General features: G+C 38.2%; 1 long non-coding RNA gene across 1 annotated transcript; it reads left to right on the top strand.

Moving 5' to 3' along the window:
- Window positions 1–16,762: 16,762 nt before the first annotated feature.
- On the top strand, window positions 16,763–48,417 carry LOC309840780. The gene is made up of 4 exons (XR_014298783.1): window positions 16,763–16,899; window positions 40,567–40,632; window positions 46,866–47,096; window positions 48,129–48,417. It is a non-coding gene; the product is annotated as an uncharacterized lncRNA (long non-coding RNA).
- Window positions 48,418–72,089: the final 23,672 nt, after the last annotated feature.

The raw sequence follows: 72,089 nt of genomic DNA, 5'->3' as shown, positions 1-72,089 counted from the left end.
ACTCTGAAAAGAAAACAAGCCCAACAGACACACATCAGAGATACTGCATGCTATATTAGAAAAAAAAAAATAGTGGCACAGAAAATAGTGAAGTTTTTCTTTCCTATAAGTGAGAAAGCTCCATTGATTTTCTTAAGTCAAAACCATCAAGTTAATTAAAGGTTTAATGATGTAATCTAGCTCTCTTTAGATGAACTCACTTCTTTCTTTAAGCCTTTTGTTTTTTACATTATATACGTAAAATCTGCTTCAACAAGTCTGGGAACAACTTTGTTATTGATCTTCCAAAACCTATTACTTGGGAGTTGGCCTTTTCAATCCATGGTAGAATAGGTAATGTCTACCTGAGAGTTGCTGAGAGCCTCATCCACCATTTGAAATTAAAATCAAGCTATACAGGAGTCCTGGGTGGCTCAGTGGGTTAAAACCTCCCTCTGCCTTCGGCTCAGGTCGTGATCCCAGCATCCTGGGATAGAGCCCCGCATCCGGCTCCCTGCTCAGAGGCCAGCCTGCTTCCCCCTCTCTCTCTGTCTGCCTCTCTGCCTACTTGTGATCTCTGTATGTCAAATAAACAAAATCTTAAAAAAAAAAATCAAGGTATACAATATAAATGTACAGGGAAAGGAGTTGTGAATGAGAAATGGGAAAAGAATAAATGGCCTTTGAATATTCTTTCATATGCTGCCCATGCAAAGTGGAAATTAGCTGCCTTTTCTCCCATTCAGGACAAGGCTCATTCTTTATTATCTTGAAAAAAGGAAGGAAAAGAGCAAAAGAGTTAGATGTTGCTTCTCCCACATTAGTCCCATAGATTGTGAGCTCCTCAGTCAGAGGAAAGATATAGACCTTGACCTAGACATTAGCATAGAGGAGAAGTATGAAAGAGTACTCTTGAGAGCACCTGAAGAAAACATGGAGAGAAAGCAGAACTGGGCAAAGAAAGAGGACTACAATGCAGTCTCAACCAAGACCTCAGCCAACCCTATGAGGAACTCGGTCACTGGGATGGCCCTTCATGGTTAGACCCTCAATTCTGTCATTACACATGGGCTATCACAGGTAGGGGATATGAGCTTGGGTGAGACAGCTCTCTAGCTGAGTCAGTTCTTTGAAAGTGTGGGCTGTTGAAGACTGTCAGCCAGGAGCATTCGCACCACCTGGGAGTTAAGTTCTTCAGTCTTGAAGAGGGAAATCACAGCATCCATTGTGATGTTTTGTTTACTGCTTATCCCCCAAATTACCTAGTAATGGGTGTACAATATTAAGTTCCAGTGAAATTTGTTCAAATGAACTCTTCTGAATATGGAGATCATGGCCAGAGACAGTCCGTGGTATACTACAGCTTCAGTCACAGCTACTCCTTGCAACTTGCATTTTCTCACATACTTCAGTGCAAGGGTTGTGAATGATCTGGGCTTATGCAATTTCAAAAATTGAGAGACAGCAGAGTGTGCCAAGAATTTCAGTTACCACAGAGACACAGATCTTATGTTGATGGCACTCCCCTAACAATTAAATCTTATAGAATAAAGCATGTTCACAAGAGAAGAGATTTGGCCGGCTATAAGGAGACATTCCCTTCTGTGGGTCTAGCCAGGAAAAGTATGATAACTTTCCCTTTTGCAACCCATTTGCTGGGGAGGGCGTGGGGGGGACTCTTCATGCAAAGGGTTTTGCCTGGTTGTGTCTCACTTACCTATGCAAATCCCAGGACGCATTTGGCTCTGAGCAGGCCCCCTGTGAGGAAACGGAGACACTATCAAGAGACCTACTGCATAATAAATCTGCCTCCACATAAAAGAGAAGCATGGTGACAGCTCTGGTGATTTTTTTATGGGCATTTTAAAATTAAAAGCCTTATGCATCCACATGGAATAAAGTCATTAATTGTCCGCACATGTTGTACTCATAATACATGTTTTTCCCCCTAAATTTAATATAGAGAGGTTTGCAGAGTTGTGGTGTAATGTTGGGTAATGATATTCCCTGTATGACCTAAAGTCTCCCAGAGTATACAGAGCCCAAAAAGCACAGAGAACATATTAAATATGAAATCATTAAAAATGTGCCTCCCGCCAAGAAATGCAGCTCCTCTGTATTAGGATAATTAAGATTCTAATGCGACCTTGTAAGAGGATATCTTGAATTAAATGGTCCATTTTATAGAGAAGTTCTAGGTACAAAAGTGATCTGGGGGTCCCCAACAAATCTTTGTCTGTGGGATGTCTTCACAAGGAGATAAAACCCTGACTAGGAAGAAAGCAGGGTGACCTAGACAAGTGATCTCCAATGGGCAAAGCAGAGATGGGATTTGAGGAGGAAATATGCTCTGCAGACTCAGGGACATACACACATGATTTGACTGCTGCCTGTCTCTTACCTATAGCCAAGTTGTTCACCAGACTCATATTCACTTTCCATAGTGTAGCTATTGCTGGGAAATAAATGCCCAGCCTGGGATTACACTTCTCAGCACCCGTTGTATCCAGGAATAAGCAAGGAATGCCAACTGGCATCTGGGTGGAAGTGATATATGTTACTCCAAGCCTGGCCCATAAAAATCTCCTACACAATCCTTTCCACATTATTATAACAATGGATACTGTAATGAGCAAAAAATAAAATTTTATTGTGTTAAGCCCCTGAGATTTTGTGATTATTTTTTATAGCAGTAATTCAATCCTGACTAATAACCACACCAAGAGAGTAGTGAATCAATGAGGAAGGGGTGGTCAGTGCCCAGTCCTTCTGAGGTCAAATAACATGAGAACAGACTACTTGATCTGCAAAAATGGACACTCTCAGTTTCTTTGTCAAAGAAAGTTTGAGAAGAGCAAACAAACTGGAGTGGATGGATGGAAAAAAAAAAAAAAAGAGGAGGTAAGAAATGGGAAATAACATTTGTGGACAATTCTTTTACTAAGTTTTCCTGTGAAAGAGAACAGAAAGAAACATGGCAGAAGTTGAGGAAAGGCAAGAGGGTAAGTGTAAAGAAAGAAATAAAGATGTCAAATGGCGGAAAATGCAAAGATAAGAGATTGAGCTAGAGATACCAGGCTAAAGACACAGAGAAAGAGATTCAAACTGAGATAAAGAAATAGATCTATAAACATAGAGACAGAGATAGAGAAAGAGGTAAGGATTGAGAGAAATAGAGATTGAAAGAGAAAGAGAGAGAGATTGGAGATGGGACATCCCAGACACACTAGCATGCTGATGACTCTACTCCACAATGGTCAGGGAACTGAAATGACTACCTGCAACCTAAGAGGGCAGTCAACACACTTCAGGAATGCTAACTTGTCAAATACACAACCACTTCATCACCCAAACATGTAGCATCTCAGATGCTTATTACCCACCTCTATGAACGGAACCTCCTCTCTTCCACCAAAACCATCAAGGTTAACTATTAAAATGACTATTTCTAGATGGTCAGACATCTCTGAATGGAAACATTAGAATATTAGGCCACCATGACTGACTGAAGACAGAAAGGCTGGTTTTTGTTGCTGTTATTGCTGTTGTTGTCGTCATCTTCCTGGCTATGCTAGTTTTGTACAACTCATGATCTTGGACAAATCACTCATCATGTTGGACTTCACAAAAAAATGGCGAAGTATTGCCTACCTAAAGGCCTCTAACAAGGTCAGATAAAAGTTAATTAAAAGCAGGTATGGTTTGGTGAGTGCTGTGAAGTGTGTAAACCTGGTGATTCACAGACCTATACCCCTGGGGATAAAAATATATGTTTATAAAAAATAAAAAATTTAAAAAAAAGCAGGTATGGGACAAGAATTTGAAAACCCTTAGAATGTCCTCACTTATTCATCATTCATTCAGAAAATAAATACTGTGTATTTACAGTGTAACAAGCAATTCACAGTGAAGGCATGACACTGTGAGACACAGCCTCGTGGAGTTTTCAGACTGGTCAGGAGACACACAAAAACCAAACCAATAAATGTGTAATTACAATGAGAGGTCTTTAAACAAACAGAAGGGTAACAGAGAGAAGGGAGAGTTATCGAGATCAGATAGTTAAAACCTCTTCGCAAAGACAATATTTAAACAGAGAATGAAAACTTAAGAAGGAATCCAGCATGGGAAGAGTAAAGGTGGCGGAGAGAATTCTCTGATGCCATCACATAGCTGCTCAGCTTCCAGGTTTTCCTGCTTGGCTCACAGTTTCCTTTTTCACAGTTCACTGGATCAGAAAAGCATCCACACAGGTCCAATCACTGGGATCATGCATTTCTTAAGTCTTAAAATCCATACATTCCTCCTCCTACTTTTCTTTTCCTAAAGGCAATAACCGAGTTGTCTTGAAGAGTCTGCTGTTTGCACTCCTGTTGCAACACTATTTAACTAGTTTCTCTATCTGTATCTCCTGTAAACTGATAGTTAGAACCAGATTGACTATTAAGGATGAGTATTTTGACATTTCTTATTGGGTTTTTTTTGTACTTCCATCAAGATGCACATAGTGTCCATATAACTCTCTTTTGTGTGTGTGACATTAAAATCACTGATAATCACTTCCTACATATGTTATTTCATTAAGGTTTGCAAAATAGGGATGCTCTAATCAAGTGGTTCTCCAACTGTGGTCCTGGACCAGTAGCCACAGCATCACCTGGCAATTTGTTAAAAATACAGATTCTCCAGGAGTACCCAGGTGTCTCAGTGGGTTAAGTGTTAACTTTTGGTTTTTAGCTCAGGTCATGATCTCAGGGTCCTGGGATCAAGCCTTAAGTCGGGCTCCATGCTCAATGGGGAATCTACTTGAGGATTTCTCTCCCTCTGTCCCATCTACCCCACTCACACTCTCTCTAAGTAAGTAAGTAAATAAATAAATATATATAAATATATATATATATATATATATATATATATATATATATATTTTTTTTTTTTTTTTTTAATGCAGACATCTGAATAAGGAACTCTGGGGTGGGGGCCAGCATCTCGTTTTAATTAACCCTCCAAGTCATTCTGATGCATGCTAGTTTTTGAGAACCACTGCTCTAATTCTCCCTTTTCTTTTTCATTGATTAGCTATATGACTTATATAAAAACTTTCCTCTCACAGACTCTGTGGTTACCATGACACAATTGTACAGCTCTCAAAATAGTGAGATGGTTCCCTAGCTATCTTCTCTCTCTCTCTCTCTTTCCCTTCCTCTCCATTTATTTAGGTGCTATCTGCAGAAAGGTGAATTAAGATGAGAACTACTCAGTTTGCTTTGTATCTGTGGACTTCTGTGGCTCCAGCAAAAGCAAAAATGCTCAGACTATGGAGAATCTGAGCATAAGCCCCTGCAAAGAAAGCACTCAAGAATGTTAGCAGGTTGGACACCCCAGGAAATGAGGTGCTCAACATTTCTCAGCACTTCTGATCTGCCTTTTCCTGCAAGCATGTGCTACACGATACATGCCAGGCCTTATTAATCCAATTTCCTTGTCCCTATCCAAAGGAAAGGAAGGCTCTAGTAATGATCAATACCCTTACTGTGATGATAAACAAAGACAGATGAGGCTGTGAGGCCTGGCTGGTATTTGTAATTACTGCCTCTGTAGGCATTCAATTACTGCTAATGAAAGGGTGACAGGGCTCCCCCATTGCCGACAGAGGAACATTTATGCAGGCTCCCTGGCATGGCCTGTAGCTGACAATTGTCTCCTCTTTCCTCTCCTGATTGCAGTTCACTCTACCAGGGCAGTTTCCCCAGTATATGGAACTCTAAATGCCATGATACTTCCCCTAATGGAATTTTTAAGGAAGAGTCCATTTTGTTCATCATAATTCTACCTCATCAAGCTACTCCCTGGCCTTCACATGGACTGCCAGCATGACTCACTGGCATTTTGTGACTGGACTCAGGCGATTTGTGTGAAGACAAGGAGATGAGCACAGGTGAGCACCACTGCTTGTTGACTCTCTGCTCAAAGCTTTTACTTAAAAGACAGGCAGAAAGAAGGCAGCTGGAGCATCTGCTTCTGCTTTTCAATATTCTAGATCGGATCTTTGAAAGTGTATGTTACAACTTTTCCTCATTGAAAGAGATGTTATTAACCAACCATCAATTCCATTTCCTTTGCTAAAGAGTTAATTACAAAGGACATCTGCTAAATGCCAGAGTGGCATCCATTTCCCTGTCTGATAATTTTATTTTTCAAGACCACCCCTTTTACTAAAGACTGATGGGGACCTGGCCAGACCTGTACACTGCTACATGTGGCCATCTCTAGCTGCTCTATGTGTTGGCTGACAACAATGTACAGCTGCCTCATTCTCTAAAGAACTGTCCTCAATCCAATAGAGCAGCCTCCCTCCACCACTGCTAGGCTTCAGCCAATGAACGACCAGTGCAGGGCTATAAAATGTGGTCTCCTGATCTCAATGAGTGGGATCATGCTGAACCTGTTCTTCACCTGAAACCACATTCTTCTTTATCAACTTCCCACTTCCTCACCCCCTTCTCCTGATGTAACCCCCAATGAAACCAATTGACTAAGAACCCTCATTTCAGATTCCACTTCTGGGAAGCCTTCTCTCACACTCTCAGAAGTTGGAAGGGGACTGATCCCACCCACCTTCAGAGGCCAGTAAAAGCACTGCCTTCCTCTTATACATCAATGATTGGTTCAGAGATGGCATAGAACCCATGCCAGGCCAATGGCAACCCTTTCTTGTGGAACTATTGTTAAACCAACTATTTGGGACCTGGTGGGAGTCTTTCATTAGGGCTAGAAATAAGGTGAAGTGAGAGAGCCATTTACCTGAGGTGCAAAATCTAAGGCTTACCAAAAAATCCAATAAACTTGGAATGTAAATTAGTGCAGTTACTATGAAACACCAAAACATTAACAATAGAACTACCCAATCCCACTTCCGAACATACATCCAAAGGAAATGAAAACAATATTGAAGAGATATTTGCACCTCCATGTTCATTGCAGCATTGTTCAAGTTGCCAAAATAGGGAAAAATCTCGGTGTCCATCAAATGATAAATAGATAAAGATGATGTGGCATATATATATATATATATATATATATATATATATAACAGAATAGTATTCAGCCATGAGAAAGAAGCAATTCTGCCAACTGTAACAACCTGGATGGACCCTGAGGGCAGTATGCTAAGTGAGAAAAGTGAGACAGAAAAAGACAAATACTGTATAGTATCACTTACATGTGGAACACTCCCCTCCCCCCAAAAAAGAGTGAATTTCATAAGGAACAGAGTATAAAAGTAGTTGCCAAGTGCTGGGGAATGGGGGAAACAGGGAGAAACAAAAGGTAAAATAAAAGGCAAAATCTTTCAGGTATAACAAGAACAAGGTCTGAAGATGTAATATAGAACATGGTGACTATATTTGGTAACTGTATTACATAAGTGAAATTTGCAAAGAATAAAACTTAAGGTCTCCCCTCCCCAAAAGATAAATATATGAGATGACAGATGTGTTAATTAACTAAATAGGGAGAATTTTTTGGATGGTTTTAGAAGGAAGAGGGTGGGGTGAGCCTGCTGATAGGTATCAAGGAGGACACAGATTGCATGAAGTACTGGGTGTTACATACAAACAATGAATCATGGAATGCTACATCAAAAAACTAATGATGTACTGTATGGTGACTAACAAAACACAATAAAAAAAATTTAATTTAATTTAAAAAACAATTAAAAAACAGAAATCACAATAATATTATAATTATTCTTAAAGATAAAAAATATATTCAGCCGGGTTCAAGATGGTGGTATAGGATGAAGCAGCACTCACTACCCGCATCCCATGAATACAATAAATAAACAGCTATATATGGAAAAATTACCTCTGGAAAAACAAACAAACAAAACAAAACAAAAAACAAAACTGCATGAACAGAGCCTTTACAACAAAGACCAAAAAGAAAAACAAGATTGGTAGGTGAAACATAGACATGATCTCACCCAAAAACCCCACCCCATGTGTAGAAATCCATAGTCAGGAGTGATGTCAAAAATAAAGAACTCTTCTCTGAGAAGTGAGGAGTTTGTGCTCCATATTAAGCACCTCAATCCTTAGATTTTGAACAAGACAGATGAGTCTCCTAAACAGTGGGCTTTGAAAAGTAACAGGGATTATATCTAGGAAAACTAATTGTATCAAGTGGAGGACCTACTCTTAAGGGGCTAGCCTTGGACACTTGGCCCTGGACACAGTACAAAAAACACCAGTTTGAAAACAACCAGACTGTATATTAAGGAGGCCCACCTATTAATCTTAAAGCATTTACCAGGAAGGTACAAAACCACTGGGACTTTCTCCAGGGACAGAGTTACTGATAGGTGCCATATCTGCAACCTCACCCCACATTGCTAAGGTTGGTGTTCATGGATGCCATTTTGGAACAATTCCTCCAACCTGCTAGAGTCAGGGGGTAAACCCAGCTAATAACACTACCCAACCATGCAGCAAAGCCACACACTGCAGCCAGGCCAGGCATCAGCTCAGGTTAACCACCACCCCAATACTGTTGCATAACACAGCTAGGCTAGGTGAGAGTTGAAACCCACCGCCACATCACAAATACATCCCTGCACAGCAGACAAGCAAGTGCACCCCATATACGGGACAAATCTTGAGCTCTGATAGTCAGAGGGGATTGTGTTTTGGGACTCCATGTGAAATTTCTTACAAAAGTGGATCCTTTAAATCTCTAAGATGTGAAAAACAACAATAACCAAAAAACCAAAAACAAACAAACAAACAAACAAAAACTAAGATGCAGCTGATTTGCCTAGTACATACGAACACAGGGGTAGGCAAAATGAAGAGACAGAGGAATATATTCCAAATGAAAGAACAAGACAAAATACTAGAAAAAGACATTAATGAAATGAAGGTAAGTAATCTATCTGATAGAGAATAAATAGTAATGGTCATAAATATGCTCACCAGGCCCAGAAGAAGAATCAGTGAGCATCATGAGATCCTCCACAGGGAGACAGAAAATATAAGAAAGTTCTAAACACAAGTTATAGAGTTGAAAAATACAATATCATAACTGAACCAAAAAACACACTGCAGGGATTTAACATCATATTGGATGAGCCTGAAAGCAAGATCAGCAAGCTGGAAGATGAATCAACAGAATTCACCCAGACAAAGCAGCAAAACAAGAATGAATTTTAAAAAGTAAAGATAATTAAAGGACATTTGGGACAAAATCAACTCATGAAACATTTATATTATAGAAGCCCAAGAAAGAAAAGAAAGAGAGAAAGAAGCATGAAACTTATTTGAAGAAATAATAGCTGAATAGTTCATTAACCTAGGGAAGGAAACATAAACCTACATATCTATGAAGCCCAGAGTTCCAAAAAAGATAAACCCAAAGAGAACCATAGTGAGACGCATTATATTTAAAATGGTAGAAATTAGGGGCACCTGGGTGGCTCAGTGGGTTGAGGCCTCTGCCTTTGGCTTGGGTCATGATCTCAGGATCCTGGGATTGAATCCCACATCAGGCTTTCTGCTCAGTGAGGAGCCTGCTTCCCCCTCTCTGCCTGCCTCTCTGCCTACTTGTTATCTCTCTCTCTCGTCAAATAAATAAATAAAATCTTTTAAAAAAATAATAAAAATAATAAAATGGTAGAAATTAAAGATAAAGAAAGACTCTTAAAAGTAGCAAGAGAAAAACAGCTTATTACATACAAGGGAAACCCCATAAGGCTATCAGGAGATTTTTCTATAGAAATTTTCCAAGCCAGAAGAGAGGTCACACTACACTAAAAGTCCTGACAGGAAAAAACCTCCAACAAAGAATTCTTTACCCACTAAAGTTATTAACAGAATTGAAGGAAAGGTTAAGGGTTTTCCATAAAAGCAAAAACTAAACAAACTTATCAGCACTAAACAGGCATTACAAGAAATGTTAAAGGAACATCCCTAAAGGAAAAAAAAGGGGGGTGGGCTCTAATTAATAAAAAAAAAAACATATAGAAGTAAAACTCTCATCGAAAAAAAGGTAAATATATAGTAAAAGTAGATCAATCACTTATAAAGCAAGTACAAAGTTAAAAGATAAAAATAGTAAAATTAATTGAAACTGAAATAATTAGTTAAGAGATACATAGAATAAAAATGTGTAAAATGTCATCAAGAACATAAAATGTGGGGGCACCTATGTGGCTCAGTTGGTTAAGTGGCTGCCTTTGGCTCAGGTCATAATCCTGGGATCCTGGGATTGAGCACCACAGAGGGCTCCCTGCTCAGTGGGGAATCTGTTTCTCCTTCTGCCCCTCTCCCACTGCTCATGCTCTCTCTCTCTCTCTCTCTCATAAATAAATAAAAATTTTTAAAAATTTTTAAAAACACAACATAAATGTGGCAGGGGGAGAAAAAATGTAAAGTTTCAGAAAGTGTTCCAATTAAGTTGTGGGATGCCTGGGTGGTTCAGTTGGTTAAGTGTCTGCCTTCAGCTCAGATCATGATCTTAGGGTCCCAGGACTGAGTCCCACACCAGGCTCCTTGCTCAATGGGAGACTGCTTCTCTCTCTGCCTGCAGTTCTCCCTGTTTGTCCTATCTCTCTCTGACAAATAAACAATAACATTTTCAAAAATTAAGTTGCCATCAACTGAGAAGAGACCCCTATATAAATAGGAAGTCACAGAATAACCTCACAGTAACCCCAAAGCAAAAACCTATAGTAAATTTGCAAAAGAAAATGAGAAAGAAATCTAACACTAAAGGAAGCCATTGAACTACACAGAAAGTAAGAAATAGAATGAAAAAAAAGAAGGAACTACAAAACAATCAAAAAACAATGAACAAAATGCCATTAAGTCCAGAGATATCAGCATTTACTTTAAGTGCATATGGACTAAGCTTTCCAGTCAGAAAACACAGAGTGCCAGAATGGACTTAAAAAAAAAAAAAAAAAAGACCCATTTATATGCTGCTTAAAAGAGACTCACTTCAGAAGTGAAAATGAAAGTGAGGAGGTGGAGAAAGATGTTCTATGCAAATGGAAACAAAAAGAAAACTGGTATAGCTATACTAGTAGCAGACAAAATAGACTTTAAGACAGACAGAGACAATAATAATAGACAAAAAGGAACATTACATAATGATAAATGGGTCAAACCAAAAAGAAGACATATATTTATAAACATATGTTCACCCAACATAGGAGTACCAAGATATATAAAAGCAAATTGTAACAAACCCAAAAGGAGAAATTAACAGCAATACAATAACAGTTGGAAAAATTTAACACTCTAATTAAATCAATGACAGATCATCCTAAAAGAAAATTAGTAAATAAATATCCTACAACATATTAGACCAGATAGACTTAATAGATATTCCATCTAAAGCAATGGAATACACATTATTCTCAAGCATAGTTGGGACATTCTTCAGGATAGATCAGATATTAGGCCACAAAACAATTCTCAACAATTCAAGAACACTGAAATCATATCAAGATTTTTCTCCAACCACAATGGTATGAAACTAAAAATCAGCTACAAGGGGAAAACTAGAAAAACCACAAAAATCTAGAGATTAAACCTACTATTCAACAACCAGGGATCATCAAAGAAAGTAAAGGAGAAATTTTTTTTAAAAAAATCCTTGAGACAAATGAAAACAGAAATGTGACATATCAAAATCTTTGATACAGAAAAAGTGGTTCTAAGAGGTAAGAACATCGTGATACAGGTCTACCCATAGAAACAAGAAAAATCTCAAATAATCTAACTTTACATGTAAAGGAGCTAGAAAAATAAATAAATAAATGAAAGCAGCCCAAAATCAGTAGAGGGCAGGAAATAATAAAAATCAAAGTGGAAATAAATAAAGACTAGAAAAAAAATCAATGCAATTAAGAACTGGTTTTTTGAAAAGATAAACAAAATTGACAAACCTTTAGTTAGACTAAGCAAAAAAAGAGAGGGTTCTAATAAAACCAGAAATGAAAGAACAGGAGTTACAACTGATACAACAGAAATAAAAAGGATCATAAGAGACTACTATTAATAATTATAAGCCAACACATTGGACAACCTAGAAGAAATAAATGCTCCAAGAAACATATAATCTGTTAAGAATGGATGATGAAGAAATAGGAAATCTGAATAGATCAAATATTAGCAAAGAGATTGAATCAGTATTCAAAAACCTCCCAACAAAGGTTCAGTCTTCACTGGTGAACTCTATTAAATATTGAAAGATGTAATATCTATCATTCTCAACCTCTTCCAAATACTGAAAAAAAGAGAACACTTCCAAACTCATTTTATGAGGTCAGCATTACCTGAATACCAAAGACAAACAAGAATACAATACAGGTATACAAGAAGGGAAGGGAAGGAAAGGGCAAGGCAGGGAAAGGAAGGGAAGGGAATTACAGGCCAGTATAAATGATGAATATTTACATAAATATTTGTAAAATTCACAAAAACTATTAAGTACATTAAAATGATTATACACCAAGATCCAGTGAGGTTTATCCCAGGCATGCAAGGATAGTTCAACATCCACAAACATATTAATATGATGCACCAAATTAACAAAATGAAGAATAAAAATCATATAATCATTTCAATACATACAGAAAAAATTGGGAAAATTCAATATCTATTTATAATAAAATCTCTCAAAAAATTGTATGGACAGACTACATATAAACCTAATAAAGCCATACATGACAAACCCACAGCTAACATCATATTCAATGGTATCATCAAGAACAAGACAAGGATTTCTACTCTCACTTTTATTCAATATCATACTGTAACTCCTAGTCACAGTAATATGCAATTAAAAAAAAAGCAGTCAAATTGCAAAGGAAGGAAGTAAAACTATCACTACTTGCAGATGACAAGATACTATAAATAAAAAACCTTAAAGACCAAAAAAAAAAAAAAAAAAAAAAAACCACGACAATTTTTTGGAATTAATTAATGAATTCCAGAAAGTAACAAGATATAAAATCAATGTACAGAAATCTGTGGCACTTATGTACATTAATAATCATCAGAAAGAGAAATTAAGGAAATAATTCTATTTGCAATTGCATCAAAAATGAAGAAATACCTAGGAATAAACTTATCCAAGGAGGTCAGAGACCTACACACTGAAAACTATAAGATATTGGTGAAAGAAATTGAAGGCCCGAATATATGGAAAGATATTCCATGCTCATACATAAAAATTCCTATACTACCCAAAGCAATCTACATATTGAGTGTAATTCCTATCAAAATTCCAATAGCATTTTTCATAGAAATAGAACAAAAATTTCTAGAATTTGTATAGATACTAAACAGCTTAATATATTGAAAAACAACAAAGCTGGAGATACCAGACTCCTTGACTTCTAACAATGTTCCAAAGCTATAGTTATTAAAACAGTATGATATTGACATAAAAATATGACACATAAAAACACAGCAGAACTGATTAACAAAATTTTAGTTAAATTAGTTGTTACTAGCTTAGTGGTTATTAATTTAACAAAATTAAACCACCACATATACGGACAACTAGTTTATGACAAAGTATCTAAGAACATACAATGGAGAAAGGACAATCTCTTCAATAAATGGTGTAGGGAAAATGGACAGCCACATGCAAAATTAAGAAACTAGACCACTGTCTTACACTATATGCAAAATTAACTCAACATGGGTTAAACACTTAAATGTAAGATCTACAAACATAAGATTCCTAAAAGAAAAGACAAGCAGTAAGCTCCTCAAATATCAATCTGAGCAATATTTCCTTAGATCTGACTCTAAAGGCAAAGGAAACAAAAGCAAAAATAAACCAATGGGACTACATCAAATTAAAGAGCTTCTGCACAACAAAAGAAACCATCATCACAATGAAAAAGCAATCTATTGAATGGAAGATATGTTAAAAATATTCATATTACTATCTCTCCTGCCAGAATCAATCTTTTTCAAATCATGTATCTGACAAGGAATTAATATCCAAAATATATGAAGGACTCAACCAACTCAACAACAAATGCATGGCCCAATTAAAAAATAGGCAGAGGATCTGAATATTTTTTTTTCTTTCCTAATAACATTTTTATTAGTTTCAGAATTTAGTAATTAATCAGTTGCATAAAATTAGTGTTCTCTGAATATTTTTCTTAAGAAGACTTAGAGATGGCCAACAAACACATGAAAGTATATTCAGCATTACTAACTATTTAGAAAATTAAAATCAAAAGCACAATGAGCTATCACCTCACACCAGTAAGGATGGCTATTATCAAAAAGGCAAAACATAACAAATGTTGGAGAGGATGTGAAGAAAAAAGGAACCTTGATATATTGCTCAGAATATAATTTGGTGCAGCCAACTATGGAAAACAGTATGGAGGTTGCTCCAAAAACTAAAATTAGAAATACCATATGATGCAACTATTCCACTTCTGGGTATTTGTCCAAAGAATACAAAAACACTAATTCAAAAACATATATGCACTCCTATGTTCACTGCAGCACTGTTTACAATAGCCAAGAAACGGAAGCACACTAAAAGTCCTTCAATGAATAGATGAAGATGTGGCATACACACGCAATGAAACACTACCCAGTATTAAAAAAGAGTGAAATCTTGCCATTTGTGACAACATAGATGGAATTTCAAGATTTTATGGTAAGTGAAAGTAGTCAGATGGAAAAAAAACAGATAAGTATGATTTCACTCATACAGAATTTTTTAAAAAGCTAACAACAACAACAAAAAAATAAACTCAAATACAAAAACTAAATTGGTGGTTTCCAATGGGGCAGGGAAGTAGGAGCTGAGTAAAATGGGTTAAGGGGATCAGCTGTATGGTAGTGGATTGTAACTGGTTACACCTTAGTGATGTTCACTTGGTAATGTGTACAAATGTCAAATTATAATGTGGTACACCTGAAACTGACATAATTTTTAGTACCAAGTTTACCTCAGTAAAAAATTAAGAAAAATTTTAAATAATGCAGAAAATGATAAAATTTATCAAAATTTTTTAATAAAAAGAGGATCGGTATTATATTGATTTTTTCTTTTCCTTCAGGCTCCAATTAGGATGTGTACCAAACTGCAAATCTTCTCCCATATTGGAGATTACACTGATAATCAAGCCAAGACACAGAAAAATAGATCCAAGAGATATGGAGAGATTCCCGTCAACAGAAATTACCACATGGGACAGTACTGAGGATTAAATAAATTAATGGATATAAAGCTCTTAAACATGGCCTAGCTCATGGAAAGCCCAATTTAAATGCTGGTTGTGGTAGCTATTATTGTCCCTTCTGCCAGAATTAATCTCTGCCCTCCTTGAAAACCTATGGCATTCTTTCTTCATCTCTCATGTTCTCATCTTCTACTCATTTTATGTTAATGGGTAGATAATCTATTGATAGTTTCTTATCTGCTTCATGTAGGGAATAACTTATTTTTATTTGATGTCCTTTTCCAAGAACATAAGATTTAGTCTAATGCCTTACATACAAAAGGTATGTGTTTTCAGAAAGAAAGGAGAGAGAATTGGAGTAGGAGATAGAGAAATTGTCTTATTAATCCTTATGCACTTTGCAGAATAATAATAACAACAACAACAACAACAACAATAAAACTGCCAAGAATAAAATCTTTCCTCAAAGATCACCTGCTAATCAGGGTGAACCCAAGAGAAGAGGCAAAGCAAAAGATTTCTGATGTTCTCTGTTTCAGTGACCCAAGATGCTGCCAATCTAAAAAAATCTGGCATGATTGAAACATGCTCCCTAGTCAATCTGTAGAAAGCTTTTCTAAGAGCAATACCAAACATCAAGTCATGAAAACTTTAGATTCAATTTATCTTTGAAATACAATATGTAAGATGACATAATGGGATAAGAATTCAATTCTATAATCAGTGTGAGGACTCAAGATTCTAAATTTAACCACTTAGCAGCTAAAGAAGTTGAAAGTTACTTTCTCCTTTGTGCAAAAAAAAAAAAAAAGAAAGAAAGAAAGAAGAAATACTTAAATTTATCTCACTTGAGGATTTAAGGAAGAAAATGGATGAAACAGTCCACCATTTAGTACATAATAAAGACTGAGTATGTGTATGCTACTATTATATTTAACAGTATTATTATTCCCCTGTATCAATTTCTTTGTCATACCTCTTTTGTAGAGATTAATTAGAGATTTTAGAGAATGCAGATGAAGAGACCTGAAGGTGATAGCTTGTGCAGTTAAAAGGATCCTTGTGGGGAACACAAGATTGAATGTGCACCTGTAGATAACCTTCATTCATCAAATATTCATTGTGCCTTAGCCTACACTAAGGACTGGGGTGCAAAAATGAACAGGACAGCTCTGCTGCCAAAGAACTCACAGTTTTGGCATAGTCTGTTACTCATACACTGTTTTTGATGAACAATGTGTCTACTAAGGAGAGAATGGGAAAAACGAATAAAGTTTTATTTTGTTGATATTCTTTAAAGTATTAGTCACCTTCTGCCAAATCACAAACCTCCTGATGTCTCAGTGGTTTACAACAATACATATTTATTTCTTGCTCATGTTACATAACGGCTGCAAGTGGTTGTGGTTCTGCTAGGCTCAGTTCCACAAATCTTTTCATACCAGACTCGAGACTGAAGGCAAAGCTATATTCTGGAACATGCTGATCTCATAATAGACAGTAAGAACAAGAGTGGCAAAGCCAGGTAGGGGAGAATCAAGATGGCAGAGAAGTAGGAGACCTAAATATCATCAGGTCCCTGGAGTTCAGCTACATAGTTATCAAAACCATTCTGAACATCTACAAACTCAACAGGAGATCAAAAAGAGAAGGGTAGCAACTCTGCAAACAGAAAAGCAACAACCTTCTGGAAGGTAGGACATGGAGAAAAGTGAATCTGAGGTGACATACAGGAAGATAGACCTCAGGGGGAGGGGATGGCTCCCTGTAAGCAGTAGAGCAGCCAAGTGGAAAATCAGAACTTTTAGAAGTCTGCTCCACTGAGGGATATCACTCCAGAGGTTAAGCAGGGGGTGGAGCTCTCACAGGGACAGTGTGGTCTCAGGACCCACAGGATCAAAAAGACCAGAAGTGTCAGGAGTGTCTGAGTGTGGCAGAGCTCCTAGGTATTGAAGCAGGGAAACCAGATAAAAAGACAGAGGCGAGGAATAAGCACTCAGCTTGGGGATACCTAAAATCATGATCTGAGGCACAATCGGGCCATTGCTCTTCAAGCTGGGACCCCACAAGTGGCAGATCTGGAGAGACTCCCTCCTTCCTCCTCCAGGAGGTATGTGGCATGGGAGCACGCTGCAGGAATCTTCTGGGTTTGAGACTCTGAACAGGGCCATGTACCAGGGATAGAAATGCTTGGTCACAAGCTAGGTGAGCACAGAGCACACCTGGAGACCAGGGAGATAGGATTAGTTGACTGCTTTTCTCTGAGGATGCATTAAGGAGTGGGACCCCAAGCTCTCAGCTCCTGTGGGGCTGAGATTGGGAGGCTGCCATTTTCATTCTCATCTTCCAAAGCTGAAAGGAAAGATTTCAAGGAACAAAAGCTACTGAGAGCAAACCTGAGCAGATCGCATAGCCTGGCCCTTGGCAAGGGTAGTGCAATTCCACCTAGGTCAAAGACATTTGAGAATCAATGAAACAGGCCCTCCCCCCAGAAGATCAGCAAGAACATCCAGCCAAGACCAAGTACGCAGAGCAAGTAGAACTGCAGAACTAGGGGAATGTAACACATTGAATTCATGTTCTTTTCCCATGTTCTTTAGTCTTTCAAAGTTAAATTTTTTTAATTTTATTTTTTTCTGATTCTATTTTCTAAATTTTTAAATTTAAATATTCTTAAATTTTTCTTCTTTCCTATTTTAACCTTTTAAAACTATTTTATCTTATCAATAACTTTTTTAAAAATATTTTTTAATTTTCATTGTTACAGTCATATTCTATCCCCTCATTGTATTTAATCTCAGTTTTTATATGCATATAGGTTTTTCTTTCTTTAAAATTTTGGGATAGTTTCTTTTAACAGACCAAAATATATCCTAAATCTAGTGCATGGTTTTATTCTAGTTTCCAGCCTGATCACATTCTTTCCTTTTTTTTTTCTTTGTTCAACCAACTTCTTATCTTATCAATTCCCTTTTTAGAATCTCTTTTCCCATCTTTGCAGTCATATTCCATCCCTTCATCATGTTTACCCTTATTTTTGTATAAGTTTTTCTCTCTTTAAAATTTTGGAAGGCAGATTCTTCTAACAGTAAAAAATGCACCTAAAATCAAGTCTGTGGCTCTGTTCTATTCACCATTCTAATATAGATAGAGACAGAGATAGAGAGAGAGATATATGTAGTATATAGATATATATAGATATAGATTTTTTTTTCTCCTTTCTTCTTCCCCCAGTTTTGTATCTCTTCTGATTTGGTTAGTGTCATTTTGGGGTCATTGCTTCTCTTTTAGTATTTTGTTCTCTCATTCACCTACTCTTACCTGGATAAAATGAAAAGGCAGAGAACTCACCAAAAAAACAAAACAAACAAACAAACAAAAACAAAAAACAAACAAACAAACAAAAAAAAAAAACAAGAGGCAGTACCAATGGCTAGGGACCTAATCAATATGGACTTTAGTAAGATGTCAGAAGTAGAGTTCAGAATGAGGATTATCAAGGTGATAGCTGGGCTTGAAAAAAAGCATGGAAGATACTAGAGAATCCTTTTCTGGAGAAATAAAAGAACTAAGATTTAACCAGGTTGAAATTTTAAAAAGTTATTAACAAAGTACAATAAAAAATGGAAGCTCTTACTGCTAGGATAAATGAGCAAGAGACAATTAGTGATATAGAAAAATCAAATGATGGAGAATAAAGTAGCTGAGAAAAAGAGATAAACAACTAGTGGACCATGAGGGGAGAATCTGAGAGATAAGTTATACCATAAGACAAAACAATATTAGAATAATTGGGATCCCAGACAAAGAAGAAAGAGAGAGAGGGACAGAAGGTATATTAGACCAAATTATAGCTTAGAATTTCCCTAATTTGGCAAAAGGAACAAGCATCAAAATCCAGGAGGCACAAAGAATGCCCCTCAAAATCAATAAAAATTGGTCCAAACCCCATCATCTAATAGTAAAACTTACAAGTCTCAGTGACAAAGAGAAAATCTTGGAAGCAGCTTGGGACAAGAGGTCTGTAACATATGATGGTAGAATAGATTGGCAGCAGACCTTTCCACAGAGACCTAGCAGGCCAGAAAGGACTGGCATGGTATATTCAGAGCACTAAATGAGAAAAATATGTATTAAGAACATTATATCCAGCTAGACTGTCATTGAAAATAGAAGGAGAGATAAAAAGCTTTCAGGACAAACAAAAACTAAAAGAATTTGCAAACACCAAACCAGCCTTACAGGAAATATTGAAGGGGGTCTTCTAAACAAGGAGAAAGTCTAGAAGTAACAGACCAGAAAGAAAAAGAGATAATACACAGTAACAATCACGTTACAGGCAATATAATGGCATTAAATTCACATCTTTCAATAGTTAACCCTGAATTTAAATGGGCTAAATCCCCCAATCTAAAGACACAGGGTGGATAAAAAAAAACAAGACCCATTGATATGTTGTCTACAAGACAGTGAGGGGGGTGGAAAACAGTTTACCATGCTAATGGACATCAAAAGAAAGCTGGGGTGGCAATCCTTATATCAGATAAATTAGATTTTAACCCAAAGACTATAATAAGAGATGAGGAAGGGCACTATCTCATACTTAAAATATCTGTCCCACCAGAAGATCTAACAATTTTAAATATCTATGCCCCTGACATGGGAGCAGCCAATTATATAAAACAATTAATATCAAAATCAAAGAAATACATTGGCAATAATATAATAATAGTATGGGACTTTAACAGCCCTGCTTAATGAAATGGACAGATCATCTAAGCAAAAGGTCAACAAGGAAATAAAGGCTTTAAATGACATACTGTGGGGCACCTGGGTGGCTCAGTGGGTTAAGCCTCTGCCTTCAGCTCCGGTCATGATCTCAAGGTCCTGGGATCAAGCCCCGCTTTGGGCTCTCTGCTCGGAGGGGAGCCTGCTTCCCCCTCTCTCTCTGCCTGCCTCTCTGCCTACTTGTGATCCATCTCTGTCAAATAAATAAATAAAATCTTTTTAAAAAATGACATACTGGACATCACATGATGGACATCACAGATATATTCAGAACATTCCATCCCAAAGCAACAGAAAACACATTCTTCTTTAGTGCACATGGAACATTCTCCAGAATAGATCATATTCTAGCTCACAAATCAGGTCTGAACCAGTACCAAAAGACTGGGGTCACTCTCTGCATATATTCAAACCATAGTGCTTTGAAACTAGAACTCAACAACAAGAGAAAGTTGGAAAGAACTCAAATACATGGTGGTGAAAGAACATCTACTAAAGAATCAGGAAATTAAAGAAAAATTGAAAAAATTCATGGAAACAAATAAAAATGAGAAAACAACTGTTGAAAATCTTTGGGACACAGCAAAGTTGGTCCTGGGAGGAAAGTATATAGCAATCCAAGCCTTTCTCAAAAACCAAGAAAGGTCTCAAGTACTCACCTAACCCTACACCTAAAGGAGCTGGAAAAAGAGCAGCAAAGAAAGCCTAAACACAGCAGGAGAAGAGAAATTATAAAGACCAGAGCAGAAATCAATGAAGTAGAAACCAAAAGAACAATAGAACAAATCAATGAAACCAGGAGCTTGTTCTTTGCAAGAATTAATAAGATTGATATATTCTTGGCCATATTTATCAAAAAGAAAGGAGAAAGTACCCAAATAAGTAAAAATAAATGAAAGAGGAGAGGTCACAACCAACACCAAAGAAATACAAACAATTATAAGAACATATTATGAGCAACTATACACCAGCAAATTTGACAATCTAGAAGAAATGAGTGCATTCTTAGAGATGTATAAACTACCAAAACTAAATCAGAAAGAAATAGAAAATCTGAACAGACCCATAATCAGTGAGGAGATTGAGGAATTTATCAAAAATCTCCCAAAAACAAGAGCTCAAGGCCAGATGGCTTCCCTGGGGAATTCTACCCAACATTTAAAAAAGAATTAAACCCCTTTTCCCTCAAACTGTTCCAAAAAAATAGAAATGGGGAAAATAAAACTTCCAAATTCATTTTATGAGGCCAGCACTACCTTGATCCCATAACCAAAGACCCCATCAAAAAGGAGAATTACAGACCAATAATCTTGATGAACATGCATACAAAAATTCTCACCAAAATACTTGCCAATAGGATCCAACATTACATTAAAAGGATTATTCACCATGACCAAGTGGGTTTTATTTCTGGGTTGCAAGGGTGGTTCAACATCCACAAATCAATCAATGTGATACAGTACATTAATAAAAGAAAGAACAAGAGCCATATGATACTCTCAATAGATGCTGAAAAAGCATTTGACAAAGTACAGCATCCTTGATCAATAACTCTTCACAGTGTATGGATAGAGAGACATACCTCAATGTCATAGAAGTCATCTATAAAAAACTCACAGTGAATATCATTCCCAATGGGGAAAAAATGAAAACTTTTCCCTTAAGGGTCAGGAACATGGCAGGGCTGTCCGCTATCACCACCACTATTCAACATAGTACTAGAACTCCTAGCCTCAGCAATCAGACAACAAAAAGAAATAAAAGACATCCGAACTGGCAAAGAAGTCAAACTCTCACTCTCTCTGCAGGTGATAGGATACTTTATGTGGAAAATCCAAAATCCAAAATTTCTGGAACTCATACAGGAATTCAGTAAAGTGTCAGGATACAAAATCAATGCACAGAAATCTGTTACATTTCTATACACCAATAGCAACACAGAGAAATTAAGGAGTCAATCTCATTCACAATTGCACCCAAAATCATAAGATACCGAGGAATAAACCTAGCCAAAGAGGCAAAGAATCTATACTCAGAAAACTATAAATTACTCATGAAAGAAATTGAGGAAGACACAAAGAAATGGAGAAACATTTCATGCTCATGGATTAGAAGAACAAATACTGTGAAAATGTCTATCCTACCAAAAGCAATTTACACATTTCATGCAATCTCTATAAATCTCATCATTTTTTTCAAAGAAATGGAACAAATAATACTAAAATTTATATGGAACCAAAAGAGACCCCAAATAGCCAGTGGAATGCTGATAAAGAAAACCCATCACATTTCCAGACTTTAAGCTCTATTACAAAGTTATAACAATCAAGAGACTCTGGTATTGGCACAAAAACAGACACATAGATCAATGGAACAGAATAGAGAACCCAGAAATGGGCCCTCATGGTCAACTAATCTTTGACAAAACAGGAAAGAATTTCCAGTGGAAAAAAGAGTCTCTTCAACAAATGGTGTTTTGAAAATTGGACAACCACAAGAAGAATGAAACTGGACCATTTCTTTATGCCACACACAAAAATAGACTCCAAATGGATGAAAGATCTCAATGTGAAACAGTAATGAATCAAAATCCTTGAAGAAAACACAGGTAGTAATCTCTTTAACTTCAGCCACAGCAACTTCTTTCTAGAAACATCATCTAAGGCAAGGGAAGCAAGAGCAAAAATGAACTATTGGGACTTCATCAAGATCAAAAGCTTTTGCACAGCAAAAGAAACAGTCAGGAAACTAAAAGACAACTGACAGAATGGGAGAAAATATTTGCAAACGACATATCAGTTAAAGGGCTAGTATCCAAAATCTATAAAGAACTTCTCAAACTCAACATGCAAACAACAAATAATCAAGAAATGGGCAGAAGACATGAACAGACATTTCTTCAAAGACATCCAAATAAGCAACAGACACATGAAAAAGTGCTCAACAGCACTTAGCATCATGGAAATACAAATCAAAACCACAGTGAGATATTCCTCATGCCGCTCAGAATGGCTAAAATTAATAAGTTAGGAAATGACAGATGTTGGTGAGAATGCAGAGAAAGGGGAACCCTCCTACACTGTTGGTGGGAATGTAAGCTGGGGCAGCCATTCTGGAAAACATGGTTTTCCTCAGAAAGTTGAAAATAGAGCTATCCTATGACCTAGCAATCACACTACTGGATATTTACCCTAAAGATACAAATGTAGTGATTCCAAGGCGCATGTACACCCAAATGTTTATAGCAGCAATGTCCACAATAGTTATTGAAAGAACATAGATGACTATCAATAGATGAATGGATAAAGAAGATGTGATACACACACACACACACACACACACACACACACACACAGAGGAATACTATGCAGCCATCAAAAAACAATGATTTTTGCCATTTGCAATGACATGGATGGAACTAGAGGATATTATGCTAAGCAAAATAAGTCAATCAGATAAAGACAATTATCATATGATCTCTCTGATATGAGGAATTTGAGAGGCACAGTGGGGCTTTATGAGGGGAAGGTGGGAAAAATGAAATAAAATGGGACCAGGGAGAGAGACAAAGCATAAGAGACTCTTAATCTCAGGAAACAAACTGAGGGTTGCTAGGGGATGGGAGAGAGGGATAGGATGACTGGGTGATGGACACTGGGGAGGGTATGTGCTGTGGTGAGTGCTATGAATTGTGTAAGACTGATGATTCACAGGTCTATACCTCTGAAGAAATAATACATTATATGTTAATTTTTTTAAAAAAGGTTGCAAAGACAAACCAATTAAAGCTTCTGTTCAGATAGATTCCTTTGACTAAAGAAGGTCATATGCCCAAGCTTATTATCAATGAGATGATATTAGGGTATAGGGAAATGTATTAATCTATAGGGAAGTGAGTTAAAAATGGAACACAATAAATGAGAATAATACAGTTTGCCATACCAGTAATGAGAGACAGTAATAATCAATTAATATTAAGAAAAGGAAATAAAAGAAAATAAAAACATTAATGGTGTTATTAAGTCACTAGGGGCTCTCATACAGAATTACATTCTGCTATAAACAATTATCAGAAAACTATGTGACTCTTGACATCAAGTTTAGGTAGCAAGTCAGAAAACTGGGTTTTTAGCATATTAATGTGTCTATTGCTTTTCCCGCTTCAAATACAGATTGTAAGAAACATACTCTTAAAATAAATTCCTTGGTATCACTAGATATTTTTTAAATTTAAAAGGAATAACCATACATCACTTACTGAGCACAACAAATTTTCCTTAGTGGTAACTATGAATTAATATAGATCACCAACTACAACCTAATCCTCCAGGAAATATACCTAGCTACGTAGTCATTGTCTTAAGTCTGATAGTCATTTGTCAAATAATAAGATCAGCAACCATATTTAATTACTTTTTAACTTTAGACATCATCATGTTTGAAGTGAATAATAGTTTTTAAAGGGTGGAGTTTCAATTAACACATCTTTCAGCTTTTTGAACAAAAGAAACCAAATGAACAAATTACTAATTTATGGAATACAATATATGAAAGAATCAGATTTTCCTTTTTTTTTTTTTTTTTTTTTTTTGCCTGAAGAGAAAGTTAACCACCTTTTTGTTCATTTAGAGATTTCATGCCTGGGAGTAATTTCAATCTATTATAGAATTCAATAGTGCTTATTTTTAAAGTATTATTCTTGCTTTGATAACTGCAGCTCTACATTTTATTGCTCAATATTTTTTGTCTCCAACCAGAAATTAACATATAGCTTCTGGTCAGAAAATAAAAGAACAAAATTAGCATTTGTGCAACCTTTTGAGGAGTAATGCAGACTAAATGTTCAACCTCATAATCACAAATACAGATTGTGCCAATGAAAAACTTTTATGACCAAACACCTGGTAAAAATATTTGTAGTTACCTGAGCAGTGAGGGAATCAGAAACACTAAGATATTCTTCAGCCTCAAATTCCATTTTTCCTTTAAGCAAAACATAATAGTATCAAGAACACCTAAAGGCAAGATTTATGACATACACAGTAATCTCAGTAAACCACACTAATTTTTGTCAACCCTGAAAGCCCATATAGGAAAACTGAATATGCTCTCTGAAAATATCTCACTTTAATTTTCAACCTCAAGCAGCCTAAATTAAAAGATGTGAAAGGGTGAAAGAGTCACAAGATTGTTGATTGCAGCAGAGAAGAGAGCTATCATTTCTATACCTCTCCACATACAGTTCTGTAACATTCTTATGATACCTCTTATTTCGACTCATATGAGAGATTATTTCATTTTCCATCATCTTAACTTCATTATCAAGTTCTCTTGATGTATAGTTTTCTGACTGGCCATCTGGCTTTAACACTACCTTTTTATTATTAACATATTTTTTATTAAGATATTGGGCATGGTTATTAAAAAAATATCGCTTTAAAATCCTTTTCTGGGGGCACCTGGGTGGCTCAGTGGGTTAAAGCCTCTGCCTTCAGCTCCGGTCATGATCCTAGGGTCCTGGGATCAAGTCCCACATCAGTCCCTCTCTGCTCAGCAGGGAGCCTGCTTCCTCCTTTCTCTCTGCCTGCCTCTCTGCAGGTTATAAAAGTCGCTTTAAAATCCTTTACTGGGGGCACCTGGGTGGCTCAGTGGGTTAAAGCCTCTGCCTTCAGCTCCAGTCATGATCCTAGGGTCCTGAGATCAAGTCCCACATCAGGCTCTCTGCTCAGCAGGGAGCCTGCTTCCTCCTTTCTTTCTGCCTGCCTCTCTTGTGATCTGTCTGTCAAATAAATAAATAAAATCTTAAAAAAAAATAAAATAAAATCCTTTTCTGTATTTCCAATATCTTGGAGTTAGTCTCCATTTGTTTTATGCTTTTTTTCCTTTTTATTGTGGCAAAATACACATAAAACTTTATCAGTATAATTATTTCATGGTGTGCAATTCAATGACATTAGTATATTCATAATGCACAACCATCATCACTATGTGCTTCCAGAATGTCTCATCACCCCAAATGGAAATCCTGCACCACATAAGGAGCCATTCCCCATTATTCCTTACCCACAGCCCATTACACTCACAAGTCACTTTTCCATCTATGGATTTGACTACTCTAGATTTCATGCAAAAGAAATCATACATACATAGCCTTCTGTGTCTGGCTTCTTTTACTTAGGATAATGTGTTCAAGAGTCACCCACTGTATGCCAGTGCCTCATTCCTATACATAGCTGAATAATATTTAACCATATAGACTCTTTGCATAGAATATATTTTTCCATCCTTTTATTTTTTTTCCCTTTCCTTTGGATTTAAAGTGATTCTGTTGTAGACAACATATAGGTGAATCATGTTTCTTAATCTGTTCTGCCAATCTCTACCTTTTAGTTGAAGAGTTTAATCCATTTACATTTAAAGCAATTATGGAACAACTTTTACAATTTTGCTTTTTGTTTGCTATGTCATTAATATACTTGTTTCTTAATCACTCCATTACCCCCTTTTTTGTGTGTGTTTGGTTTTTGTGTACCATTTTGAAACTCTCATTTTCTTTTTTGCATTTTTTAAGATGTTTTCTTAGTAGCTACCCTAGGACTTGCAATTGACATCTTAAATTTTTACAACTTTTCTGACTTAACACCAAGTTAGGTTCAATAACATACAAAAATTCTGCTCCAGTTTAACTTTGTCCCTCCCCCTTTATATTGTTGTCACATATTATTTATACATTAGAAGCACACAAATATAAATTTGTAATTTTTGTTTTAAGCATTTCTTTTCAAGAATATGGGGTGGAGATAAGAAATGCAAGCTAAAAATATTTTTTTATTGATCTATGTAGTTACTTTTACCAATATTTTTTATTTCTTCATATGGCTTAAATTTACTCCTAGTGTTCATTTACTTTAGCCTAAAGGCTTTCCTTTAGCATTTATTGTAGGGCAGATCTACTATCAATAAACTCCATCTTTCACTATCTGCAAATACCTTAATTTTTCCCTCATTCTTTTTTTTTAAGGATTTTATTTATTTATTTGACAGAGAGAGAGAGAGATCATAAGTAGGCAGAGCAGAGGCAGAGAGAGAGGGGGAAGCAGGCTCCCTTCTGAGCAGAGAGCCTGATGCAGGGCTCGATCCCAGGACCCTGAGATCATGAACTGACCCAAAGGCAGAGGCTTAACCCACTGAGCACCCGGGTGCCCCATTTTTCCCTCATTCTTAAAAGATGTTTTTGCCATATATGTAATTCTTGGTTGGCAGTTCTTACCTTCCAGCAATTTAAATATGTCACCCCAACTGCTTTCTGTCTTCCATGATTTCTGCTAAGGAACTGCTACTATAATGTGTCTCAGTGGGGATTTCTTAACTTATCCTACCAGAATTCATTGAGCTTCTCATATGTGTAAGTTCGCATTTTAAAATCAGATTTATTAAGTTTCAGACCGTTATTTCTCTAATACTCTTTTTTTTTTCTTTCTTCTCCTTCTGGGATTCTACCATGTGTTTGCTGTTAAGTTTTACAGTGTCTTACAGTTTCTTTCTTTCTTTTCTTTTTTAAGATTTTATTTGTTTATTTGACAGAGAGAAAGAGGGAAAGAATATGCAAGCAGGGGGAGGGGCAGAAGGAGAGGGAGAGGGAGAAGCTGCCTCCCCTTACCAGGGAGCCTGATGAGTGGCTTATCCCAGGACCCTGGGCACATGACCTGAGCCAAAGGCAAATGCTCAACTGACTGAGCCACTCAGGTGCCCCAGTCCTACAGTCCCTTAAGTTCCATTTTTGTCATTATTTTTCTTCTTGCTCCTGACACAGGATAATTTAATTTGACGTACTTTCAAGTTCATGGATTCATTTTTGTCTGTTCAAATTCTAAATTGAACCCCTCTAGCTAATTCTACACTTCAGTTATTGTACTTTATAGCTTCAAAATTTCTACTTAAAAAAATATTTCTAGCCCTTCATAGATACTCTCTATTTATTGAGAAATTGTTATCCTTGTTTTATTTCTTTGTCCACTGTGTCCTTTACCTCTGTGAGAATATCTGTGACGGTTAATCTATAATCTTGCTATAGGAAGCCTGGGCTTCCCCAAAGACAGTTCCTGTTAATTTCTTTTCCTTTTTCTTTCTTTTTTTTTTTTTTTTAAATATCAAACTTTCTTGTTTCTTTGCATGCTTCATAATTTTCCATTGAAAAGTGAATATTCTGAATATTTTGATGTACACAAAGAAAAAAAAACAGGAAAATAAATAAGGAAAAACTAGTAAAGAAAAAAAAAGTAAAAGCATATACTCAGGTCTTTGTATTTTGGCTTTGTGTTGAGGCACTCTTTCAATGTTTTAAACAGACTACTCACATTCCACCTTAGTCTTCATGTACTCCGAGCCCAAAAACCAGCAAAGGATGAAAATTTAAGGCCTTCTCGGGTCTTTTCTGAGCATATGCCCTGCCCTGAGAATGTATCTTTCCAGATTCTCCATATACATGGCAGCAAAACTTTGAAAAAGTTTGAAAACAAAGTTTCTATTCTCCCCCCGCAAAATCATTCCCTGGTAAATGAAGTATGAAGGTTTATGAGGTAACCCAGAGAGAATATGGGGAGTGGAAGAGGGCTAAAGTAGTGGCCCTAAGACAGAACCCTAAAGAAACCTAAGGAAGAGATGAGACTCCAGGGGATTCCTTGGAGCATGACTACCTAAAGAAGTGAGAAGATATGGTGCGACCTCAGAGTTTACTGGTGTAGTCAGAGAGAAGTTTCAGTAGCATGAAAGCCAAAAGGCCACATAGATTTAGGGAAAGGACTGAATGGAAGGCAAAAAATCAGGCTCTGATTGTCCAGGACTCTGAAAAATTTTGTTAAGGGAATGGAAAGAGAAAAATGGGTCTGTAACCAGAAGTGACTTAAATCAACATATCGTCCCTTATACTTATTTTTATTTTTTAAGATTGAAGAGAAACTAAACCTCAAAAAAAATTTTTAAAAATTCACATGGGAAACTGATGTGTTTAAAAGTGGAAGCCAATAAAGTTATGAATAAAAGAAGTTGAAGATAGAGGAAACGGGGTGGGAGGGACAACTTTTAATTTCCCCTAAATAAATAAAAATAACACATACTCATATAAGCAATATGGAAGTAAATAAAATAGAAAATGAAAGCCCAGGACCTACCACACTAAAGTCTCAAAAGGTATTTCTATCCAGTCTTTATTTTTCCTTAGGGCTTATTATCTTTCACCATACAAGGTAGTTCTATTTATTATGTTTATTATTCATTTCCCTGGATGACAATGTAAGTTCTACAAGGCAAATTTATTTTCCGTTCACTATTTGGCACATATTATACACTTGATAAGTATTTTTTGAGTAAATGAGCGTTGCATATGCTTCTTGATTTTTCCCTACATATAAAGAGATCTTACAATACACATTTTTCTATAATTTTCTTTTCAACAAAATACCACTGTATCCTTGCATGGAGATCTACCTTATTCATTTGAACAGTTACATAAAATGCTATGGCAAGATTTATTTAAACAATCTTTTACTGATGAGCATTGCAGATATTTCTGATTTCTATTATTACACATAAGCCTATTCACACATTCTATTTTTTATATTCTTGTGGGAGAATTTCTAAAAGAGAGATTCCTAAAAGTGGAATTACTGAGTCAAAGACTATGCACATCAAGATGTTGACAGTGCATCCCAAAATTGACCTTGAAACTATGTTGGATCCATTTGAGTTCACAGGCATGGAGAGGGGCCATGGACAGAGCAAGTTCCATGGGATATGGAGGACTTTGGATGAGGAAAGAATTTGAACTAGACATAAGGAGAGGTTCTAAATAAAAATCTGGGCATGTGATGTGATGAGCACTTGGGTGTTATATGCAAGTGTTGAATTACTGAACTCTATATCTGAAACTAATGATGTACTGTATGTTGGCTAATTGAATTTAAATTGAAAAAAAAATGAAAATAAAATAAAATAAAAAGATACTTGGGCAAGGAGTGTACCTATGGAGTCATCATCAGAACAAAGTAATGAAATCTCTGTCTCAGACAAATAAACATCCTGAATCCTCTCCCTTCCCAGAGCTCTACAGAAATCTGGCAACACAGACTGCAGAAACTATTTAGTATTCCTTCCCTGGGCCATCCCTCTCCCCACTGCTTTGTGCCAAAAGCAACCAGGGCTCCCAGTCTCCCTTTAAAAACATAATTAACATTCTCAGTGGGGTGAGTTGCGCACATTACTTGCAGATGGATGCTTCCTGTCTTGTTAGCTAGCATGCTGGCTTTGGAGTAATATGCCAAACAGTGCTCTTAGTTCCCTTTTTCTTTAATTAAGGGAACCTTTTTATTCTGCTGCTGCATTCTGACTCTCCTCACCAATTCAACAAATTTGTACTGAGTGCCTACTATGTGCCAGATACCCATGCTCACCCGGATAAATCAGACATGGCCCTGCTTTAAAGAGCTTAAATTCTTTCAGGAATACAGACCCATATAGAATCACAATGCAGTGCAGTATTAGAAAAACACTATATACAGAGTGCTTGGAAGGAGCTTTAGAAGCAGAGGAGGAGAAAACGGGAATTGATTCTGCCTTTGGAGTAGAATTAGGATACTTTTTGCAAAGGACAGTTTAAACTGGGATAATGAGGAAAGGATTTGGTGCCAGAAAAAAAAAAATCCAGTTCCTAGTCCTAGGTCCCCACTAACTAGTTGAGGGCCTCTGGGTCTGTTTCCTCATTTACAAATTAGAAAACAAAGTCCTCTCTAACCTTTGAAATGGTTGGGAGCATCCCTTATTAACCACAAGAGGCCACACAAATTTGAAGTAGCATAAACGTACCCATCATTTAGTTAGCATCTACTAATACTAGGCATTATTTATACTTTATATTTCTATTTTAGCAACATCAAGGCTCTCTCAAGGTGGAGGTCACGATCTTCATCTCATAGCTGAGTTAGTTGTTAAATAAATTCTAATTGGCAGAGTTAGGATGTGAACATAAAGCTGCTAAAATAAAACACGTCTTCTTTCCAAGTTACCATGCTGCGTTCTGTTTTTCCAGTTAGGCACTGGGATGGCCAAGATGCTGTTGACTCACGGTGGATTGTGGCAATAAGGAGAAATTGTAAAGCTGCAGATTCTGAATATCCTCATTAGTTCCTCCCTTCCATGCTTATAAACTACTTGCTATCACCACCCCTATTTTTCAGTCAATTAACATTGTTATGTATAAACTACGCTCCAATTCTTGTAAGAGAAGGACCACTAAGGAATGCTGTCCTCAGAAATATTTATTATTGCTGTGAAAGTAGAACTAATGTCTGTATCATAGGAAGCCATCTATTTAATTTGGTCTACCAAATCCTGAGTCAGAGACCTTCAGATAAAGATGTCCGGTAAGCAGAGAGAAATACGTATCGAGAGCTTTGGAATTTTTGAATTGTCGGCATGCAAGCAACATTAGAAATCTGTTGTGTACATATTGATCCAGTCACCAATCTCACTGTGAATTCTGAAGCTCACAGCAACCTAGGAAAGCACAAAGGAAGAAAGAAATTCATTCTCAAGTAATTGTTTATATTCAGTTACCAGGAAAAAAATATATATCATATGGTTTGTCTTCTTTTTCTCGAGGTTTTCGAAACAAGTATCTCACCATCATTCTCAAAGAAAAAAATCTACCCTGAGAATGTAAATAAAAGAAGACCTATCTCCACTTTGGCTCTAAAATTATAAATAAATAAATAGGAGCATAATGTATCTAAAAGGTAGTATATGGAAACCACAAAGCCATGAAAGCTGCAGTATTAAGAACTATGTGGCATACGTTTAGTCTTACATGGCCAGAAGTAGCATACAAATCAAGCCTCAAAAGTATTTATTCGTGCTCCAAATGCAGTTGGTCAAATCCCGGAAGGCATTTCCATAATGACAGTTTTCTATATGCCTGCTCTCTACCAGAAATTATGGGTTCCATAAAAAGTAATAGCAGTATGATTTTAGTTAAAACCCAATTTACATTCTGCATTTCTGTTCAATAGTCTAGTTGATTGAGGCCCTTTGGGAACAACTCTCATCCTGTGGTACTGAAGCTCATTAAATAAAACCATGAATTGTGCAAAATGGTTACACACTCGGTTTATAAGTTCCTTAAACATTATTTACCCTTCTCCTTGGCTTAAAATATCAAACAGAAAAAAAAAATACATTGTTACTAAATTTGCCACATTCCAGAAAGGAACCCCCTTAGTTTATTGGAAATAACCACCTCATCTATGTTTGGGAATATAACTTGACATAATTGCCTCAGAAATTGGAAATAGCACATTTCTACAAGTAGCCACTAAATCAACTACAGATGAATCCAGTAAGCCTTTAGATAACAATCCAATGAGGTGTGCCTAACTAAGCAGAAGGGAGAAACAAGTGGGAGGATTACATGGTTTTAAAGTGAGAAGCATGTGCAGAACTCTGACTGTTATTCCCCGATATTCATTACTCAAAAATCCTGTCCCCTGTATAACCTTTCCCATATTGTGCCAGATTATTCATTATCAACTTGCAACCATTGCTAGTCTCTTGAAGCCTCCTCTGAATTTCAGAAGAGAAGCTGAGAACCCAGAGCCGCCTTACCCCTATGGTTCCTGATTAGACAGTAGTGGTGTATGAACTGGCAGGCAGAAGAATTTGAATGCAGATACATGGGTGTACACTAGATTTTTATTTATTTATTTATTTATTTACTTACTTACTTACTTACTTATTTTATTTATTTAGTGTACTATATTTGAAGTGGCTCTTGAATGAGCTTCTTGGAGACTTCCTGTACTTACATTGCACACCTGTAGTTCTCCCATCGTACTCAGCATCCGAATCCTCTGAAAGGTTTGCTAGAACGCAGATTGCTGGGCCCATCCTCAAGGTTTCTGACTTGGGAGGTCTGGGGTGGGACTTGAGAACATGAATCTCTAACAATTTTCCAAATGATATGGATACTGAAGGTTGGAAGACCACATATCTAGAACAACTTCTATAGACAGATATACCTGGAGGAGATTTCTGGAGGCTTAAGGAATTCACAATAGCTTTCAGAACAACTTGAATCAGAGTTGTAAGCTGAGATCATCAGGTCTCCACCCAGAACTTTATCCCTGTCCCTTTCTCCCATTTGTCACATAAGCCTCTAATACCCTTGTATAAAAATCATCACATACTCAACATGAAGACTAATGATACTGATTTCCTCAAATCCAGCGCCACTACCCTATTTACTGTCCTTTTCCTACCAGGTCTCTCCTTAAACCAGCCATTCTCCAAACAATAAAATATCTCAATGCTCCCCTTAAAAACCTTTGATGCCCCAAACTGGAAGGAACTAAAATGTCTATCAATGGTGACTAAATACACAGATTGTGGTACAGCGGAGTAGTAGTCAACAATAAAAAACTACTCATACATGGCGTAATATGGACGAATCTCAAGGATAATTTGCCAAATGAGAGAGCCAGACCCAAAAGGCTATATCCTCTGTGGTTCCACTTTTATGACATTCTGGAAAAAATGGAACTGTAGGAACAGAAATCACACCACTGATGTCAGAAAAATACAATGGGAGGAGATTGATTACGGTGGGGTAAAAGAATTTGAGGCAGTATTCTACAACTTACTTGTGAGAATTATACATCTGCATGTATTTGTCAAGATGTGTAGAAATGTATACTTCAAAGGTGAAAATTTTATTGTATGCAAATTATACCTCAATAGATCTGACTTAAGGAAAAAAAAAGGTGCTCTCTCTTATCAAGACCATTAATTCTAAATTCCTTAGAATAAAAATGGAATGGAAGAGAGGTACAAAGGGTTTATGCTTATGAGTGGTACAGAAAACAGAGGGCTGAAGTCCACACCCACATCTAGAGTCCTCTGTATATTCAGAGACCACTCAGGACTGCTAATATTGGCCATAAAAACCTCCAAAAACTGTAACAGTGCTTGGAAAGGGACAAAGAATAATCTAATCTTGCCATCACATTTTACATGACAAGGAAAAAAAAGAAAAGTAACTTGAATGAAGTCAAAGGCTAGAACACTTTTTTTCTAATTACCCCAAAGAACATGACAGTTGATGGAAGCTTGATATAGAGGTAAAAACTGAGGTTCATAAAAGCATACAATTCAACCCTTACTTTATTATAAGCTGGCAAAATATTCTGGAATTATGAGAATCTGATCCCATTACCAGCATTCCAACATTAGTCTACAAAACATCAGCCATTGGCTCTTTGAAAACCTACACATTTAATGATTCTGTTTAAAAATGCACTTCCTGGGGGCACCTGGGTGGCTCAAAGGGTTAAGCCTCTGCCTTCAGCTCAGGTCATGGTCTCAGAGTCCTCGGATTGAGCCCCAAATTGGGCTCCCTGCTCAGCAGGGAGTCTGTTTTCCCCTCTCTCTTCTGCTGCCTCTCTGCCTACTTGTGATATCTTTCTCTCTGTTGAATACATAAATAAAATCTCTTTTAACAAATGCACTCCCTTGGGGCGCCTGGGTGGCTCAGTGGATTAAGCCGCTGCCTTCGGCTCAGGTCATGATCTCAGGGTCCTGGGATCAAGTCCCGCATCGGGCTCTCTGCTCAGCAGGGGGCCTGCTTCCCTCTCTCTCTCTCTGCCTGCCTCTCAGTCTACTTGTGATTTCTCTCTGTCAAATAAATAAATAAAATCTTAAAAAAAAAAAAATGCACTCCCTGGGGCGCCTGGGTGGCTCAGTGGGTTGGGCTGCTGCCTGCAGCTTGGGTCATGATCTCAGGATCCTGGGATCGAGTCCCGTGTCGGGCTCTCTGCTCAGCAGGGAGCCTGCTTCCTCTTCTCTCTCGCTCTGCCTGCCTCTCTGCCTACTTGTGATCTCTCTCTGTCAAATAAATAAATAAAATCTTAAAAAAAAAAAATGCACTCCCTGCACGGTGGTAGAGGCTTCTAATATTCACTCATATGTAGTTATCCACTCTTTCTGGGTGCATGGAAGGATTATATTTCCATGACTCCCACCCTGCATGGGAGAAGGGCCATATGACTAATGCCAGTGGGTTCAAAGAACTTGAATGTGGTATGTTCTAGTATTCTTTTATTCTTTTCTTACTGTAAGATCAGGGAAGAGACTTCATGTTGAAATGGAAGGCAGTCTAGACTATTGCAAATGAACAGTAACTCTTCAAGATAGTAATCAGGACACCCAAGGATCTACATAAATTTGAAATGGGGTTTTGTCCCAGGCTCTGAGACCTTTAGGTTGTGTGTTATTGCAGCATCACTTAGGATATCCTAACTAATACACCCATATTTAATCCTGAAGTTTAATGGTAACTAAGAAGAGTTACTGCTATTCATTTTTGTCTTAGGAAAAGATTATTCAATCCACAGGCCTTAAAATCTTTGATATGAAAAGAGCGCAACGCTTGTCTTCATTTGTTACGTAAAAATCATCCACTCTCACCTTTAATTCACTACAGCTCAAATTGCCTTTTACTTCCCCGGGAGCTCTGCTTGGTAAAAAGACAATAAATATCAATTCCTTGGCTCAAACACTACTCATAATAATTATTATACTATTACTATTATACTATTATACACTTATATACTTTGCAGCCTTGGATGTATTAAGTACATTTCTTCTGGAAAGCCTAGGGAAATCTTCCATTTGAACATTTTCAAATGTTCAGCTGAAAGATCAGATGCAGAGACAGTGGTAAATTTCTGTGGAGGAGGGCTTAAGGGGTAACAATCTCATATGAAGGGATACTTTAATTACATAGAACTTTATATATGATTGACAGAATTTCAGGCATCTGTATCAGTGATGCCTACCAGAACTTTCTGCAATGATAGAAATGTTCTATACATGTGCTAGCTACATGAGACTACTGAGCTCTTGTAATGTGACTTGGATGACTAAGAAACTGAATGCTTAGTTTTATGTAAGTTTAAAAGTCATCGGAGACAAGTGGCTACTCTATTGGACCATGTAAATCTATACCCATGAATAAATCTGAGAAAATATGAAGAGCCAGATCTTCTCCAAGTCCCAACTTGGACATGGTCATGGTCATGGTGAAATGGAAACATTTTCCAAATAGCTATAGTGTTTAACTAATCTGTAGTAAATAGTTAACAGTTCCTCAAACTTTCTAAATTATTTGTGAGGTGGAATCTAGCACAATTACTCTTCTAACACTATTTTATAAGTTTCTTGTTATTGAATCAAGTCCATGAACCTTACCAAATGCTTTGTTGGTTTATCAGTCAGGATAGACTAATATGACTGATATCAGTCATAGATAGACTATGCTGTCGTAACAAACCCAAAATGTGACTTTACACCATAATTTTATTCCTCACCCATGATGTATGTCCAGTGCTGGCCAATAGTGGACTCTTTTCATTGCTGTTACTCTAGGTATTTGCTACCACAAGCACCGAAACAAGTCAAATTAGAGAAAATATCAAATTACACATTGGTTCTTCAATCTTCCTTTATATGACTTTTCAAATTGAATTGGCCAAATAAAGTGACATGATTTCATCTAACTTAGAATGATATGGCAAAATAAAATCCTACCCTGCGCCTGGAAAAAGAACACCCTAAAGTGTTTGATTATAGTCAAATGACCATCAGTTGGTTTTACCTTTCCTGGCATTATCTACTTTATAATATCTTACAGGAAGAGTCATCTACTTAATATTTACTCATGTGTAACAGTTTATTCCCTGAAATACCAAGTGATTAAAAAAAGGACCATGAAATTTACTGAGCAGTAGCTCTATTTTAGAAAAAAACAATTAGTATATTTCCATATGTTTTCTTGGATTCTCTTATGAAGTACTCTTATTCATATTTTATAAGAGAGAAAACAGACAAAACCTTTTTTTAAGGTTTTCCCTAAGGTTACACAAATACTAAAAGCAAAAAAGGGTTGGATTTGAAACCGGGTCCACAGTCAGGTCTCTTTCCACCTAGCCACATTATCTACAAACAGAGCAGAACACTTACAAAAATAAAAGTACTTGTTATAGTTATCCCCATGCATACTCAATTTATCAATATAATATATTTATGTAATAAGTAACTGTTTTGTGCTTAAAGTTTTAACTGTCATGGAGTATCACACACACACACACACACACACACACACACACACACACACTGACCAACTTTAAAATAAAACCATCTTAAGGCTTCCAGGTTATAAGATCTGGTCCATATTCCTAGTCGATAGGATACTGTAACCAGGATGAACAGGATTTGTACACAGAAACTCTGATTCAGACTGTGATTTTGTTGCAGGTGGTACAAAAGCACATGAGAAAAATTCAACACTTCTAGACACAAATCGCCAATCTCATGCCTACCAAAATATTCCCAATACCCCCTCAGCCTTCATCAGCCTGCTCATTGAAGTCATCAGTATTCCTGTCAGGCATGACATCAAATGACTCAACAGCAACATTTCTCCCATTCTCTGGTGTAAAATTTTATTTACAGAGTGACATACATTTTGACATTTGAGATTTTTTACTGAAATTTGAAACACAAAGGCAGGGAATTGCTGCCAGCTACTAAAGTACAAGCATTTACCTCAGGTTCAATAATAAGATCTCATCAAGAAATATGGACAGCCAGTGTCCTAATGGAAAATTTTTGCCTACATTTTTAATATTTCTGTCAAAAAATTTGATGGCTGAAGCTGGTACATTTTCCACAAATAATTTTTTATTTCAGCAAAATCTCTGCCGTCCTAGGTAATAGGGGAATGATTAATTGAACACACACTCCTGATTCGATTGAGAACTTAAATGGATATTCTCACCAAGAGAATGGTGGGGGATATCACCTGCTGAAGGGTGAGTGGGAGCAGAGACCCAGGCCAGGCTTGCCTCAGTAGGCCAGCCAGAAGAGGAGAGGGCTACATATTCTCTCTCATCCTAGGCTGGCAGGATCCTGATGGGAGCCCTTTCAGAGAACAACCTTGCTCTTTGCTCTCCAGTTCAGCCTTCTAGTACTCCTCCCTCCCCTCTTATTTCCTCTTCCTCATTAACTCCTATATCTTCTGCCCTTAGCCAGGTTGCTTTTCATCTCATTCTATTACAGTACAGGATTTTTTGGTAGCAGGCTGGTGTGTGACAACAGCACATACAAAGAAAAATTCCGAGTTTTTCCTAGGTTCCTTTGGATCCCTTAATCTCAACCCCACTAGTTTCTTTGATCCATTTGGGCTCCCTGGCCCCCAGGAACTCCTTGCCTTGGAGCCCCTACTTCCCTTCTAGTCCCCACGAAAGTTCTTGGAGAATCTAACAGATCATATACTCACACTACAGTCCTCTGTGACCCATTAACAACTTACTGGAGACTCTTTTCTCAGAAGGCTCTATGTGAATAAAGAGAGAAGTTATAAAAGCATATTTGCTACTTCTCCACCTGACACTTTTCCCCCTCTCATCAGGAGTATAAAATACTAAGGAAACTGCATAAGAATAGTGTGGGAGAACTTTGGGGGTGGTGTTCTGACCTTGATTCTAGTGATGGTTACATGACTACATACTTGTCCCAATTCACATAACTATGCACCAGAAACAGTGAATCTTACCATATGTGAACTTAAAAACTTATACTATGGAATAAAATCATTTCCAGAAAACTTGAATGAGTCTGGAGCTTGCATGAGGAGTGGGGGTAGGGGGGGCATGAAATTGCCTTTCTTGGGGGCCCCACACAGAATCATCCCCACTGATGGGTTGAGAGCAAAGCACTCAGTCTTGGGGCTGGTGAAGAAGAAACCCAGGAGCTGAGAGGCCACCAGTGATATTTACTACCTGGTTGGGTCATCTTTAACTTCTGCACCTTGAAGTTCTGACCCCTATTCTTTTCATTCCTCCCACCCCCAGCTTGACTTCCCTGGGACACTTCCTTCAGATGATATAAGCAACCATGAAACAATGAGACCTGGAGAAACTCTAGTTCCAGAGTAACACAGGCAGGAAGCTGTATTCCTGCAATTCAAGGCTGAAATTTTCCTTATATATTTTCTACAAAAATGTTTAAATGTTTGGTTCAGGGGTGCCTGGATGGCTCAGTTGGTTGAGCATCTGTCTTCGGCTCATTTCGTGGTCTCAGGGTCCTGGGATCGGGCTCTCTGCTCGGCAGGGAGTCCATTTCTCCCTCTTTCTCTCCCTCTTGGTGCTCTCTCTCTCTCTCTCTCTCTCAGATAAAGGAATAAAATCTTTTTTAAAAAATGTTCAGTTCAGGGGCGCCTGGGTGGCTCAGTGGGGTAAAGCCTCTGCCTTCAGCTCAGGTCATGATCCCAGGGCTCATGACCCGCAATGGGTTCTCTGCACAGCAGGGAGCCTGCTTCCTCCTCTCTCTCTGCCTGCCTCTGCCTACTTGTGATCTCTGTCTGTCAAATTAAAAAAAAAAAAACAAAAAACTTTAAAAATGTTCAGTTCAAATAAGATTAACAACAATGAAAGAGGACTAAACTCAACAGGAACTGTGGGCCAGATAGCACTTCATCTGCTCAACACGAAGAAGACATTTTACAGAAGAGGAAAGGCTTCAAGAAGCTAAGATCTCAAAGCTATTAGGTGACAGAGCTAGAATTAAACACATGTATCCTGAAAATTATTTAAGTCCAGTGCAGTTACGTTTTTTACTCTATATTCCAACGGGCTTATGTGCTGAATGGCCATTTGTGAGCTCTTCGGGGTGGCTAACTGATGCCTAACTATCCCTCCACAGGAGAAAGAATTCCATTATCCAGCAGCCACCTGAAAGAGATTGTGGAGATCCATCCCAAGCTAGAAAATGATCCAAATCTGAACAAAATTACCAGATCTGTCTACACAGACTTACCAATGATCGAAACCTTAAAGTACAACACATCAGACATGAAACGAGCTAGATAGAATCTAATTTCTTCAGTGAAGGTTCGGAAGGCCCTTGAGAAATTTGCGGGACCGCAGGGACTTTCACTGCAAAGCAAAAGCCTTACTGAACAGTAGGCTCCTAAGCACCAATTCAAAGAGACCCAGGATTGCCAATGACAAGCTAGTATTCCATTCTACTGCTGAGGAAATAGGAAGTTTGGTGAGGTCGAGTAACTGCCAGGTCCACGGACACAGGAGAGAGCCAGGATTCAAATCCAACTCTGGCACCAAAACCAGGGCTGTCTCCAGAATCCCACATTGCTTTGCAAAGACCAGGCATACTGACAATGATCTCAGTATCTAAAAATGGGAAAACTAGATGAGCTAAAATTTAAAAAAAATTTTTATGACTAAATTCAGTCAATATTATGGTAAAGAGAGAAAAAAATTGAAGCTTTTAATGTCATCTTCCAGGCCTGACACCAAAATACTTAGATTCTGTTATATATGATCTTCCTTGGTTTCAGCCTTCTTGAGAGAGAAGTCCCTGCCCTGGGGTTTCCATGCCCTGGAAATGGCAGCATGAAATCAGCAGTGCTGACATAAAACTAAAATTATTTTCTCCTTCTGATTGAAAAGGGAGCTACGTGGACAACTTCGGAGATCAAAGAGCAGCCTCCACAGAATGCTGGCTGATGCCAAACAGTGAGTGTATGGTAAACAATAACACAATTTTAATATTAGAGTAGGTCAAGCATCTCAATTGAGATATGTACCAGGCTTTACACAGATTTAGACCTCTGAGAACTCTCACAGCAACCTGAGGCAGATCCTTTCATTAACTCACTTAAAGTATGGAGGAAATGGAATCACAGGGAATGTGAATAAGCTGTGAAAGTTAATGTGGTTTATAAGTAGAGTTCATCTCAGGTATAACTGAATTCATCTTAAGGATAAGGATTTGGAAGTAGGTTAAAGGGGATGGACAATATTACTTATATTATTCTTCTATTGGGATTCATATACAAGTTGTATAATTTGGAATGAATTTATATATGTAATTATATGTACATATTTATATAAAATAACATGATATATATAATATATAGTATAATGAATATATTAATATCTTTAAGTTACATAAATTTCATATAAAATTTTACATATTCTTACATATAATTACATATGTGATTATATATAAACACATTCCAAATCACAATAAAATCCAATATATAATACAGGTAATATAGAAAAGCAGCAGGGAGTTTTTACTGATAGAAGACATGAACTCTCTGTTAAAAACATGGAACTCTAGTCCTGGCTGGTCAACATATGCCATAAACTCCTGTCCAATATTCATGATGGATATTATAGACAATCTCTGTACTCTTTTTCACTGAGGCCAAAAAGGAGCTCAGAATCTTTTTTAACACAATTTTTCAGACAGCCACAATCAAGCAAGTAGAGGTACTTTGGCAAGTTCAAGTCCATGTGGCAGACTTCATCTAGATAGCTGAGACGGAGAACTGTAGCCAAGGATGGTCTGGCAAAGCCATGAATCCTCAAGAAAACACGTGTTTTCCTTGTTACCATACCTCACCTTGGCAGCAGAGCAATGGACCCTATCAGCCATGAGGGGTCATGTGAGCTGGATCCAGGGTGGAGGTGACCTCAGGGAAGAAGAGAACCCTTCTTCCCTGGATCACCAAGATTACCAGTGCAAAACAGTTAAAGAGCAGGGAAATTTACATTCTTAAATATCAGGCACTTCTACTTGAGTGGCATGGGTAAAGGAGCCAAAATTTCATCTCAAATTAATTTAATTAGTTCATGAGGTGCTCTCTAAGGAGAAGCTAATCAGAACACTCAATATACACAAACTCAAAAGAACACTCAGAACGTTTCCTTTAGAGATTACCTCTTCTCACACTTGAAAAATAAATAAATAAATAAATTATAAATATAAATATAAATATAAATATAAATATAAATATAAATATAAATAAAAGAGGGTAGTGCCTTAAAAATCCTTACCAGCAATCTATTTATGGCCAGTTCTGATGACTCAAGCTGAAACAGGTTGTGTGTGTAGATACAGGAAGTTTCAGGTCCCATTATAGAGAATTCAAAGCTCATACTTTTTAGTCAGAATCTGAGGGATCCCATTCTCTCTAACACCAGATGTTATTCTTTCACTAATTTCTTTATTCAGTACTTTTTTGGGCAAGGTGGTTGCTCACAGCTTCCATAAGAACCTCATAAATCTGCTGTTGTTAACCTCATTTTGCAGATTAGGAAACTGAGGCTCAGAGAAGTTAAGTAACATACCCATGCATGACAAAGCCAATTGTCTGACTGATTTCCTCAGGACACTTCGCAGAGTTGACAATTCAGGGAAAGTGATTTATTATGAAGCATTTCCAGGGAAAAATTAGTAACCACCTGAGTGGGTAAGTGAGACATCAGGGCAAATATCCTTCACATGAAGGGCATTCTGGAAGTAACATGGGTCAGACTTCAGAAATGTCACTGTAGGGGAAGAAAGCTGGGGTGTTCCTATTAGTCATTGGTTAAGGGCTTCCCCTAGGGTATGTAAATTCCCTGACACTCCCAGGCTTTCTGAAGAAACAGGCAAAGGGGGTACAGCAACCTGAGGGTCTCCTTGCCGCTGCTGAGAAAATGCAAGTACTGGCTCCTGCTTATTGTAGGGGGTGCTGTGCTGTCCTGTCAAAACCCCAACCCCCTTTCAGGATCAAAATTCTCATTGCCCTCCTGCAATCCTGCCCAGGAATTGCCCTTGACCAGAGTAGCCTTGCCCAAAGTTCCACACCCTTCTAGAAGTGGCTACATCTAATGACTGGTCGGTGTTGGGGGCACAAAGCCTGGGCCCTTGGCCTCCTGTGGTCCACTCAGAAGAGCTATTCTTGCTCCAGAGCTCCCTAGAACAACAGAGGGGGTTTTCAGTCGTCTTCTGCCCAATCCTGCCTCCCTAACCCTCTTACAGGTATGGTTCCAAAGCTCTCCTCAGTGACCCTCTTGTTTGCAGTCCCTGCCTCAGAGTCTGTTTGCTGAGAAAGAAAACTTGGGTCAGGAGAAAACATCCCAAAAGCCAATGTGGTCAAAAACAACAAAGGAACCCGAAGGGACATTGGAGTGGGTGCACTCCCAGCCTTGGCCACATTGGTGCCATGATGGAAGCAGCAAAAAGTTACCTTAAGATGCTAAAAGGCCAGACCTGGCAAATTTACCTCATTATGCTGAGTCAAATTTAATTAAGCTCTGTACTCACCCAAGTGGTGGGACCTATGTTCAAACGTAGGCACTTATTGAGAATCTGTCCTTAACATTGCGTAAAGTATCTGGGAAAGCACAGAAAAGTACCACAGGCATTCCTAGCCTCATGAGCATGAAAGTCCTGAAGAGTGAGAATTGGAGAGATACATTATCTGCAAGGAGATGGTTCCGGTAAAGAAGGACAGAAGGACAAGGGTTATTGGGGCACAGATTGAATAACTCTTCTTGAGAGTTATAGCCTGTCAAGGACCAAGCCCTGCACAAATCAAGCTTCGTAACTGGCCTGTGGCGCTGACTGCTCACCTATCAGGGACGAACAAGCCCTCCTCACTGGTAAATAGTAAGTGGGCCATTCTACATAGTTGTTGGAATTTCTCCCTTTGCCTTCCAAAGATACGATGTCTTCTGACCCCTCTTCCCTTCTTTTTCCTGTCCTCCCACCCTGCTACTGCTTCCCCCAACCACAGGCTCTACCACAGGTGGGTGGTTTCCCTTCACCATCCGTGGACCCTGGCTGCGGCTCTATTCACTCATCCTCAATGACTCTGTTCAGACTTTTCCCTTGGCCAGAAATGGCCTGCAATTCCTTTTCCATTTGTTGAGATCCTATCCCACCTCTCCAGCTTCAAGGCAAACTCCCCATCTTCCAAGAAGCATTTCCTGACTGCTTTAATAATCCTGAAAGACCACTCCTTTTTCTAACCACCAACCACACTCAGTCATGGCCTGACATCTGGTGAAAATTATCTACCTGTTGTCATTTTTATACTAATGCTTCACCCCCCAAATGATCTGTCAGCCAGGATAGGACTAAAAAACTTTTTGAATCTTCACAGGGAAGAACATGGGGAGACAGAGGGTATACCCCCCCTAAAAAATTATAAATCCACTGACAGTTTATTATACTAAAGTTAATAGCCAAGAATGACTCCTAGTTCTAGCACTCCTTTAGAATACCAAATACAAACTATGGGCTGAATGTGTCCATTGTTTTCCTCCATGTTTACTCTTCAATACTGATTGAGCTACCTTACATTCTAAGAGAGATTAACAGGCTCTTTTTCCCAAACTCTTCCTCTGTATCTACCCCCAAATCCTGTCCCAAGATGAGGTACACTCCCTTGCATCAAATCCTCCCATTCCAATGTCTCTATTTATTCTGAGAGGCAGATCCAAGCAGGTGGACCTTATGGTCCTCCAGGCATAAGTCACAGGAATATGCACATAGGCTTAGAGGCAACAGACCCAGAGGAATTAAAGAGAAAAGATACAGGTTTGGCCACAAAAAGGGATAATGGGTCCTGACATGTTGAGAGACAACAGAGATATCTGGAAAGAATGAGAGGTTTGGAGAGAGAAGGATGAATGAGCAAGCTCAATAGCGAAGGCTGACAGGAGAACCATTTCTTGCCATTTGGGAAGCACAGCAGAAAGGGCAACTAAGCGAAATGATGCTTCCTTAGGTGTCAGTGCCAAGATGGTTTTTGAAAGAAAGACCTGGGTTCAGATCCTAGTTCTGCACCTTCTGGGGGGTGGGGGCAGGGAAGGGTACCTTAAGATCACTTCATCTCTCTGAGTTCCTTATCTATAAAAAGAAGATAAAAATGTACCTAACTCAGAGTTATGATTGAACATAAATTGTTACCTGTCCACCAAGGCTCATGCTTCCCACACAGAATAGGCAGCTATACTGTAAGCACTGCTCAGCCAGGGACCATGTGTCCCAGACTTCTCTACACCTAGATAGGATCATGTGATCAAGTTCTGGTCCACAAGAACCTCCTTATAGTCCTCCACCCTCATACACATAAGCCTCCTGATGTACAGGATCTAGCAAATGGCTTTAAACTATACCAGCTCCCAGACCAGAAAACAAAAGACACCCAGTCTCTCATTTTTAGGAGGAGGTCTATCAAATTCCCATACTGGACTCATAAATATGTAAGAAATAAATTACCAGATTAGGCCACCAAGATTTCAGTCTTTGCCTATTAGAGAAGCTAATCTTAAATTAGCCAAAACAAGGATTACATGTTATATCTCAAGCAGTGAGCCCCACACTTGACAGAGTAAGCACACAAAATATATGGTTGCTCCTCTTTTTATTACCCTTAACTCTGTACAATACTTTATACCTTCTAGGAAGCTCCTGTATTGGACAAACTAATTCAATTTGTGTTGCCGAGCACCGAAGAGAATAAAAAGTTAACAAATAAAATGCATAGACTCCATTCTTCAGGGATTCGTCTGCTAGTGGGTGTAATTAGATCTGTAATGCAAGTAATAATATTGCAAGGCAAATTTTATTTTAAATGCTTTAAGAGAGGCTCAAGGTGCAATAAGAAAGGGGAGATTAATTTTACCTGAAGAGGTTGAAATGTTCCTGAAGGAAAGAAGATATGAATGGGACCTTGAGGTACAATTTATACTTTGACAGGTGGACACTGGCCAAGGGGCTCCTGACAGGAAGGAAATTATAGATAATGGGCAGCAATAAAAGGTCCCAGTGTACATTTCCCAACCACTTCCTCTGTTCTCTTGTGTAAGGAAAGGGTGGCAGGAGAGAATAAGCTTTGTCAAGGCCTAATGCAAGTGAAGCAGGTGGTACTATGGGGCAGAGAGGAATTAGGGACATTGGCCATTTAGGATAAGATTAAGAGGAGCCTCAAATGCCATACTCAGGAGTCCCAGCTTTACTTTTTTTAGTAATAAAGTACATTACTCACTATTCTGACTAGAAACCACAGAAACCCAAAGGGCAAAAACTTAAGCTAACAGGAATTTACAGGCCCTGCTCATAATCTGGTTATTAGAAGGGTTAGAGCAGGTCCTTAAGGACAAATGGAACCAAGGACCTGAGCACTAGCAATCACAGGTAATACCCCTATACCCCACTCCTAGTCACTCTCCTTATCCTGTTTTATATTACTTTTACTGTTTCCCTCTATATGAAATTACCTCACTTACTGACTTGCCCAACCTCCTAGGATATCCGCTTCCCAATGACATAGATCACTTGCTTTTCTTTACCAAACATCGAAGCTTCTAGCATGGTCCCTTACACATCTGGCATGCATTGGGCATTCAGTGATTATTTGCTGAATGAATGATTAAATGGATCAGAGATTTTAAGATGTTCTGGTTACACGAGCATGAATATTTAATCTCCCTGACAGCTCCAGTTCACGATGTATATTCATACATTTGCAATAAAATTTGAATGGCTCAGTATCTCTGTGATTAATGTCCTTAAGACTCCCCAATATTTGTGAACGTTTGGTTCTGCAAAGCTGAAGGTCAGAAGCTAGACTCTAGTGAATGAACACTAGTGAATGAACCACTTGTGGTACCACAAGGAGTGCTGGAATGTTCTAACAATTCTAGAAGACTTCCTTGAGATGCCTGCAATTTCTGTCTCAGAAACTCATATAGCTTGGACCTAACTCTATCCTTTAAGACTGAGGAGCATACGGCTCTATGTCACATAAAGGGTCACAGTGACATTTTTTAGACTTCATCCTGTTCTACAAAGACAGGTCACTCTGAACGTTGTGTAAGAAGTCGACAACTAGGCATAAGTGAGAAACAATTCCCTCATAGGTCTTCACCAGATTCTGAAAATATTCCATTCTCTCTTTTCTAAGGTCCTGCCAGGTCCTTTGGTTTTGCCAGAGCAGAGATGGTTTGAACATACTGGAGAGCTCCACATTTGTTCTCCCTGTTATCACATAATGAGATGATCACAGCCCTATTTTGAGTCTTTTTGTCTGAAATAGCATTCCCTATTTTTACTACCATTTGACAAAAAAGAAGAAAGAAAGAAAAACAGCCAAAGTTATTTCAGGATCAAGACAAAGAATCATGCAATGCTCTGGGTAAGTTGATTTTTTTTTTTTTTTTTTTTTTTTTTTAGCCACTCCACCTCCCCAACCTATCTTTGCCCTATATTTTCACCTTGATCTGGTGAATACTTTATTTGTATATTATTCTGAAAATAAACAAAGTATCACAGTATTCTTTTGTGTTTTCTTTCTATTTTTTTCATAATTTGCTACACATTTTTGTTAAAATTATTATATGCCACCAGAAGTGGCATATAATACCACAGGCATAGTGGTATATGACATATCAATACATCACACTTTGGCCATCTTAAGGACTTCTATTTGATGAAAACCAACAAAGGAAAAGAGGTAAATAGCAGAAACAGGAACATTCACCAATTTTCTTGGCAGCTAGAATGGTTTTTCTTGGGGAGGCAGAGAATCTTATCTGCAAATTATTTCCATTTGATGCAGTCACTTACTTTAGTCACAAATCTTTCACATCAATCCACAAATGCCTTTCACTGTGTGCCAACATGAAATAATGGTGAGATACTAGTGGTAAAGCAAATTATTGTGGTTCGCCTCACTACTTTTGCAGTCAGTCCTAAGCTCAGTCAATATTACAGAGATGAATTTGTGCCAGTTTATATCTAAATCTCATCTGGTCTCACCTGGGACCAGTGACATTTATTTACCAGGAGGCAATTAAGGCATAATTTTAATCTGTAGCTATCCTCAACATAAGGTTCAAATTTACCATTTATCTAAAATCTTCACTGATCAGTAACGAGTTACAAAGATTTGTGCTAGGAACTAGAGGACATGGGAGAAATTAATTTTCTGTCTCTATGGAATGACAGACAAGTAGGAGGAAGAGACAAGGGGCATTAATATGCTAAGACAAAAGTAAGTGCCCTTAAGTGGTTAGATGGTAGAGAGAGGGTGGTCAGTATAGCAAAGCAAGAGCTGTGGACAGAGAGGGGTTTGACTCTCTCCCTCAACGTATCATTCAGCTTCTACTGCAATAATGTATCCTTTTAACAGTAGCTTACAACATCCAACGTTTTTCTCATTCTGTAGGACACCTGGGCTTTTGCTGATCTAGAATGTGCTCCTCCTGAAATTCTGGAATTGTCTTTAGACTGCACATTGGATTCAGGTCTTCCCTACTTCTCTCTCACCTCCTTGAACCAGTGACTTGCTGAAACATGTTCTTATTACACAATGAAGGCACAGGACCCTTGATTTTGGCCCTAGGAGCCTTACACATTTTACTCTTAATGGAGTCAAGTTTTCTTTATAAAAGACACCATTTATGCAGGCTGTAATTTCCACATGTCAAGAATGATATGCATGTGAAAGCAAAACCCTCCCCAGCCCACTCCCCTCTCCCTTCTACTACAACCACTGTGCCAATACATCTTCAAGTCCTTTGTTAGTATTCTAAGGTTGATGACCTTGCAGTGATGCATTTTGTTTCTCAGAGCGCCTTAAATTTGGGGGACATAAATTGCTCTGGATCTTATCTTAAGACAGGGTAGATAAAGTAAAACCATTCTAAGCAAAGTATTACAAACTCTGGGATATTGGAGTATGGTGGTTAATGAGAGGGAAAGCCTTAAGGGGGAAGAATAGACCAAGAACACTGTATTGAGCTGGGATGTTAGGGAGGTACATGGTTAGAAAAGAAATTCACTATGATGAATAATGGTTAAGTCTTCTTGGGAGTGAGGATGGATGTTAAGTTTTAAGTTGCCTCTATTGCACTGTGCAGTTATTTTTCCCTTCAAATACTGTGTGCTGCAAGTAAAGTCTGCATCACACAACAGCCTTCTATAATTGACCTTGGAGGAAATGAAAGAATAAAAATTCTGGGCAGCACAGAGAAAAGTAGTCATAGAACACAGGAACTGTAAGATCCAAGTCAGGTTGAAGAGGTGAAAAATTTAGCAGCTGGAAGAAATCACACTGAGAGGTAAAATAGTAAGAAACACAAGCCTCCCAAAGAATTCTTAGATTCTGAGCTGTCTCCAAACTTCTGCATTCTTACTTTCTCCTAGGGAACTCCTCTTCTCCCAACTGGTAGAACTACGAACACATGGCCCTTCTTTTCCCATTCAGTAGAGGAGGGGACTGCAATACAAAATGCTCAGTAAAAAGCCCCCTACCCTCCTGAACACAAAACAGGCACAGGTTGGGCACCCAGTTCAATCAGAGTCCTATGGAATAGGGAAGGAGTTACTATAGATGCTGGGAGTAAGAGGGTCCCTTTTCTGTAGCAAGTACTTCAGTAAAAACTAAAGGCCATACACAAAAACAGACACATAGATCAGTGAAACAGATAGAGAGCCCAGAAATAGACCCTCAACTCTATGGTCAACTGATCTTTGACAAAGCAGGAAAGAATGTCCAATGGAAAAAAGACAGTCTCTTCAACAAATGGTGTTGGGAAAATTGGACAGCCACATGCAGAAAAGTGAAACAGGACCGTTTCCTTACACCACACACTAAAATAGACTCCAAATGGATGAAAGACCTCAATGGGAGACAGGAATCCATCAAAATCCTTGAAGAGAACACAGGCAGCAACCTCTTCAACCTCAGCCACAGCAACTTCTTCCTAGGAACATTGCCAAAGGCAAGAGAAGCAAGGGCAAAAACGAACTACTGGGACTTCATCAAGATCAAAAGCTTCTGCACAGCAAAGGAAACAGTCAGCAAAACCAAAAAGACAACTGACAGAATGGGAGAAAATATTTGGCAGACGACATATCAGATAAAGGGCTAGTATCCAAAATCTATAAAGAACTTCTCAAACTGAACATGCAAACAACAAATAATCCAATCAAGAAATGGGCAGAAGATATGAACAGACATTTCTGCAAAGAAGACATCCAGATGGCCAGCAGACACATGAAAAAGTATTCCATATCACTTGGCATCGGGGAAATACAAGTCAAAACCACAATGAGATACCCCCTCACACCAGTCAGAATGGCTAAAATTAATCAGCCAGGAAACAGATGCTGGCGAGGATGCGGAGAAAGGGGAACCCTACTACACTGTTGGTGGGAATGTAAGCTGGTGCAGCCACTCTGGAAAACAGCATGGAGGTTCCTCAAAAAAGTTGAAAACAGAGCTATCCTATGACCTGCAAACGCATTACTGGGTATTTACCCTAAAGATAACAAATGTAGTGATCCGAAGGGGCACATGCACCCAAATGTTTATAGCAGCAATGTCCACAATAGCCAAACTATGGAAAGAACCTAGATGTCCATCAACAGATGAATGGATAAAGAAGATATGACATATATATACAATGGAATACTATGCAACCATCAAAAGAAATGAAATCTTGCCATTTGCCATGACATGGATGGAACTAGAGGGTATTATGCTTAGCGAAATAAGTCAATCCTAGAAAGACAATTATCATATGATCTCCCTGATATGAGGAAGCTGAGAAGCAAAGTGGTGGGCTTGGTGGGTAGGGAAGGAAAAAATGAAACAAGATGGGCTTGGAAGGGAGACAAACCATAAGAGACTCTTAATCTCACAAAACAAACTGAGGGTTGCCAGGGGGTGGGGGGTAGGGAGAGGATGGTTGGGTTATGGACATTGGGGAAGGTGTGTGCTATGGTGAGTGCTGTGAAGTGTGTAAACCTGGTGATTCATAGACCTGTACCCCTGGGGCTAATAATACATTCTATGTTAATATAAAATTTAAAATTAAAAAAAAAAAATAAGGGCCATATAAGCCCAAATATGCTATTGGCCATCTTTTCTATCATGTAAAAACAGCATTCCTGAGAATGAAGCCAGTTCAAGAAAAACAACTACAAAGAGTAGAGAATGAGAGTCCTGGTGCCATCCTTTATGCCCATAGATCCAGCCATAACTGAAGTCCCATCCATACCTGGGGTCTGTAAACCCAGACTCCAGAAAGAGTCCTGTCACAATCAGAAGAGTGCCTCCTCATCTTGAGTTCATGTCCATACCAATCTACCCCAGTCTACTCTCTACAGCAGGAGTCAGCAAATTCTTTCTGTCAAGAGTGCAGCAGTCAGTGTTTTAGGCTTTGTTGGCCAGAAGATCTCTGTTGCAACTACTCAAATCTGTTGTTGTGGTATAGAAATAGCCATGGATGTATGTAAATAAATGAGCAGAACTATGTTCCAATAAAATTGTTTATAAAAACAAGTTGGCAACTCAGATTTCCTGCTTATGTTGGAGTTTACTGGCCCCTGCTCTACAGAAACCTTAGATAGTAAATTTAAGAACTGGCACTGAATTTGTGCTTCAAAAAATTATCTAAGGAAGAAATTTTATGACGGTGGCTCTAAAGTCATTGACATGGTTAAAAAGGGATGGGGGGGTGTTGTTTTATTTTTTTAATTCAATGGCTGACTAATAGTATGGATGACCTAACAGATTCTGTAACCATTATACAATGTTTCCTCTCATACACTCTATCTTTGAAGTCCAATATAGGAAACACCCAGAGTTCATGAAACTTGGCAGGTAACACTGGATGTTTTAGGCCTAAAAACAGTGCAACTTTGAGAATAATTTGACTAAGCAAAGCAATACTGACCACATCAATAAAAAGAAATGATGCTTCCACCATATTTGCATATTATATTTTTGATGATGACTGTTGCCATCCTGAGACCCACCAAGTGTTACTTTTCCTTTTGCTGAGGGACAATGAAAGCTTCCTTTCTAGCCTATTAGTCATTTCACTTCCCATTGTCATTGCTCTCTAGAAGAGATCTCTCTTTCAAATAGTTGTTAGAACTTTGTGCTCCACTGATGTAAGCACACAAAACATTCACCTAGGCAGCTTTATGACTTTATTGTGAAATGCAATCACAAATGGCCACCAGCAGCATGTGTATGAATCAATTCAAAAACACCTTTCAGCACTAGTCATGACCAGAGAAAAATGTGATCAGCCAGCAACAACTACAAAAAATCCAGACACAAGACCCAGCCATGCTATCTACTGGTTTTCCATGAGTTCTGAAAGCGTTGAATCTGACAAGTCCTAGAACTCTTGAGATGGCAGCCATCTTTCTGGGGGCCTCAAAATCTGGGTGACTGATGCCTGGACTTGATGAGGCCCTGGTTCTAGAAACCATTATCCAGTGCAGCGAGTTTCCTTTACTTACTGATGTTGAGTCTTTTCTGAACTCAGGATCAAAACATACACATTCCCTCTAGACTAAGAAAATATCACCTGATACCTCAAAGAAAGAGTTTAATCACTAGGGATGAGAAATGTTAACTTAACTCACTACCCCAGGATATAGGACCTCCAAAACCTTAAATCTACTGCCTTCCTAAAACCCAGGATCAAATCTCTTCATCTCTATCCCATCAGATCAGGCCCTAACTAAATTTTCTAGCAGGATCCTAGGACCCATGTGCTCTAAATTTCTTCTAGGACTTCATTAATATAAGCTCAGTGCTTTTTATAGTTATCTGGCACATAGTAGGAACTTAAATATTACTCATTGCATAAGCAAATTAATGAATGTACTGAGAACTTGCATATACCCCTCAAATGATAGATGGTAATAGAATACTGTTTGTTGAGATTAATTCCTCTCACACAAGAAATAGTCTTAATTGCCTGGCCATAGTATTGTGTTGTTGTTCTAATGATGGTAGATTATGCTTCCCCATACCTTGAATTTGGGTTGAGTCATATAATTTGCTTCATCCAATGGGATGTAGGCAGACTTGACACAACAGAGATTGTGCAATGTGATTTACCTTATAATACTTCTGTCATCATCATAAAAACTCCCACTCTTGGGGCACCTGGGTGGCTCAATCAGTTAACTGTCCAACTCTTGATTTCAGCTCAGGTCATGATCTCAGGGTCATGAGACTGAGCCCCACATTGCGCTATGCTGGGCATGGAGCCTGGTTAAGATTCTCTCTCTCCCTCTGACCTCCTCCCAACTCCATATACTCTCTCTCTCTCTCTCTCTCTCTCAAAGAAAGAAAGAAAGAGAGGGAGAGAGAGGAAAAAATAGAATTTCCACTCTCCCCAAAGTAGCCATAGCTCCTTTGGCCTGGAATTTGGAATGAACACAGCTGGAACCACCTGAGCCCGAACTGCAGTAAGGAGCCAAGCCAAGCTGGATCTGCAAGTTGACATACAGCCACGCAGTTAGGCCAGCCTAGAACAGTCAACTTCCAGGCAAACCGCTGACAGGTAAGCAGGAAAGAATGACTGCCATACCATGATGTCAATTGTTTCCTCAAGGAAGTGGAAAAAATTAAATTTTAAAAAATTTAAAGAATAAATGACTGTTATTTTAACCCAATAAGTTTGCAGTATTTTATTACACAGCATTGTAGTAGTACTAAATAAACAAAGATACATCTCCTACCACCAGTAATATTAACAGCACAGTCATGACACCATCACTGCTATCATGACACAGACCCCAAGCAGATGATAGCTATGCTTCTGCTGGAAAGAGAGAAGACACCATAATAGCCCTAATGTCTAAGTGGAAGACACGAAAAGAAGATGCTGGAGAAAGAGAAGACCCAAAGGCATTGCTTGCCTAGCCCATAAAAGTGTGGAGGACCTGCCTTGAAAGTAATAGCTATCAAATCCAGAAAATCCTCCCCACAAAGTAAAGAAATCCATTACTTTCCTTTTTTAAAAATAACCATTTCAAAAGGTCCTCACAGATTTGAGTAGGCACAACCATTGTAACAATAGCTGCTGATAGCATTAAGATGCAAATGTAGTCATTTATCAGGGTCCTGGACATCCAGCATAGGTGACTCTTATATGCAAGCCCAGGCCCCCCATCCTTCCAATCAGCAATGGTTTTGAGGTTAATACGAAGTTGACATATATATTTGTTGACTTCTTTTCCCTGAGAAGTTTCTTAAAAAAAAAAAAAAAAAAAAAAAAAAGCAATGAAAAGAAAATGGCTTTTTGTTTGAATTTCCTTAAAGAGTCATTTGGTGAAGCAAGCATCATCAGCTCTGGTAAACACGCAAAATTCATTTAAGTGATCTCTGACTGTTCTGAGAAATTGGAATCTGAAGCCTTGTAGCAAATTGTCTCAAACGGATCATGGAATGTGAAATGCATGCAATATAGGCAGCATTGCCTTTATGACGATTCAGTGAAGAAAACAATTGCTGGTGCTTTTAATGCCCTAAGTTAAGACTCTACTGTCAGCCCTCTTGGTAGGAGAATCACCCCAAAACTTGTGATAGATGCTGCAGGTAGGGTTCAGGAAGGTGAGGATGGCTGAAGGGCACAGGAGCCTAGGAAGTAACCCAAGCATTACACAAACTCACCAAGACTATAAGAACATACTCTGATATCTCACCCTTTGCCTCTTCCACTTATCTGCCTCTTCCTCCAGCTTCCAAAGAGGTGTCCAGGGATGTCAAGGAGACCAAACCATACACCCAAGAATACCGACTAGTACATTCTAGCTTACCCTGGATGCATCCCATAAAAGTGCATACTTCTTGTCATCTTTCCACCAACTTCTCCCCTTTCATTTGGTTCCTTCTCCCTTGGAAATCTCATCTACTCTATAGCTGATGCCTATTAAAACTCTAGTTCCCACCTGACCTCTCTGTTGAGCAAAATCCCTATGTCTAATACCTAAAGTTAGTTATTTCACAAGCACCAAGAACTGACACTCAACATGATCCAAGTAGAACTCATCAATATCTCCCAGATATATTTCTTCTCCTGCCTTCCATCATTAGGTTAAGGCATCAGTCCAAGCTAAGAGACCCTGAATCATTCTTCATTATTTTCTTCTTTCCACACTCTCAGCCAGTAGGATGCCAAAAGCTTCATTTTCTACCCCACTAACCTACATCTGCCATTATTTCCAGCTACCTTCTCATTCATTCATTCACCCAATATTTACTAGACCCTATTCTGTTCCAGGCTCTTTTCTAGGTGCTTTTCAGATACAGTAGTGAATAAGCAGACAAAGAACCCTAGCCTTGAAGAGTTACTTTTTAGTGTGGCAAGCGAGACAATAAACAAAAAATAAATCAGAAAATTAGGTGGCATACTATGTAACTGTGGTGGTGTTAGGGAAAACAAAGTGGAGTAAATGGATGGTAAATGGTCAAGTGGATGGGCTGTGCGGAGGAACAGCAGGGTACAGTGTTAGATATGGTGGGCAGGATAGACCTCTCTGCAAAGATGAAGTCTGAGCAAGGATTTGAAAGAGCAAAAACTTAATGAAGCAGGGAAACATTATTGTAATAATGTGATGGGGACTTAGACTACTGGCAGCAGTAAAGATAGTGAGGATGGTATAGAGGCAGTGGGATTTTAGGATTGGTCCAAAATGAAGAATTAAAGAGCCAAGTGAAGAGCAACTCTTAAGTTTTGTCCTGGCCAACAGAAAGTATGGAGTTACCACCAACTGAGATGAGGAAAGCTGGAAATGAAGTAGGTTTGGAAAAGGAAAAAAATCACTAGTTTAGTCTTGGACATGCAGAGTTTGAGATGTTTATTAGATGTCTGAGCAGAGACACCAAGTAGGCAGTTGCATAAAAGAGGCAGGAATTCAGGAGGGAGGTTTAGACTGGAGATGGAACCCAGGTCCACATTATCACTCACCTACATTATTGCAATGATCTCATAATTGGGCTCCCTCTCTCCAATTTTCTATCTTCTGCAATTACCCTCCACATTTCTACCAGACATGTATTTCTAAAGCCAGAATCAATTCCATTTTTCACCTGCTTAAAAACGTCTAATTTCCCATTCAGTACCAAATTAAAAATTGTTCCATAGTATGGCATTCAAGTCCATATTTCAAGCTCTCTCTTATTAGTCCCAAACAAACGGAGATGTTACACTGGCCCCTAAACTAATCGATAGTCTTTAATGTGTCAGACAGCTTTGAGCATTTGTGCATGTTCTCTGGATGTGGAATATCACTCCTCCCTTGTATTCTTAGTAAATTCATTCTTCTGTGAAGTCCTAACTCAAATGTTGCCCCTTTGCTATTCTTTGCTGTGCACCTCCCAGCAGAATTAATTGCTCTTTCTGTCTCCCTATTGCACTTTGTACATTCCTCTAGTGGTAATACTTACCATGTGGCAACACAGCTATTCATCTTTGACTAATCCATGGCTAGATGTTACTTTATTCACCTAAGTCAGTGGCTAGCACAGTGTCCAGTAAAAGCGCACAGAATTTCAAGGAACCCAAAGAAACATAGTTGCCTTGTCACTTGCACCTGACATGGTAGCAAACTCTAGGAGCCTGAGGATGTGGGAAAGGGAGTGGATAGTGATGTTCCCCATCACATGGGCAAACCAAAAGCTGTCAGTCAGGGTGAGGAGGCTCCCTCCAACTAGGTGACCATCCCTGGAGCCCACAGCAGATAAAACCTCCACATTCACTCCGTCCTACTGCCAGCCTGGCAGAGAAGACAGCGGGGGTAACAGGCTTGAGTTCTAACAGTAGGGGTTTTGTTTAGGCATAAAGAATGTCCTCATTAAACCAAGAAATGAGATGGAACTTGCAGAGAAACATTAAGGGAAATAGAAAAATGTTCTCTAAATTCATCAGAGGTAGAGACCTCAGCAGGCATCTCCGTTCATCACACTTTGCTTCCCTCATATTTACAAAGCATTCACGGGCCTACTTCCGCAGTTTATTAATAGATACACCTGCACCTCTAGATCCCCACACACACCCTTTCTCCTGCCTTCTCTCTGACAGTGTCACTGATCATTTAGAATATATGGAACAACTGCCTCCTAGCACCAGTTGAACCCCTCTTTCAAGGTCTTTTTAAAACTTAGCACTTTTTAGATTAAAACAAATCTCTAGTTGAGAAGAGATGAGAGAAACCTTTTCTAATCCCAATTGCAGAACAACTCTCACCTCCTCCTACAGAAATAATCAGCCACAAAGTTCACTTTGTGCTCTTCTCTGGGAATTAGGGCTAATTCCTAATTATTATGAACATCAGAGGCCACAGGGAGGCTCAGAGTCCTCACTATCCTAAATAAGGCTCTTTGAGAGAAAACCAAAACAAGAGTGATATAGGGATATGTTTCTTCTCCAGTATGTTTTTAGGTCTCAATTGCTTTTAAGGAAAATAGAGCAATTTTCAGGGATGCTCAAACATGACTTTGATGCAAAAATAAATTTAAGATCTAAGATTCAGAAGGTCCAAAGAGAGGCTACCCCATGAAACCAGGACATTTGTTTTGTTCACAGTAATATTCCCAGCCTCCAGAACATAGCCTGGCAAAGTAAACATACCATAACGATGAAGCACAGGACTTAAAAATTAGGAGTGAATGGAAGGATGAGAAGTCAAAGATCAGATGTTATGGTAAGGAGCCAGGCAGTTACTGTACAGTTTAACCTGGTTAAACTCAAAAAATATATAAATGAGCAAATGATAAGGTGCCCTCTTAGCATCTAACAGCTTTTGTGTCTAATCACGTACAAGTAGAGAAGCAAGACTAATGGAATAATTCAGCCAAATATTTACCCAAGGTAGGAATCTCAAATACTCTATCTAGCCTTCTCTTTTTCCCTCCCTCCCCCACTCTCCATAGCCCTGTCCCCCATCCCCTCACCCCTACTCATGGTCCTTAGGCAACCTGTGACTACGACTACGGACTACGTATGGTTAGCATTCCTGGGCTGACTCCACTTCGTTAAGACCCTTTTGTCTCTTCTGCAATTGTCTCCTGCAACTCTCCTGCCTCCTGTTGCTCTTGAGTTCATCCTCTCTCCACCCTACTGCCCAAATGACCCTTCTAAATCACATGACCATATCTTTTGCTTCCTGAGAGATTATAATATCTCCTCCTTGTCAATGGCACAACGATTAGTCATGCTTGGGTGGCATTCAAGACTTCACGAGCTTCACCTACAGCTAATACTGAGTACAACTATCCTGTATGTGAACTGTCATATGTCCCTCTCCCCTCTGCCTGCTTGGCAAGCCCCTACTCATATTTCAAGGCCCAAATGTCTTAAGGATTTAGTTTTAAGTAAAAAGATTTAAAAAACTAAACGCTTTAATACCATCCAGCATGCCTAGAAGGAGAAAGCCATCGTATGCATTTTCCTAAAAGCCTGAATGGATTCCTGGTGAAAATGCACAAGAACAAAAATACACATATACTTTCAGACTCTAGCAGGAGTGAATCCCACATTTTTGTAGTTAGCTGACATGTATGTTGCCGGAGTATCTTAGTAACAAGGAGCTAAGCAGTAGCACTCTGAAAGTCATTGCTGCTTAATCTATTTAGGCATCTTATTCGTCTTTGATTTTGTAATTTCTTAATTGTTTCATTTCCTGCAAAGACTGAGGCTCCCAATTACTGCCATCTTTGTGGATTAAAATAATATACTCTCTCTCTCCAATAGTAAGGGTTAGAATAATTTGGGACCATGTAATATTAGGGCAATTTGGAATTCATTTCACTTGAATGTTTACTCTTGTGAAATTAAAGACAGGAACTTTTAGCATGATAATAAACTCAACATTTAGTGATACATCTCTTTCTATCCCAAAGGCCACATGCCAAGGATGATGGCCAAGTTTGGAGATAGTCCAATTACAAGTTCTTTTCTCAGCGGTGGGAGAGATTGTCCTCAATCATGGATAACATGAAAAGTCAATAAAAGAACTTCCAAAGGATATGAAAAGGCCACAGTAGGGTTCAGTAAAAATAAGTAGAAAGAAGTAAAACTTACTACAAACGCCTTTCTTAAAAATATAGTCAAAATACAGTTTCAGCAGGGTAAAAAAACATATACCCTTTTTTAGTCTGAACTCTAAACCCTCTAAGGTAATTAGTAATATTAAATATGTAATGCCAAAACAAAACAAAAAAACACTTTTTAATTACTTCTAAGTTTCAAAGAACTTGCAACAGAAGGGCAAGTTGAAAGTAAAGATTCAGGGGGTAAATCTCATTGTTAGAAAAATATTTTTATAGGAAAAGATAAAATAATAACTTTTCTTTAATATATTCAGCTTATAGAAGGAGGAAGATGCAGAACATAACTCTCTCTCACGTGAATAAAATGTGAGTATGTGTGAGAATCTGAGCTCTTTCTAGAGATAAGCAGATGAAAACCCCATAGAAGGTTCTTAGAAATTGGGGGACACTCTTGACCCAAGCGAAAGCCACAGAGAAACTTCAAGACCTTTCCTTTTCAAGTACAGAACAAAAATCAGAGTAAGTTCATATAGGCCTAATGCAAACCTTGCTAAATTATACAGTGATGGGGACAAGCTGAATCATGGTAAGAGCAGTAGCTATTTGGATATAATGTTTTCAACCTTTGAGATCATGTTCAAATCAAGAGGCTGGAAAAAAATAGGCCTCATCTGGCATTTTGAAAGCCATTAAGATAAAGCCATAGAGAGGAAAAGGGCCACAGAATAAACCAACAGTGGCTTCTTCAAAAGTTTCACATGTGAGATTTAATGTGCCACATGCAAGACAGAACCTCCCTAAGGTAGGGTCAACACCATATTCCAGTTACCAGTCAGGTGTGGCATGTTCACTATCACAGTCTGCATTTTCTTGTATTATTCTCCTTAGGATTATAAACGTTCAAAACCTGAAGACTCAACAACAAAAAAAGAAAAGAAAAAAAAAACCTTCAGACGTAATAAATGAAGTCAGGAAAAGTTCAAGATATAAAGATTAGTCACATTTCTACATACAAGCAGTGGACTTTGTGAAAAGGAAATGAAGAAAACAATCCTGATAGCTTTCATAATAGCAACAAAAAGGAAAAAAAATATTTAGGAACAAATTTAACCGAAGAGGTAAAAGATTTATATGTTGGAAATTAGAAAACACTGATGATGGAAATGAAAGAAGACACAAATAAATGAAAAGACAGTTCATGTTCATGGGTCCAAAGACTATTGATAAAATGTCTAAATTAACCTAAACAATCTACAGATTCAGCGTGATCTCTATGAAAATCCCAATGGCATCCTTTATAAAAAATAGGGGGAAAAAGTCCTTAAATAAGTAAATAAAAGAAAAGCAATCTTGTACAAGACTTTCAAAGCTCAAGACCATCATATTTTCTGGTTTTAAGAATGCATTATAGAGTGGGGCACCTGGGTGGCTCATTTGTTTAAGCGGCTGCCTTCGGCTCAGGTCATGATTCCAGGGTCCTGGGATGGAGCCCTGAATCAGGCTCCCTGCTTAGCAGAGAGCCTGCTTCTCTCTCTCCCTCTGCCTGCCGCTCTGCTTACTTGCACTCTTTCTCTATCTCCCTGACAAATAAATAAATAAAATATTTTTTTAAAAAATGCATTATAGACATCCAAATTGGAAAATCAAAATTAGAACTATTGGCAGATGGAACAGTACTAAGGAAGCTCTAAAGATTCCACCAAAAAACTACTAAAACTAATAGATGAAATTCAGTAAAGTTACAAGATACAAAATTAATACACATACGTCAGCTGGAGATTTGTACAATAATGAGCTATTGAAAGAGAAATTAAGAAAATAGTCTCATTTATAGTTGAATCAAAAATGAATAAAACACCTATGAATAAATTTAACCAAAGAGGTCAAAGATCTGTACTCTAAGATATTGCTGAAAGAAATTGAAGATAATACAAAAAGTGGAAAGAGGCACCATGCTTATACATGTAAGAATTTATATTGTTAAATTGTCAATATCATCCAAAACAATGTATAGATTCAAGGAAATCCATATCAATATGCAAATAGCATTTTTCACTGAACTAGAATAATCCTAAAATTTGTATGAAAGCCCAGAGGACCCCAACTATTGAAAGCTATCTTGATAAAGAAGAGCAGAGCTTAGGTTAATCACACTCCCTGACTTCAAACCATACTACAAAGCTATAGCAATCAAAACAGCATGGTACTGGCACAGAAACAGACATACAGATTAGTGCAACAGAATAGAGAATACAGAAATAAACCCACAATTATCCAATCAATCTTCAACAAAGGAGGCAAGAATAGGGAAAAGACAGTGGGAAAAGTGGTAAGACATGCAGAAGAATAAATTTGGATCACTTTCTTACAAAAATAAACTTGAATTAGATTAAAAACTCAAGTCTACTGCAAACCATAAATGTCCTTGAAGAAAACAGGCAGTAAGCTCTTGGACACTGATCTGAACAATATTTTATTGATCTGTCTCCTCAGAGACACAAGAAAAGCAAAAATAAACAAATGCAACTTCATCAAACTAAAAAGCTTTTGCATAATGAAGGAAACCATTGACAAAGCCAAAAGGTAACCTACTGAATGTGAGAAGATATCCAAATTGGAAAAGCAAAATTAGAACTATTGGCAGATGATATATACATATATCTGATAAGGAGTTAACATCAAAAATACAATAAAGAATTCACACAACTCCATGCCAGAAAAAAATCCAAATAAAAAATTGGACACAGGATCAGAAGAGACACTTCTCTAAAGACAGATGGCCAACAGACACATGAAAAGATGCTCAACATCACTAATAGGGAAATGCGAATCAAAATCACAGTGTGCTATCCCCTCACATCTGTAAGATTGGCTATTATTAAAAAGATAAAGGATTAACTCCACTCTGCTTTTCCCTTTCCCTCTGCTCCTTCCTTACCCCCTCCCCTATTCATCTGCTCATGCATGCTCTGTCAAATAAATAAATCTTAAAAAAAAAAAATAAGAAATAAGTGTTAGTGAGCATATTAAAAAAAAAAGGGGGGAACCCTGTTCATTATTAGTGTGAATGCAAAATGGTATATCCAGCAGTCAGTGGTATGAAGGGTCCGCAAAAAATTAAAAACAGAACTACCATACCCTCCAGCAATTCTATTCTGGGTATTTAGTTGGAGAAACAGAAAATCCTAATTTTATTTTTATTTATTTATTTATTTATTTGTGCTGCAAATGCCTTCTTTATTCCACAGTATTGACAGAACACAACGAATGGAAGTCCAAAAAGAAAATCCTAATTTTAAAAGATATAAGCATGCCTATATTCACTGCAGTATAATTTAAAATAGCTAATATATGGAAGCAATCTAAGTATCTATCAACAGGTGAATAATTAAAGAAAATGTGGCATATACATACAATGCAGTATTACTCAGCCATAAAGAAGAATGAAATATCTTGCCATTTACAACAACATGGATGGACTTAAAGGTCATTACACTAAGTAAGATCTCAGAAAGAAAAATACCCTCTAATTTCATTCATTTAACCTAAAAAGCAAAACAAACAGAACATAAATAGATTCATAAACAAAGAGAACAATCTGGTGGTTTCCAGAGGAGAGGGGATTGGGAAGATGGGGAAGGGGATTACAAAGCAGAAACTCTAATTATAAAATAAGTAAGACACAGGGAGACAATGCACAGCATAGGGAATATAGTTAATATTTTAACATGATAAGAAGGTAGCTAGATTTATTGTGAACACTTCATAATGCATATAAATGTTGAATCACAATGCTGTACACCTGAAACTAACAAAACATTGTAAACTACACTTCAACATACATATGTGTGCTACAGTAATCAAAACAGTATATAAATAGCATAAAACTCAACACATAGGCCAATAAATGGACTAGAAAGCCCAGAAATAAATTCATGCATTCACAGTCAAACAATTTTCAACCAGCATGTCAAGAATACACAATGAAAAAAGGATCATTTCTTTAATAAATGGTGTTGGAGAAACTAGATATTCACATGCAGAATGAGATTGGACCCTTACCTCACACCATATACAAAAATCAGCTCAAAACAGACTAATAAGGGGATCTGAAACCATAAAACTACTGGAAGAAAATGTAGGGGAAAATCCTCTCCATATTATTCTTTATTCAATAGTTATTTACTGAGACTCTGGCTAGATCCTGGAAATATTAAAGAAAAACAAAACCAAAAACAAAAGAAAGATCTAGTCACCATCTTCACTGAAATCAGGGTCTAGCTATTGTAAGACTAAAGTAAGAAAAGGTAGCAAATGCTACAACTCTTCTGGTGAGAAAAGCTGATCACTTGAAAGAGTCTATTCCCATATCATAAAATAACTTTACGTTTGTAAGATACTAAAATCCCTCATTTCTAGTACTCAAACTGAAGGAAATTAAGCATGAGGTACACAGATGGCTGTGCTAATCATCTGGCTGGGAACAGCAGGAATAACTACTTTAGGGAGAGTAGTCAGAGAAGACTTCTTGGAGGACAGGACATTTAAGGTGACAGAGATCAAAAAGGATCAGTTTCGGGATTATGATGAGACTTAACTACAACTTTACCGTAGAATTTCCAAACTACTTAGAAAGACTGAATTTTATGTTAGACATTCCTTCCCTTTACTTTCAGCCTCTTTTTGTCCCCTCACACCTCTTTAGATTGAGGTGTCCCTCTTGTCAGGGAAGTAAAATTTCCATTAAATGTTAGAGACTTGCTGTGTTCATCAACCAGGAGTTCCTGAACTTAACACTACCAGCAAGACACAAAAAAATGAGTTTAAGTAGTATTCACACATGTGTGTAAAATTTAAAAAGTGAGTTTTGATACATACATATATGCATGTAATATATGAAAAATACACAAAGACATTGACAAGTCTAGTTGATTCTGGGGAAGAAACTGAAAAACTTAGGATCCACAATGAAAGAGGAGACTTCCTTTTCACCGGCTACCCACTTGTGATGTGTTGTTGTTGCTGTCTGTTGCTGACCGTGTCCATGACTGCTTCTCAATTATAAACAACAACAACAACAAAAAACCAAAGCAAGACAATTGCCATAATGTCAATGTAAAGAATGACAAAGGATGAACTGACAACATTGAGGCATAGGGTAGGAGAGTTCTCTGAGAACTTGGAAGGCCTTCAGTGAAAGCTGTGTAATCCTTCTGTCCACTGGGAGTAGCCTGACCCCAGGCTGGGAAGGTGACTTTATTATGCCATGTTTAAGTCCATTTATACATAAGATGCTATCCTACTCAGCTTGGATAACAAAGACCAAGTGACTTAACCACCAAACTTACTTTCTCGCAGTTCTGGAGGATGGAAGTGCAAGACCCAAGAGGCAGCATTATGAGTTCCTGGTAAGAGCCCTCTTCCTGGCTTGCTGATCATCACTTCTCACTGTGTCCTCACAGGATGAGCAGAGACACAGCAAACTTTCTGGTGTTTCTTCCTGAAAAGGACACGCATCTTTTTTTTTTTTTTTTTAATAAACATATAATGTATTTTTATCCCCAGGGGCACAGGTCTGTGAATCGCCAGGTTTACACATTTTACAGCACTCATCATAGCACATACCCTCTCCATTGTCCGTATCCCCACCTCCCTCTCCCATCCCCCCTCCCCCCAGCAACCCTCAGTCTGTTTTTTGAGATTGAGTCGTTTATGGTTTGTCTCCCTCCCAATCCCATCTTCTTTTATTTTTTCTTTTCCTACTTCCCAACCCCCCGACATTGCATCTCCAATTCCTCATATCAGGAAGATCATATGATAGTTGTCATTCTCTGATTGGCTTATTTCGCTAAGCATAATACCCTCTAGTTTCAGCCATGTCTTTGCAAATGGCAAGATTTCATTTCTTTTGATGGCTGCATAGTAATATATATATATTATATATTATATATATATATATTATATAATATATATATATATCACAGCTTCTTTATCCATTCATCTGTTGATGGACATCTAGGTTCTTTCCATAGTTTGGCTATTGTGGACATCGCTGCTATAAACATTCAGGTGCATGTGCCCCTTCGGAGCACCATGTTTGTATCTTTAGGATATATACCCAGTAGTATAATCGCTGGGTGATAGGGTAGCTCTATTTTCAGTTTTTTGAGGACCCTCCACACTGTTTTCCAGAGTAGTTGCACAAGCTTGCATTCCCACCAACAGTGCAGGAGGGTTCATCTCTCTCTCTGCATCCTCTGCCCATTTCTTGATTGGATTATTTGTTCTTTTGGTGTTGAGTTTGCTAAGCTCTTTATAGATTTGGGATACTAGCCCTTTATCTGATATGTCATTTGCAAATATCTTCTCCCATTCTGTCAGTTGTCTTTTGGTTTGGTTCACTGTTTCCTTTTCTGTGCAAAAGCTTTTGATCTTGATGAAATCCCAATAGTTCATTTTTGCCTTTGCTTCTGTTGTCTTTGGCAATGTTCCTAGGAAGAAGTTGCTGCAGTTGAGGTCAAAGAGGTTGCTGCCTGTGTTCTCCTCAAGGATTTTGATGGATTCCTTTCTCACATTGAGGTCCTTCATTCATTTTGAGAGTACTTTCGTGTGTGGTGTAAGGAAATAGTCCAATTTTATTTTTCTGCATGTGGCTGTCCAATTTCCCCAGCACCATTAGTTGAAGAGGCTGTCTTTTTTCCACTGGACATTCTTTCCTGCTTTGTCAAAGATTAATTGACCATAGAGTTGAGAGTCTATTTCTGGGCTCTCTATTCAGTTCCATTGATCTATGTGTTTGTTTTTGTGCCAGTACCATATTGTCTTGATGACAGCTTTTTAATAAAGCTTGAAGTCTGGAATTGTGATGCCACCAACTTTGGCTTTCTTTTCCAATATTCCTTTGGCTATTCGAGGTCTTTTCTGGTTCCATATAAATTTTAGGATTGTTTGTTCTATTTCTTTGAAAAAAATGAATGGGTTTTGATAGGAATTGCATTAAATGTGTAGACTGCTTTAGGTATAATAGACATTTTCACAATATTTGTTCTTCCAGTCCATGAACATGGAACATTTTTTCCATTTCTTTTTGTCTTCCTCAATTTCTTTCATGAGTACTTTATAGTTTTCTGAGTATAGATTCTTTGCCTCTTTGGTTAGGCTTATTCCTAGGTATTTTATGGTTTGGGGTACAATTATAAATGGAACTGACTCCTTAATTTCTCTTTTTTCTGTCTTGTTGTTAGTGTAAAGAAATGGAACTGATTTCTGTGTATTGACTTTATATCCTGACACTTTACTGAATTCCTGTACAAGTTCTAGCAGTTTGGGAGTGAAGCCTTTTGGGTTTTCCACACATAGTATCATATCATCTGCAAAGAGTGATAGTTTGACTTCTTCTTTGCCGATTTGAATGCCTTTAATTTCTTTATTTCCTTTTAAAGATTTTATTCATTTTATTTGACAGAGATCACAAGTAGGCAGAGAGGCAGGCAGAGAGAGAGGAGGAAGCAGGCTTCCCACTGAGCAGAGAACCCGACACGAGGCTCGATCCCAGGACCCTGAGATCATGACCTGAGCCGAAGGCAGCAGCTTAACCCACTGAGCCACCCAGGTGCCCCTTTAATTTCTTTTTGTTGTCTGATTGCTGAGGCTAGGATTTCTAGTACTATGTTGAACAGCAGTGGTGGTAACAGACATCCTTGCCATGTTCCTGACCTTAGTGGAAAAGCTTTCAGTTTTTCTCCATTGAGAATGATATTTGCAGTGGGTTTTTCATCGATGGCTTTGATAATATTGAGGTATGTGCCCTCTATCCCTAGACTTTGAAGAGTTTTAATCAGGAAGGGATGCTGTAATTTGTCAAATGCTTCTTCAGCATCTATTGAGAGTATCATATGGTTCTTGTTCTTTCTTTTATTAATGTATTGTATCACATTGATTGTTTTGCAGATGTTGAACCAACCTTGTAGCCCTGGAGTAAATCCCACTTGGTCATGGTGAATAATCCTTTTGATGTACTTTTGATCCTATTGGCCAGTATTTTGGTGAGAATTTTCGCATCTGTGATCAGCAAGGATATTGGTCTGTAGTTGTCTTTTTTGATGGGATCCTTGTCTGGTTTTGGGATCAAGGTGATGCTGGCCTCATAAAATGAGTTTGGAAGTTTTCCTTTCATTTATATTTTTTGGAACAGTTTCAGGAGAATAGGAATTAATTCTTCTTTAAATGTTTGGTAGAAATCCCCTGGGAAGTCATCTGACCCTGGACTTTTGTTTGTCTGGAGATTTTTGATGACTGTTTCAATCTCCTTACTGGTTATGGGTCTGTTCAGGTTTTCTATTTCTTCCTGGTTCAGTTGTGGTAGTTTATATGTCTCTAGAAATGTATCCATTTCTTCCAGATTGTCGAATTTGTTGGTGTAGAGTTGCTCATAGTATGTTCTTATAATTGTCTGTATTTCTTTGGTATTGGTTGTGATCTCTTCTCTTTCATTCATGATTTTATTTACTTGGGTCTTTTCTCTTTTCTTTTTGATAAGTCTGGCCAGGGGTTTGTCAACCTTATTAATTCTTTCAAAGAACCAGCTCCTACTTTCATTGATTTGTTCTATTGTGGTTTTTTTAGTTTCTATTTCATTGATTTCTGCTCTGATCTTTATGATTTCTCTTTTCCTGCCGGGTTTAGGCTTTCTTTGTTGTTCTTTCTCCAGCTCCTTTAGGTGTAGGGTTAGGTTGTGTATTTGAGACCTTTCTTGTTTCTTGAGAAAGGCTTGTACCACTATATATTTTCCTCTTAGGACTGCCTTTGTTGTGTCCCACAGATTTTGAACTGTTGTGTTTTCATTATCATTTGTTTCCATGAATTTTTTCAATTCTTCTTTAATTTCCTGGTTGACCCATTCCTTTTTTAGAAGGATGCTGTTTAGTCTCCATGTATGTGGGTTCTTTCCAAATTTCCTCTTGTGATTGAGTTCTAGCTTCAGAGCGTTGTGGTCTGAAAATATGCAGGGAATGATCCCAATCTTTTGATACCGATTGAGACCTGATTTATAACCCAGGATGTGGTCTATTCTGGAGAATGTTCCATGTGCACTAGAGAAGAATGTATATTCTGTTGATTTTGGATAGAATGTTCTGAATATATCTGTGATGGAAAGGACATGCATCTTATCAGATGGGGGTGACCTCATGATGTACTCTAACCCTAATTCTCTAGGCCCCCACCTCCAAATACCATCGCATTTCAGGTGAGAGCTTCCACATGTGAATTTTAGGGGTGGCACAATTCAGTCCTTAGCAAATGCATATGTGTTAAGATGCATCTTAAGATAAATATTTGATTCCATCAGTCACGTTTGTCAATGTGGGTCTAGAGTAGAGAACTCTCTCTTAAAAAACACTCCGTATGGTTTTATGCCAAGCCCTTTATCAGAAATGAGTATAGATGGAGGGTTGAGTATGGAACCTGGAAGGAGAAAATGTTTTGCCTTTCGTACCCAGAAATACACAGAGTGGAAGCCAAGTAGGCTCATTAAGAAAGTACAAAGAGGGTAATAAGGAAAGCCTTTGTGCCACCTGCTCCCATTTCTCCTCATATCACAGGATTGAAAACTACCCCATAAAACTAAGTAAAACACCATCTGTGCTGTTGCTTCTGGAAATTGCTTAATTGATAGTACACCAGGAAACATAGTGAAGTGGGCTTCTAATTCACTCAGCTCAGTCCCACCTAGGAGTCTCAACGACACAGGAAATGTGTATTATGCTTAATTTGGAAATTTAGACTCTTCTTCCTGCATCAGATTTGATTACCTAACATTTGAAATATCTCACTGCAGTTATGAACCCATCTCCCAAACATGCAGCCTTGGTTACAAGGTGGCTTTCAAAATCATCACTGCCCTGGAGCCTTTCTATTTCTTGCAGTGCTAGAAGATATAACACTGGAGGAATTATTATTTCCCTTAACACTTTTTCCTGTAATTCCATAAAGGTCCATTTTGCAAGAAGGGCAACACGTGTTCTCTGAGAATGGAAGGCAAAGTTACATACAAAGAGAAATTAACAGGATGACAACTATCTAGAAAATCAAATACAAGCTTGTTTTATTGCAACTCACTCCTGAATTCCACTGAAACCTACAGGCCTGAGATCAATACTCAATCAGCCGAGGCGGTCTCAACACCTTGAGAATCAACTGGCAATGTGCCACCTTCCTACATACAATAGGGAGCTATTGACCCAGGCAGTGCCTGCAGCAGATATGGCCATGTGCCCATCGGGTAATCTGGACCTTCCTGATAACCCACGCCTGGCAACCCGAAAAATCTCTTATCAGTTCATTATCTGCCCAGGAGAGAATTCTTTAACGGCACAATTGGTGCTTCAGAATATATACCAAGTAATTCAAACTAAGTTTTGAAACCCTTAGAATTGTAAGGTTCTTCGATTGATTCTATTCTGCAAAGTACTTCCTTCAATCTACGGCTGTGCAGCCAAGAAATTGAATATTTTGATTCCTGATTTAGAAAATTCATCTCAAGGGCATTAAATCTTCAGCTTCAGGAAGAGGGGATGTCTTTTTCTTTCCCAAGGGCCTGTTTCTATTTCCAGCTATTCCGGCTTTCCATGAGGCATACCATGGCACCATTTTTTTTTTAATTAGAAAATTAGGCAAACAAAACAAAACAAAAATTACAGTACTAAATACTGTACACAAGTTTGCAGGACAATAACCACTATCTTTTAGGTTGCTTACTAAAATCTAAATGGTTTAGGTATAGCCACTAATTTCATCCTCACAGCCACATAGTGTTATGGAACTTGGATCAGATCCTGGCGGAAGAACCAAGCAGCACTCAGAGACCTTGGAGGATCGGAGGTTTACTTAACACCCGCAGGCTCAAATGAGAATAATCTCCAAAGGTCTGATCCCTGAGGACATGCAGGGAGCAGGATTTATATCCTACTTCCACACATTTGGTACTTTCAGCATGCATGGGAAACAGGGTAGGGAAGAAGAACCCGGAAAGGCTTTGAAACAGAGACTGGAATTCCCTTGCTGGTTTGGTCAGTCATCTTAGAGTACAGTTTTTCCCTTATCATTCCACTCTTTGATAGCCCTTTAAACACCTAGTTTAGAGGGCATAATTGTTATTGACTAGGGGCTGATAGCCCTACACGGCTAATATCTGGGTCATGGCTCGCCTTGTGAAAGCATTTTCTATGAATTAGCAATCCACCCTAAGTTTCCTAAGGTTGCCCAATACCCAATAACAATAATAAGTTTCTGGGAGAAGTCCAGTCAGATGGGGCAGTAGCATAAAGTCCGACTCCTGAGGTGAGGGATAGCACACTGATGACAGTCAGGGACCATGGTGCATAGAAGTCAGCAGGGCCTTAACGAAGGTAGAGCCAGAGCAGGTGGTAGAGTCTGGTTGGGCTTTCTACTGGCATGATTCATCCGACTGGTGAGCCTTTTTTATTCTAAAGTGGGTGGACCCCTGGGGTGACACCTGAGACCCTGAGGGCAATAAAGGTGATTAGAAAAACAGTGTGGGGCCCTGTCCACTGTGGTTTGAGGGGGTCTTTTCTAAAGCTTCTCAGAGATGTGCCTTAGAGTTTTTCCCAGGGCTTGGAGGGGTTTAGACACTACTAAGTCTCCAATCTGTTTGAGGTCTCCTCTAAGCCTGCTTATTGCAGGGGGTGGCCTTCCATAGAGCCTGTGAGATGAATTATAGCTAGGTAGGTATAAAGCCTTAAGAAGAGTAATAATTTCCAAACAGCTCCATGAGCATGTTGGACTAGGGAAGCATATTTGGAGTCAGTATAAATATTAATTTTTAAGACTTTGGCAATTGCCAAGCATGAGTGAACACTATAGCATACCCAGTTACTTGTGTCCTTTTTCATAAAACTATTACCATCAGTAAACCGACTGTCATCTGTATTTTTGATAGGGGAATCTTTTAAATCTGTTTGACTAGAATAAACAAGATCAATGACCTCCAACAGTTATGCTCTGTAGAAGTATAAAGTTAGGTGCAGGCATACGGGTAACTGTGTTTAAAGTTTGACAGGTTTTAGGTATTATTTTAAGCATTGCATGGCATTTAATGCCTCCCATCATCTATTGGGGGCCTTTGGTCTCTTGTCTAACTTAGGTATATATTATTCAGAGACAACCAGAACTAGAATTTAACATCCACAAAGGTATGTTATTGAAGCAAAATTTTTCTGTATAGATTTCTCTTTATAAATTTCTTTATAAATTTTCCAGAGATAGCCAAAGAAGACTAATTTGTTTGAAAAACAAGTCCAGTTTCAACAAACAGCATAGTTATTTATATATGTTAGGGTACAGAGCCGACCACCCCTCAATTAGACAGAGAACACGCTTGATAATGCAAGTCACACAGCGAGGTTTATTTCCAGCTAGCTGGGGTCCAAGTATCTGCCTGACGCACCGGGTTTCAACAAGGACCCCAAGCGCTCAAAGCCAAGGGTTTATATAGCATTTTCAAGGCACTTTTTCATAGCTACATACATATCTTGTATCCCACTTTCACAGTTTAACTTCAACGTGGTTTTTTGTTTTTTTTTTTTTTTGCCCCTTCCCCCCAGCATCACCCAGGCGCCATTCTGGTGGCTAAGTGTGATTTAGGTATAGAAGAAATTTAGCTTTATCTACATTTCCTTCTGCCTCATCCTTCCTCAGTTTTATGGTGGGGAGGGGGACCTTAGGCCTTGAGGAACTGAGCCATTCGTCTCTGGAAATTGAGGCATTGAAAAGATAGCCTTTTTGTTGTAAATCACCAGGACATTTGCAAACCAAGGGAAACTCCTGTCTTACAGGATTGTGATCTCTGCAAGTTAACTATTTGTTTTTCTTTAACATCTGGTCCCTGTGGCACCATCGCCTAACCACCCTGGTGGTATATGATTAAGTTGTTTCTTAGATTTTAGCTGGTTTCTCTTATCTCAAGTCACATACACCGTGTGGGCTGGTTAGGGATGCTCAGTAAAATGGCTTCCCGGCCTTCAGGATGGCCATTCTTATGTTAACCCACTCTAACACATTAGCTCAGCAAGAATGATCTTTTAGAATCTGCTTTATTGGAACTTGCATAAGGAATCTTTAGGTCGAACTTCTAGTAGCCTCTCCAGGCCAGAAGCCAAGCCAAGTACTTGCCATCAGACATCCCTGTATTAACTGCAGATTTGGGTGGCTTCCTCTTCATGAGGTCTCCAATATATCCTGAGGTTCCTTCACCTGCCAGGAAGTGACATTCTTTACTCACTTGGTGAGGCTGCTGAAAAC

Source organism: Mustela nivalis (assembly GCF_964662115.1).
Source record: "Mustela nivalis genome assembly, chromosome: 1".
Lineage (NCBI taxonomy): Eukaryota > Metazoa > Chordata > Mammalia > Carnivora > Mustelidae > Mustela > Mustela nivalis.
Note: the sequence above shows the minus strand (reverse complement) of the source record. Positions and strands in the feature narration are given on the sequence as shown.